At 35.7% G+C, this 72,089-nt stretch overlaps 1 protein-coding gene across 1 annotated transcript; it reads right to left on the reverse strand.

Moving 5' to 3' along the window:
• Window positions 1-10,497: 10,497 nt before the first annotated feature.
• LOC149550240 (polypyrimidine tract-binding protein homolog 1-like) lies at window positions 10,498-36,276 on the reverse strand. Its single transcript, XM_089793332.1, has 10 exons — window positions 35,676-36,276; window positions 21,993-22,202; window positions 21,115-21,177; window positions 20,926-20,999; window positions 20,672-20,767; window positions 14,090-14,147; window positions 13,880-13,984; window positions 13,706-13,787; window positions 11,494-11,606; window positions 10,498-11,377 (listed from the first exon to the last, which is right to left on the reverse strand). Exons 1-10 carry the CDS (start codon window positions 35,859-35,861, stop codon window positions 10,817-10,819), a joined length of 1,548 nt encoding a protein of 515 aa, XP_089649458.1. The 5' UTR covers window positions 35,862-36,276; the 3' UTR covers window positions 10,498-10,816.
• Window positions 36,277-72,089: the final 35,813 nt, after the last annotated feature.

Consider the following 72,089-nt stretch of genomic DNA (forward strand, 5'->3'; position numbering starts at 1 on the left):
TGGCCCATATTCTCAATTGAGAGCTCATCTTAGTCTATCTCGAAGTTTATGAATTTTGTTTAGTTTGTAGAAGCTTTATTTAAATTTGGTTTCTATTAGCATACTAACATTGCTCATATATAGTAGCAACCCAAACTGATATGAAATACTCAACTGAAAACACCAAACTCATACAAAAAACACACCCGAAAACTCACAAATCTACACTGTTCAGCACAAAGGCAAACTCTGTATGAGCATACACATGGAATGGCTTCAAACTCCCATCCTTAGCCTTCCTAAAAACCTGCAAACTCCCGTTCTTGGGTCTCCCTGGAAACCTGCAAACTCCCGTTATTGGGTCTCCTTCTCCACTGGTTTGGCAACCTCTAAAGAATAACAAAGAATGAGAAAAAATCAAGTTCTGGAATGAGCCCAAAATGCCTCCAAACCCCTTAAAAGAGGGCATAACCCTAACTCACGTCCAAGAGGGGTTAATGAAACATATTTTAATAATAATTGTCATTTATTAGTCCATTAGCTTCCAAAGATTATCCCCTTTTTCTGAAACTTCACCTTTTTGGGCATGTCTGCCTTAGCAAAGATTATTATTTTTAATTATTTGAAAAGGGGACATGACAAGTCCTCCCCTTCCAAACATTTTTTTTCCTCAAGCAATGGCTGAACAATAAACCAATCAATCCACCTGGATCCCAAATGTAGTCATGAACTATACTACTACCAATTAACACAAGCTCCTGCAATATCCTCTGCAATATGACCAAGAGGAATCCATAATCAAACTGACAATTATAGCTCCACCAAACTCCAAAATCACAACTTCCACAGTCAGAAACCCATGAGACACAAACTCTTAGAACATCAAAACCCAAGTAAAGTGGACTACCAATACAGTAAATACCATCAATGCATTCCACTGGCCTATACGGAATGTACAATCCAACTCTGCAATAATGGTGAATGCTCCCGAATGAAACTGTACCAAGTATGGAGAATCCACACACTATACAACGCCTGCAGTCAACACAACTCTGTAGATCACCGACCACTGTCTCATAACCATAACTACCATGAACCCCTGATGGTGAAAAGCCATCACAAGATAAATAGCAAGAATTGGAACCCAAACCAAATTTTCCTGCCATCAACTCCTCAACACAAGGATCAAATGCTAACTGATGTACATGTTGGAGTTGAGGAAAGCCAACTCCGAAGACCCCAAGATCACCTGCATGCGAACCTGTCAAAGAGAAGCCATAGAAGGGGAGAGCATGGAGCACGGGAAAAAACCCTAAACGGACATGAGAGCCAAAAATGCAAACACAATAAGAAATGTATTTACAATAAGAAATGGCTTCTTGATATTACAATGAGAGAGAGCCCGAATATAAAGAGCTCATGGAAGCTTGTAGAACAAGCTAGAAGATAAGTGTGACAACTAGAAGGGAACAAACTCCCGTGTTGTCACAACATGCATTAAATATGAAATATTAAATAAATGCATGACCTAAGTAAACTTAAGCAATAGAATAAATAATTAAATATTAATTATTTACTCTAACACCCCCCCTTAAGTGCAACTTAGGGAAATGCCTTAAGCTCACAAAGCTAAGATGAAATGCATAATGGGTCCCGGCAACGAGGCCATTTTAGGTACCCAAGTACAATGCAAGAAAAAATGCAACCTCTGTAAATGGGGAAAGAGAGAAAACCACATGGGAAAAACCCTCCCCTAAAAAGAGGTAAGAACCCAGTGAAGAGCTGAAGAAGTCTCCAACTAGGGAAAATGTCCCCTAAAACAGGAACAATGAGTGATCATGAAGAAGCAGCATCACTGAAGCATGAAGAAGTCGCAAATCTGTCAAACTGCTGATCTGAAGAAACCTCCATGGAAGAAGAAGGCACGAGCCGAGTATATCTATATGGTAGATGATCCATCTCACCGAAATGCATAGGTAGCCAGCCATTGCAATCGCCTTGTATGTAGGATCAACCACTGAATACATAGTTCACACTATCGAACCATCGAACCATGGATGCATTAGAACACAGCATAACCCCCCCTTAATGCAGACGGGGTGTGATGACAGGCAACTGAGAAGGTGAGCCAAAATCTTCTGCAAACGAACCAAGAACGAGGAGAGAGGAAAAGAAGTACAGACACCGATAAAGACACTGTCTAACTGACTCGGCATGGGCTAATGTCGTGGAAGGGACACTCACTTGACAAAGGGAGAATGCCTAAAACAGCAAACAATAATCCCCCCCATGGTGCTTTATGAAATAGTGCAAGTACACCTGACTCAAAACAACGTTCATGACTCCCAGAGTGCAAAAGTGACAGTTTATCTCAGTGCAAAATAGAAAAGTGCTTCAAAAAGATAGCTACAATGATCAAAATTGAAAAAGAGCTGAACCAAAAGAAAGTACAGCCGAAAAGAAAGCAAACCATGCCAGGAAAACGATCCTCGGGCCTAAAACACTCAAAATATTCACCATAGAGCAAAAATGCCAAAACTATGATAGAAAGAGAAGAGGCCAAAAGTGAGGAAAAAAGATGACAGTTCTGAAAAGAACACAGAACCATCTTTCCAGAAATATAAAGTTTTCCAAAAACAGACATGGGACGCAAAAGATATGCTTGCCGGAGTCACAAACAGGACTTCGGACTTTAACAGAAAAAATAGGAAATAAAAAAGCATCAAAACCAAAAAATACCTGCACCAAAATCTCCGTCTCGGAACCAGCTTTCTGGCGCTTCTTTCGGATCGGAAAAATACCTCCGTATGCAAGAGTTATGGCCAAAAAACCACAAGTAGGTCCAAAAGAGAACTTGAAGGAGAGTGCAAGCAAGGATGATGATGCAGCGCTGACATCAGCAAGTCATGCGATTAAATTTGACGGTTTGATGGCCGTCGCAGCAAAAAAGTGCCACGTGGCATAGCCACGTGGCAGATGACGTGGCAGGGGTGACGTGGCGGGCGAGTCCACGTGGCAAGGTGCCACGTGGCGCCCATGCCACGTGTCACCCCCGCAGTGGCCTACTCGGTTGTTGTGTCAGCGGACCCTGCAGATGTGGCGCAGAGCGGGCGGAGGCGACCGTAGGGCCGGCAGAACCGACGGAGGTGGCCGCAGGGGCGGCGGAGCTGGGAGGAGCCGCCGGCGGAGGGCAGCGGACGGGCGGCGGGCTGGAGAGGCGTCGCCGGTGGAGGGCGGCGGCCAGGAGGCGGTCGGGCAGTGGCGGAGCGCGGGCGGCGCGCAGGTGGCGCGGCGGCGGCGCTGCCGGAAAATATATATTTTTTTAAAAAAAAATCCGCGTTGCGTCCGTACGATCCGTACGGCAGACTCCTGGACTCTTCAAAAAATTCGCCAAAATTGCCCTGTCTCCAAAAACGAAAAGCTTTATATGAATCCTGACTGCAAACGGCCTTCCGGATCCAATGGTGATGTCCATTTGGGCTGAAAGTGCTCCAAAAATTGCTGATCCCCTGATTTGAAGAAAAATTGCACAAACAATCTAGGGTTTGTGACTTCAAATCATGGCTTCAAAATTTCTTCAACGAAGCTGCAGCAGGAAGGCTCTGATACCATGTTGGAGTTGAGGAAAGCCAACTCCGAAGACGCCAAGATCACCTGCATGCGAACCTGTCAAAGAGAAGCCATAGAAGGGGAGAGCATGGAGCACGGGAAAAACCCTAAACGGACATGAGAGCCAAAAATGCAAACACAATAAGAAATGTATTTACAATAAGAAATGGCTTCTTGATATTACAATGAGAGAGAGCCCGAATATAAAGAGCTCATGGAAGCTTGTAGAACAAGCTAGAAGATAAGTGTGACAACTAGAAGGGAACAAACTCCCGTGTTGTCACAACATGCATTAAATATGAAATATTAAATAAATGCATGACCTAAGTAAACTTAAGCAATAGAATAAATAATTAAATATTAATTATTTACTCTAACAGTACATACCTTGCAATATAATGTTGATAAAAAAAACCAACCTCAGTCAACAGCTCACCATGAACAAGTGATACAACCCACTGTGACTGATCACCAGCTAAGTCAGGAGATGTCATAGCCAAAGGAGTAGAATTACTAACAACACCCGCTGAAGCATCACTCTGAAACTCCTGCTCTAAGTCATGTATTATCAAGCTGTCAACTGTAGAACCTATCACCATGTCATGTCCATCACAACCCTCATCCTAAGGCATCAAACTGTCCCATAACTGATGACAAGCACTAGGAACCAAAGTACATCTTTGTATCATCATCTCATCAACATGGTCATCAAAAGTAAATTGATGAGTGTACCTCATAGTGTAATGCTGATAGAATGCGCCAATCTTAGTCAGTGGCTCAGACTGTAATCTAGATGAAACTAACTACAATTGATCATTAACCATGTTGGAACTAACTACTACCTCCGAAGATATCACCAAGGGAGTAGTATTACTAGCAGGAACCATGCCAACTGCTAAGTCACCAACATCACACATGATATTTGATACATCTCTAGTCTCTGTGCCATCAGTACTAGAGGCCACCACCCTATCAGGCATACAACAATCTGCTACAACACCCAACTCAACTAAACCTGACTCTAGTGGGAATGAACCTGATATGCCAATGTTAGTATTAAGGATGGATGCATCCCCATCTCCACTGTCTCTAACAATCTCGGCCATGGACATCCTCGGATCACCAAACACCACAACTTGTGACTGTATAGAATCAGGTAAAGACTATAGTCGCTCTAACTCTATGGTCACCTTAGCCAAATGAAACTGTGACTCCTTGAAAGCCAACTGTGTACTCTCAAGAATCTCAGAAGTCACCTCAAGCTACTCAATAAGCTCACTCACCTCATCTTCCTTGGCCAACAATGCATCATATGTTGTACTGCCCCACTCCATAAGATAATCTCTGTCGGCTACCAACTGCATATAATTCTGTCTCAAAATTCGAATAGCCTCCCATAAAGAGTGGATCTCTGTCAAGGAAAGATAACTGCCTTCCTGCTCATCACTAGTAGGAGAACCCCATCCATAAACTGCTAACAACTAACAAGCAGCATCAAAATGCTGGCAAGTGATAGCAATGTCTCGATCACTAACTCTCAACTGATTAGACACATGATGGCACTAGCTTGACTGTCTCCTACAAACCTCCTTTGATGCACTGTCTAAAGGAGTATCCTCAAAGTCACTAGTCTCTAGAGTATTACAATCCATATCCTGTGAATCAAATCTAAAGCTCATATCAACATACGGAGTATCAAAAACATTAGCACTGTTGTCCAACTCCTCTGTACCCAAGGAAACTAAGTCTTCAAAACTGCCCACTACATCCTCCTGGATGTCATCAATGCCAATATAATCCTGGGACTCATCTGTACACACTGCCAAATATGAAATATCATCAATACATTCCAGCAAGTATGGTCGACTGGATATATGAACAAAGCCCAACACCGATGTATAAAAACTAATACCAACATCGGATAAGCTCTTGGCACAAGAAAAGACAACACCGTGCAATCTGCTAATCAAATCCATGATAGCACCCAAACAATCACTGCTACCAAAAAGTGTTAAAGATTTCCAGTCAACTGAATCCCAAATGCCAATATAACAATCTCGAGTCCATATCCGTAAACTATAATCAACTGGTAACTCAAGCAAAATCCTCACCTGAGTAATATGACCAATACCAACTAATTCCACATACCTGTCTGACATTATCCCTATATCCTGGATGTGAATGCAAGATGAACTCGCAACATTATCAATGTCCACATATGATCTACCATTCGCACAAAGCTGAGTATTAGGAGTGCAAGATGAAACTAAACTCAATTCCATACCATGCTTATCCCCATGTCTCTCCCAGTCTTGTAATGCCAATGGAGTATTCACCAAAGAAGCTCGAGTGTCCTCAAGCTCGTGAGAAACCCTGTCAACTTCCTCCTCCTTCCTCCTCAAGGCATCTGAATAGTCTCCGACAAGGCTAAGAAGATGGTCATGATCTGATAGAAGATGTAAATAACTCAACTTCATCGTTCCCATTCCTTCCCTAATCACTTGTAAGTCAACACAAGGAGACTTTGCCTGAACTCCCTTATGTCTACCTTGTAACTGAATCATCTGAATGTGATAATCTATCATATCCCGCATACTGTCATGATGAGATAATGAAGTCACAATATTATCTTTGTTCACCTTCAGCTGGCTAAAAAAATCATGTGGAGTACTACCTGCCTCAACCTCATGTGTTGAAGCATCTAACTGTGCCTGGTACTCTTTCTCAGCAAAGTCATGAATGCTCAATGTCTGCTCATCTCTACCAGGTATCTCACCATCATGCACAACAACATCCTCATAATCATCATCTAAACCCACTACCTCCTGTGGCAGAGTAGAATCTGAGACCTTTGCCTGGCTATAAGCTAGTTTCTCAAAATCCTCATGCAAGTTCTTGGTAATTGTGTCATCTGCCCTGTGAGAAAATCTGCCAAATAGAAATCCAGTCAACTTATCCACCTTAGTTGGGTCGGACAACATGTCATTCATTATACGGTGGTGCTCAACCAACTGTTCAGATATGTCATGGCTTATTTTCTTAAGTCTATCTCAAATGTCTAAATAACCATCCTTTCTACTGTTCTGACTCTGGATATCAATTGTCCAAGATCGTGTCCTCTAAGACTTTGTACTATACCTGTCCATTCTCGATAAAGTAGAGTGTAACCCCAATAGGTTATAACTTTTTCAAACACCAAGAACTAACATGCAAATGATTAGAAGTAGCATGCAACCATAGATTTTGACATGCAACTGATTAGAAGCAACATGCAACCACCAAATTCACCAAGAACTAACATGCAAATGATTAGAAGTAACATGCAACCATAAATTTTGACATGCAGCTGATTAGAAGCAACATGCAATTATAAATTATGACATGCAAGATCTGGGTAGTTATCAAAACTGACATGCAAGATCTGGGTAGTTGTCAAAACTGACATGCAAGATTTGGGTAGTTGTCAAAACTGACACGCAAGATTTGGGTAGTTGTCAAAACTGACATGCAAGATCTGGGTAGTGTCAAAACCAACATGCAAGATCTGAGTAGTTGTCAAAACTGACATGCAAGATCTGGGTAGTTGTCAAAACTGACATGCAAGATCTGAGTAGTTGTCAAAACTGACATGCAAACTTCTACAAACCCTCAGGCTGGCAAGATCATGGCTCTGATACCACTGAAATGTCCCTTTACTGATTTTATATGATATTTCACGCCTCTAATCAGATTTTCAAAATCAAACAACTAATATCACAACGATCCACCAAATTTCTCAAGAAACCCCAAATCGGGTATGCTGAAAATAGTGCCAAAAGCTTCACAACTTCACAAATTATTAATAAATTTGAAAATAGACATTTTTACAGAAATTTCAGCAACATAACAGCCTACAAAATGACATTTCCAGATCCGTATAGCCTTTACACAACAATTCACAAATGTAGGACAAAAACTATGCTCATCGGACTCCCGAAATTAACACAAAAATGCTCGGAAACACCACAAAAACACTAATAATCTATCTCAGAAGTTTAATCACGTCCCAATACATATATTCAACTCTATTTTAACACCTTAAAGTCTGAAATACAGCAGCAACCCAAACTGATATGAAATACTCAACTGAAAACACCAAACTCATACAAAAAACACACCCGAAAATCCACAAATCTGCACTGTTCAGCACAAAGGCAAACTCTGTATGAGCATGCACATGGAATGGCTTCAAACTCCCGTCCTTAGCCTTCCTGGAAACCTGCAAACTCCCGTTCTTGGGTCTCCTTGGAAACCTGCAAACTCTCGTTCTTGGGTCTCCTTCTCCACAGATTTGGCAGCCTCTAAAGAATAACAAAGAATGAGCAAAAATCAAGTTCTGGAATGAGCCCAGAATGCCTCCAAACCCCTTAAAAGAGGGCATAACCCTAACTCACGTCCAAGAAGGGTTAATAAAACATATTTTAATAATAATTGTCATTTATTAGTCCATTAGCTTCCAAAGATTATCCCCTTTTTTCGAAACTTCACCTTTTTGAGCCTACCTGCCTTAGCAAAGATTATTATTTTTAATTATTTGAAAAGAGGACATGACATAAACGCATATTTTATACTAGTTTGTATCAAATTACTAAAGAAATAAAATTATTTCAAAACACTAACATTTCAACAACTCTTACTATTTTTTATGATATCTTTTTAATAACATATAAACACCATTTTATAGAGCTCAAAGTCAAGAATATTCTCATATAGAGTTTATAGTGTTTTAATTAAATATAGTATATTGTAATTAAAAAACTCTACAATCACGTAGAAAAGATTTTGATTTTATGAAGAACAAAATAAAATCATATCAAAAAAAATTAAATTATGTAAAGTTGTAAAAAAGATTTATCTTTCAGAATGTATAATTTTCCTTCTGGTTAGAATAAATTTGTTTTGAAATATGTGGTGAGAGATGAAAACGATTGATTTCAAGTGAATTAAAATTTGAATCATTATAAAAGAAAAAATATAGTTCAAAAATCTATTTTTTCTTATTTTTTCTATCTATATATGTTATCTACAACATAATTCGAATTCAAAAAGAAATAAATTTATTTCCTTATAATTTTATAATTGAAACTAAACCCTAATTTGCAACATTTTTCAACAAGTAAAAAATTATTTATAAAAATTTTTTAAAATATCAATTTTTACTCCAAAAAATTATAGTCTTCATATATTTCTACACATTTCATTAATTTACTTCATTTACAAATTATATATAATAATATCAATTTTATGTCATTAAAGGTGAACAGGTATACTTTTATTGGCCTTTTTCTTCACAAAAAGGTGACACAATTTGTTCTTTTACCCTACTTTGACTAAGTATGCTTATGTCAAGGAATACAATATAGGTTGAATGATTATGTAGCGACCGTGAACGATACTCGTTCTCTCCAACTCCATCTTTACGATCTATATTGACGCGCTACTTTGTTCTGCTCCATTGGATAGACGTCTACACTGGTTTGAAAGCCCCAACTATAGTATAGCCTTTTATTAGATTATTTCCAATATATTAAAAAAGGTTCCGTGCAGCATTTTCCAATTAGGTAGCATTTTCCAGCAACAGATTTCACAAACCAAGTATATTGAAAATAATACACGCAAAATGCCACTGAAAGATTTCAGAAAGAAACAGATTGATGCATGACGAGAATTTACGAATTCCATCACATCACAAATTCATCTATATATATGCCAGTTAATGCTTACAAAGTACAGATACAATAATACTAATAATATACTGAAACCAGCTTTTTTAAAATTAGTCATAAGTTTCAAGAACCTCGGCATAATATTGAAATTTGTCATCATGCAGCGAATCCAATTTACGTACGCGTGACAAAAGAACGTGATAGAATGAACAAAAATCAAAGAATGGGATTCATACTCACTCCTTGTCGCCTTGATTTCTATGCTAGCACTATAGTTATCTACAGCTCATTAGCAGAGAGGTCAACACAAGCAACTTGAACGCATCCTAGAATATGTAGGATTGGTATAGAAAATATACAGATACATTAACAGACGAGAGTTGCATTGTTCCTGAACATGCATACCAATAATGATGAGCAAACGAATGGTTTTACAATAATGTTCCACTTCATTTGTCTATCCCCTTGCCAAAACATACTTCGCCTACTAGATTGTGTTCGATATAACCTGATATAAACACACAACTACTAGCTTGCTACAAGGGTATAATGGTCTGTATTTTACTATTTTGGCTCCCATCATTCTCAAAAATGCAGTCAATTAAATACAAGAAACAAAATATGTTGAGATAATTTCCAACCTAATTTGTGCATTCCCAGTGCAAACTTGTTTCAAAATTGCTGTAGATTTGAAACGATTATATTGGTTATAACCTGACATACAAACACACAGAAGCTCTGTAGAGATAGACTATATTTCCTTGTAAAAGCCTCAAACCACAAAATTGCTTGCACAAGTTCCATGACTTGCGTCTCTGTAACTTTACATTTCAATTGAGCAGAGCATTGCCCTGGCTGTTGAAAGCATATACTATTTATAGTTCTGTATGATCCTCTAAATTCCAGATGAAGATATTTGACAAATAAGGCAGGAACATCATTTTGCAGATGCCAACTTTATAAGTAGTTGGGTTCTGCTATGCAATCCCACGAAGAACATCCAGTGAACCAAATAAACATATTAATGAAAATGTAGGCTCTTTTATTTTGCAATCTTATCATTTAGATGTTAACTCTGGAAAGCCTTGAGTTATTATCATGAAGATATGTTAGATACAGAGCCTTCCTTACGGTTCAAAAGGCAAATTAGATCAAAATTGATTATTTAAAAAAAGCATATCCAGATCAATAACTGCGACCCATCAACAAGAACATTGTTTACCTTTCTGCTTAAGATTGTAACTCCATGAAAATACATTTACAGCATGGAAAATAGTTGCTATTCAGATAATTTTGCTAGCACCATCAGTACAGATAATGTAATCCATTCAGATGAAACACACAACTGCAGGTTACCACAGATATGTATGAAAAATAAATAACAAAATATGAATGGCGTTGTCTTTGACATTTAATTCCCAATTGTGTTCAAAGCAAAGGAATCATGAAGATAGGATAGCCTTTTAACTGCAAACAAAACAAGGAAGCTGCTGAAAGATCACAAAAGAATGGAATGCAGGCAATCATGTATGATATGCAGATGATCCACCTCCTGGTACTCCCCCCACAAACGTGTTTACATATGAAGCCTGATTGCTGTGTGGAGGCATTGAGTACGCAGCAGCAACATTAGGAGCCTGCCCATTCTGCAGTGGCATGCCAAAACTCACATGGTTTTCATAAGGTGATGCATTCTTTAAAGGTGGGGGACCGGGAAAAAATGTACAGTATGGTGGCACAGAAGTCTGTCCCTGAGTTGCATCTAAAGGAGGAGCAGGTGCAGGAGAGGACCTATATATTTGATTTTGTATAGAACCCAGCATGGGGGAACTTGTCACTTGCAATGCAGGATGCAACTGTTCAAATTCCCAATTTTGATTTGGCCGAGGACCCAGCACACCAGATTGTGGTGGTGGAGGAGCACCTGATACAAGCTGGTTTCCTGGATACACAGGCATTGCAGATGATACCTGTCCAACAGCACCAGCAGGAAGAATGGAAGGTTGCTGACCATAAACTGAAGGTTGATTTTGTAAAATACCAACTTGGGGAAGTGTGTAGTCTCTGCTACGGTCATTATTACCCTGTAAAATGATAGTGAGATACTGACAAATATAATCAAGAAAAATGAGTGACTGATTTTAAGCACAAAAAACTTTATACAATTCATAACAAAAAGCAATCCTTTTTATAGTGTCACCTTCACATTGAGATCTCTGTGACGAGAATAAGAAAGATGGAGTTTGCAGTAGCCTCCATCATAGACGCAATGTCCTTCTAATGCTTCTTTTGCAATCACTGCAGTCGGCACATCTGACATACAAATAGCAAAATTAGTCTGACCTGATTAGCATAGAACTGCATGTGATTGACTACACATAAACGCTTAGTCATATAGTATATCAGTTCTATATATATCAATGCAAAAATGCACATCTTAGTTATAGAACTTTGATCAGTTGGAAATGGGGGAATTAACATTGCCTCCACTGAGAAAACAAAGCAATGAAACATTATGTTGACAATATGGTTTGGATTTCCTGGAGAGGTAGGTAACCTTGTTTTCTTGGGTTTGATGAGTTACTTCAGATTAAATAAACATTAATGGTAACAAACCCCACTGTGTGTATAAGCTCCTTTGTTGGCATTGCAAACACCTAGTCACATAATTCCACTCTCTATTCCTTCTGTTGTGTGATTTGCATTGTCTTGGACTATTAGCCAAATCTAAATGTAAACCGTGCATTTTTTATCATTTTGCCATTCCAATGCCCTTCCAACCTGTGATTTAATGGCCTCTGCTAGTAACTAACAGATATCCACACAATTCGATCTGCTTAACCACTAACTTAAAATTATAATGTCTCTAAAATTCATTTCTGGCAAGGTGGTGTATAAGCTCCTTTGTTGGCATTCCAAACACCTAGTCACATGATTCCACTCTATTCCTTCTGTTGTGTGATTTGCATTGTCTTGGACTATTAGCCAAATCCTAAAACTAAACCATGCATTTTTTATCATTTTGCCATTCCAATGCCCTTCCAGCCTTTCATTTAATGGCCTCTGCTAGTAACTAACAGATATCCACACAATTCGATCTCCTTAACCACTAACTTAACATTATAATGTCTCAAAAATTCATTTCTGGCAAGGTGCTGCTTATTGAAAGTTTCACAAACTTAAACATCTTTATATCTTATGGTTTATTCGAATTGCCTAGTGCTGAGTCAAAGTTGCTTATAACTATGATGAATACCATCGGTTGTCTTGTATCAGAATTGGAACTTGTTTACTAATTAAGGGAGATGCCTTGGGTCCACTGTGGATTGAAAACTTAATAAATGTCCAATAGATATCAGCTTATTACATAAAAATAAAAAGGAAACATGAGATGAACCTTCAATAGACCAAAAAGAAAAACTAACACCGACCCTCATTGAAAAAAATAAGTAATCCTTTCTTTTCCCTTTGCCCTCACATACTCTGCTGGTTTTATTTCTAATTTCATTTTTAAAATTAAAAGATTCCCACAAATAATTACTCAGATTATGTTTAATAAATAAATCTGAGTACTTTCTTCAAAATAATTGATTGATTCAAATATGTTATAATAGGTGCTCACCTATATTTAAGTAATAGTCAAGCTCACTGATCAAAACAAAAATCACAGTTCTTAAAGCCTGTTTCTGAAGTTCCTAGCTAAGGCAGTATTACCAATAACTTTTTATTCTTTGGACTGAATATAGACTGGATTCTATCTTCTTTATCTCCTTATAGCTTGCTGTGAATAACTTCAGATTATTGCCTTTAATTGGATTAGAAATGTAAATCAGAATTCTGTCTTTTACTTTGGAAATTTGTACGAGGGCAGTAATGACTAAGAAGCAGACTTGTATTTGTTCTTTTGTGTTCTTAGACTCCATCCTTACCCTCTACAAGTATAGGAGTCAAGGGACATGTCCTTAGAAAGGACATGTCTCTTCCAAAGTTGTTTTGCCCAACCTCTAGAAGTCAGCGACTTTCTAGGAATGATTTAAGTTTAATTACAAACATAAACAATTAAGTTTAATTTAGTATTAAAACAAAATCCTAAGATGCCAATCTTATAAAGGAAAACACAGCAAAGACTTTAGTCCTTTACTTATCATGCCATATCAGTTTGGATCGATCAGATCAGTATGACAGCAAGTTACAGAATTAACATTTATTACTCTTAAGTTTAGCATTAAAAGATGGTTGGTCGATTACTTGATAAAATATTAAACAAGCAAACAACAAATAAAACAATCAAACAATCGCTTGAGCATAAATGACCTAAGCTTATAAAGAACAGCATTGCACCCCATCCTTTACAGCTAAACTTAAAATCATTTACAAAATAACATAGTCAAAGTGATAATTTATTACAACACCTGCATACTGTATCAAAGCCTGAGTTCCTGCATTCTTCTCAAATATTGCAATTTTCTGAACGGTGCCAAATGCAGAAAAAACCTGTTTCCCAAATGGTTGCATCAATGATTATCAAAAACCAGTACATTTCAAACTTGTCAAGGGAGCATTCAAATTGTAGTCTTTATAAATACCATGTGTAGAATATCAACATTCACTGCGTACAGCATGTTCTCAAAGGCTGCAAGAAGCACATTACTTTCTGGCTCTCTTCTTTGTCCATCAGGCCCCATGGCAAACTGCATGGCACAATGCCAACAAAAATTCATTATGGCACTTATATTTCCAAATGAAAAATTTAATATGCTTCTCTGATCTCATATAAGATGATATAACAAGCTCACCTGCCCAGTTCCATCTATAGCAGAGGGGGCAACAGGCAAATTTGGGTTTGTATAGTCCCTACACAACAAATGGAAATGAATGGCTGTTGGAAAAAACTTGTTATTATAAAAGCACCATTACAAATAGAAAAAACAGTTTCTGGGAGCATGAAAATAGAGTAAAATGAAATACAAGAAAAGAAGCAATTGGGATGCAAGTTGAAAACTTGGTTTCTTTCAGAAAAAATTAGTTTTTATGGGGGGAAATTATAATTTATTTGTTCTATCTAAGACGCTTGTACAAGTAATTTAAAATCATCATACATTCACAGTAAGATCATAAAATTGAAACAATGCATTGCTCAATGTATCAAACTTCTTGCAATAATGTGAAAGGACTTGTCACTGGGTCAACTAACTGGCAGAAGCCTTGACGAAATTTATCAAATCTGTGGGATAATATAAGCAAAGCCATGTAATGACAAAGAACTGTTGAAAAGAGGCAGTGAATTTGGTCAACAATCAGAAATAAACAAATGAAACTTCAAAATGGAATGGTTGTATTAACAAATCACACAAATAAATAGAGTTTACAAACACTATAAAAAGCATTAACTAAAACGCAAAGTTATCTGAATAAAGACAGCCTCTATAAATAAAACAGATTTAAGATAACTAATAATAAAGTCTAAATGAGCATTAAAACTAATAATAAAGTCTAAATGAGCATTAACTAAGGTTCTAGAATAAAGAGCTAAATATAGCAAGAACCGAGGATACTAAAAATATTCTAATACCCTCCCTTAATGGTCATTCTATCAACTACCCTATAAAAGACTAAATATGTCTCGTGGTGGTCATTCTATCAACTACCCTATAAAAGACTAAATATGTCTCGTGGTCATGAAGTCTTCTGAATGTTCTGCAACAAGAGACAAGAACCAACCACTGACTTAGCCACTGAGATGAGTCCCCTTCTTCAGAACGGTGTGCGACATGAGACAAGAACCTACCACTGACTTTCCCACTGAGATGAGTCTGCCACTAACCCTCCCAAAATTTGCAAAAACTTTGACCAGAAATAATCACAAAACATACAACTTGATGTTGGATAACAGAACTGTCCTTCCCTATAGACAGAGACATACTGAGAACAGCTGTCACAATTTGAGGAAACATCAGCAAACATTAAAAATAAAAAAATTTAATCATATCAATTAACATGCTGTTTAACTTATTTTGACATAGTATCATTATGCTGATTATAATATAATCATTTTTTTTTTTTTTTATAATCAATTATGTAATATAACCTAAGTTACCAATCCAGATGCGGATGCAGGGTTTTTTTTTTGTGGGGGGGGGGATGGGGGGGAGATATATATATACACACAGTTATACTATGTATATGCAGAGTAACGAGTAAGTAGTTTCAGTCTTGTATTCTTACCTTCAAGATCAAAAGATGATCTATATTGTTTCTTTCAAGTAATTTGTTTAGATGCAAAACCCCTAGAAAGTTATCTGAACAAAGTACATAATCTGCAATCTGTTTGCTTGTTTCAGACTTTAGGAACAGATTAATTAAAATAAAATCCTGCCTATAATTTGAAGAGAGAATTTCCTCTCACTATTTGTCACAAAAATGGCAACTTAAAATGCCATCAAACTTGAGAAGCTTTGCAAAATGCATTTCCATATAAACTCAACTAGCCAACATCGCAGAAGAAACCCTTGCAAAGAAACCTATTGCAATTCAAAAGGAAAAATCCAACTTTAATTGGTTTATGGGGAGCTGAACAAAATTAGAGTTTTGTAGACAGCCAAAGGAGCTGTGGAATCAGTTTTGCAAGACATTTTTAAACACGAAGCATACAGTCATTTGGTTGAAGTTTTCACCCACAAAGATTCTCTGAGGCATCTCTGTCTCATTGCTGTTCAAATCTATCGTATCAGCTCTTATCTTTCATTACATTTGTTTGATTATTTCACTCATTTTACTCATGATTTAAGCCTAACAGAATCTTGTCACATGCTAAAAAAATATTTTAAAATGTCTTTCTTTCTTGTCTGGGCGAGGAAGCCTGTGGATGCTTCCGGGTGCCCTGCTGGGCATCTGGACGCATCCGAGTGCCTGTGAGTGACATCTGGGTTGCACCCACAGGGTACCCGTCCGCCTCCAGCACCTGTCCATATCAGCTTCCGCCTCCAACCTCCAGGAGGCCGCATCGGTATCTAGAATATAACTAAGAATATTAATATATTAATTACATTTTTCATATTTATTATAACACTTGTATTATGGAGATTGACCCCACAGTGCAACGGTTAACTTGCAAAGCCTTGTTGATAAGTCATCATATGTTCCAGTCCCCTGCTCGTCTCAGATTATAAATGCTTGCACTTTCACACCCGCTGTTGATGGTAGTCTGTGAGTGTCCAGCAAATGGACATACGCACTGCTTGAGAAGGCTTTGGTGGCTGCTGTTTTTGTCATTCGTGAAGGAGTCTGTGCCATATGATGTTCATGGAGGTCTACGCCCTGCTTCAACTGCCTACGCTACATGGAGGTAAATGAAGCTAGAACCACATGTCAGATTGCACAGAGACATGTGGTCACTGTCAGCGGAAGGTAGTCTCACTAGAAGGGTGTCCACACTTCGGGAAAATCACAGTATGGGAGACATAAGGGGGCAATACCCAATGTTGCACCGTCATAAAGGGAGGCATAAGGTGGTGGATCAACAAGCAGAGAGATAAAGTGGATGTCAATCATGGTAGTTGTCACTGAGAATTGAGGTGGGCACAAGACTTCTATCTGAGGATTCAAAGGGAGATATAAGGAGTTTGGAGCAATAAGGTAGGAAACACGTCATGATCGAGAAATGTCACTACTGCATAATACAGATTTGAGAGATGTTGATACCTCAGACCTATAAGATGTAATCACCACAGGGATGGGGTCCCCCAAATATGACCCTACTGGTTCAAGAGTTCCAGCCAAAAGCGATAAAAAATCAATCTGTTGCCGACGAAAAAAAATACTTGTATTTGGAATCTACAACTATCATGTTTGAAATGTACTCACTGATTGTTCCAACAAATCGACAATAAAAATAATCTCTCAATATTTCTCCATGGCAGCATAATTGATTGTCCTAAGAAGCTTTAGTATGCTTATTGATGAACATGAGATAATTATCAATGTATAACCAAAAACAATATTCACTCAGTACAGAATTAGAATTTCTGTCTTCCAGGGATCTGTTTTAGGCTTGAACCATTGCATTTAAGCTAGCAAGTGGCAAGTCAATTCTGTATGGTTGAGAATCAAGCTGTAGACAAACAAGTGGTGATGTGCAAATATTAGATCCAATGAGCCTTTCTGACAGCAAGATAACTTTTATAAACTTGTCATCCTCACCAATTCTTTATTATTATCTTTGAGATTCGAAATTGTACACTTAGAGCTCCCCATATTCAGGATAATCATGAAAAAATATTTTCATATTTCATTTCATGCAAAACGGTTGAAGCAACCACAAATCAAATCTGTTGAAAGAAATAATTTATGATGAGTTTATGAATGACGCCACGAGTCTACAAAATAAATTTCAGATTTTCATGTAGACTAGTCAATGTAAGACTGTAAAAGCTAAAGCCTATTATTTACTTGGTCATTTGGCATATAATACTTTCAGATTGGTTGGTGTAGCATTTATTAGAAGAAATCTCCAATCACAGTATGATCAAGTCTCTTAAAAAGTTGGTATAAGAAAAGCCAAATGAGCACTTTTCCCAGGGGTCAAAATGTGGCAACTGTACAATGCCTTACAGGACACATGCTTATATAACAATGTTTATTTGCGCTAGTATACCGATAACAATGTTTGCTTGTTCTGAAGTTAAGAAAATGTTAGAATAAGAGGCATAAATACATTAACCAATCATATTGCTAAAATTCATTTTTTAGACATTTTTAGGTAAAAGGTTTGCATCTCAACTTAGCAAAAGATAAGTATTTACATTGGGTAGAAAAAATCTAGCATAGGATTTATTGGCAGGTACAAACAAAAATAACGAATTAAGAAATCCTATATGCCATAGCACTTTCCTATAGGCAAGAACTGATGATGTGTCCCAGCATATAAACCCCTGCTAGAAATGTTATACCACTAGATGAAAGATTTGACCAAACGGACCCTGAAATGTATTTCAAAGGGTTGGCTCAGCTCAAGCAAGCTGGTTCAATAAAAACCTATGCGAAATAATTTCAAAGATTATCCCTGTGCTGGTCCCTGATATCACAGAAAGATGTTAACCATGTTGTCCATTAAGGTGAGTCTCGCAGAGAGTTGGTTAAAGGCTTAAAGCATTTAAGCTACCTTATCTACAAAAGGCAATAAGGAGTACCCTGGCATTTGAAGCAACCATGCTAAGTAACAGGTTTCATGAATCAACTTTCCCTCCAAGGAAGACACTCCATAAGAATGCAAGTCAATCCGAAGGCTACCTCTTGAGACAAGAATTGGAGACATAAAAAGGAATCAAGAACCTTGGTCAGCCGTTAGGAAACTTGGTCACACAAACATTGATACCTTAGAAAGGAGCAAGTGCACTACATTGAGGTAGCCTATAAGATGAGTCCAGATCTAAAGAATCTAACAACAAATCAAAGCAATGAACCAAAGATGGAGATTGAAGAAGAAGATACAACAAAGGAAGCACTCTCGCAAGCTTTTGGCACACCAAGATATAACCCATTTAGGATTCGAGGAGTTTTTAAGGAACAATGGGTCACCATAATCATTGCCGCTGGTGCTACTCATAATTTTATAATTTACGGACTAGTGGCAAGAGTCTTAAAATATAAGACTTTGAGGGCTTTAATGTGACGGTTGTTGCTGACTTCTCCATTCAATGCACTGAAGGCTTTAATGTGATAATCATCAATGGTTTCTCCAGACAATGCACTGAAGGCTTTAATGTGATAAACATCAATGGCTTCTCCATTCAATGGACCATAGCAATCTCCCAACTAATACTTAATCTAGGGGAGTGTAACACAACAAAATGACACATACGTTGATATCACTATTAGAGATAGATATCATTTCGGGAATTTGGAGGGTGTGTTCATTGGAGGGAATCATATAGAGTTTCTAGACCATGCAACTAAAGTTCCCATACAAAGCAAAAGAATGTGGCACTCCAGGGAAACACAAATGGGACACTGAAGATTGAATTAAGAAAAAGGATGGAAAGATTTTTTTAACCACAGCCAAGTAGATTTGACAGTGCAATATATGGAGGCGATAAAAACTCTTTCAAAAGAAGAGGAGCATAACACACATGTAGAAGGTCTTGCACAAGAAAAAGAAGGCTTTCAGCAACATCCCTCCTCAGAGGCCTAGCAAAAGTTCTGAGAATGTTTTTTAGGTCAGAAGGCTCTAAAACTGTCATAAGGAGATTAAAAAGGCATTAAAGGAACTATTAGAGATTGGACACATTTGAGCTTCAACCCACCTTGACCCCTTTTGCTTAACTTTGCAGTACTTGTGAAGAAGAAGGATGCCACAGGTAGAAAGTGCATTACAGAGCACTAAACAAGCATAGCATCAAAAATCAACACTAATTCTCGAGATCAATGAGTTGACCTTATATTAAGGTTTGGCGTTATTTATTGGATAATAGTGAGAAATTATTGGATTTGCTAGAGTTGATGTGGAATCACATAGGGTTATTTTGGGATAATAACTTGTCATTAATGCTACAGTGTTTACATTAGTATAGTTTATTTATAAGGCTTTGGTTTTACTAATTTGAGGCTGGAATTTAAATAGCCAAAATTTTGCAAAAATACTTATCTAGGACATTGCAGATCCAACAAGTAATCCTTCTGCCACATTATTCTATAATATTCAAATATAGACTTTATAGCAGCAGAGTCATCAAGTTGTAAAGACTTTTCTTAGAATAAATCTGTCTATTATTTCATGAAAATGTCTGTTGCTCTCTGAAAAAGATAAATAGTCCTTAGTATCTTTTAAGTGAATAAGAGATCAACAAGATTATATTATTTCGAATTTTCATGAACCTTTGTACATATGTATTAATTCTAGGGCAACAATTTAAAGAAAGCAAAATTTCCGAGCTCTTGCCATCAAGCATATGAGAGTCATTATCAATTCCCGAGTCACATACTACAATTTGAAATTTGTACCAGTATAAATAGAAATGACAATATTATGCATTGATTTATTACCATATCTGGAGAAGTTGAACAGAGAAAATTCCTAGGATAAGTAATTTTTGTGCCACGTCAATTCTGTAAACTTAAAATCTAAGAAAGCATCAGAGATCCTATTGAGTTATAAAGACTTTCTGTAGTATAAAGGCTTTTACTATTGTCATGAGCATGTTTGTACTCAAACATTTCTCCAAAAAAATCCATAAATAATTCTATCAAGGTAATCAGAAAAATTATATTTCTCTTATTTCCAAGATGTATGAACATAAAAAATGAATAAAAGGCAGAACTCCAAGGACTCTAAAAAGGTTATTTCTGAATTTCCATATCAAAATTCACGTGTCTATCCCAACCTGCTTCGATGACTCTGGAATTTGACATTCAAATCGGTATGTGCAGAAAATGACATGCGCAAGTGGCAAGGCCCAACATGGTCTGCAAGCAAATACCTAGATTTATTACAGCAAAAAGTTAGCTACTCATGGGGAAAAACAGGAATAACTTGACAATGATGGATATTTATTTCAGCTGATGCACAGTATGCATATCATTCAGATTAATCTATATTATATTGACTTCTCAATAAGAAAATAGACTCCAAACTTACCTTGGAATGCTTCTCCCATCTAGAGCAGACCTTGCAGAAGAGGCTGTGTTTGCATCACTAAATTGGACCAGTGCCTGTTCATATTAAATGATAGATACAAATTAAGCTTATTAAAGTCTTGGAAAACAAAAACATCTCAAGTTGTCCATGTCTAAATCAAATAATCAAAAGTGGTAGTAGTAAAAAAACCTGAAAACCTGCACTTTTTTCAAAGGTTGCAATTTTATGTACAAAACCGAAAGCTGAAAACACCTGTAGGGGCAAGCAACAGACAAGTTTTTAGAATCATAAAAACTCAACTCATAGAAAAAACAAACAAGAACATTACTCCAATCAAAAATGTTATACCCAGCTGTGTTTGGTTCAATTCAACAATAGACATAGTAACTTTCATCATATACAACAATGTGCAATTTGGCAAAGGTAGAGGAACATTAGTAATAACAAACAGAAACCTTCAAGCCCTTGAATATAAAGACAACAATAAGAGGAATAAATAAGACACCAGATTGACAATAATTCAAAGAAACTTTCCTTTCACATAGCCAGAAATGATTTACAAAACTATTTTTCAAAATCAGCACCAAGGACAGATCTGCTCCACAAAAGTGAGCACAGACTAAAAATACAGTTTCAAAATCTTTCATCTCCAGCTTATATGGAACCTAAAATGGGTTTAAGGCTGAGGAGTAAAAGAGATTAGAGAGACAAATACACAACAATCGAAAGTTTAAGGCATAAGGGTCAGGAGTAAGAGTAGGGTCCAGAGGAGGTGTTAAGCAAAGGGAAAGAAACAAACGCACATGCGCTTTCTCCCAATGCTGTAGGCTGCCATCGAAGATGTGTCCATGACATTAACCTGCTGACCCATGTACATTTATGTCAAACACAAGCAATACTTTAAAGAGCAACCTGATATACATATTCTGTTTCTATAACTCCTTCAAGGAAGGTTACATTCAGCCTATTGCTCAATTTGTTAAAACAGTTAATGAAATTTCGATAACATCTTCCTCTTCATGCACCTCGAAGAATGCATTTGAATGATTTAAAATTTAAATACCTACCAAATGTAGAACATCGATGCTGACATCACCAGCTTCTACCCCTTCAATTGTCACCAAAAGTACATTGCTTGGTTCATCCCCAGCTCTTTTACTGTTGACGATTTCATGTCTGTTTGAGTATTGCAGGTATACAGTTTTACCTCGCACCTGAGCAGGTTCTGATGATGAAGCATAATATGAAACCATTGAAATAGCTTGATTGAGGTCCTCCTAAATTAAACCACAGAAAGCAACAAAAAATATTTAAATTACACCAAAAGTTGAAAGCATATATGAAATTCTTTAAACACTCCAAACTAATATAAAGTGAGACAGACAAATCAAAAACATATCTATAGTAAATAAGCAATTAAATTCAATCTAAAAGGATTATGACTCATTCAAATTTTATCCTACAGTATTTCACCCGACTAGTTTAGAAATCAAGGTCTGATAAAATTCCAGTTCTAGATAAATATTTACCAATGTTATTGAACATGAGGGTACCCATCCCCAAACAGATACAGTTACTATTCCACAGATGCCCTGGGCTTGTTTGGCCAAGGTGTGTACTGACAAACTAGGGCTCCAAAAAGAGTATAATTTGGAGAAAACAAAGCCATGATTTTTATTCTGAGGGGTGAAGTCACAGGATCCATCCCTCAGTCCTACAAAGAGTCATGCAAAATCTTAACTGTTTCCATTGTTCAGCAAAGAGGCACTCTGCTCAATTTTCTGAATGGCTTCTTTTCAGATATTGGCATTTTCTGCACAGAATGGACTTGTAACGACCCGTTCCAGTACTGTAATAAATCCAACCAGCACTGTACTGTCCTGAACCTGACTTTCCCATTCCATTTTAAAAGTAACACTTAGAATATGAATCCACTTAACAAATAAACAGCAATATGAATAACAGATGATATTCTAGAGAGATATTTGCTCAAACTCATTCTCAAATCACACATTCAGACATACATCCCTAAGCAGATGAAAATACGAACAGCAAGTAAAACCCGAACATTCCAATAAATCTGTCTTTCAAAATGACATTAAAGACTCAAGCATATGAACAAAGCAGTACAAATCAAAACACTAAACCACCATCCTTTCAACAATCCAGAAGCATGTTGTTATCTTATACATCAGCAAATATGATAACCAGCAACTTCCGAATAACTTTTAGACGTTATTGTACTATACAACAGCACTACAATAACCATCCAACCACAAAATCCGATCTTATACACAGATATTACAGTCAGATTGGAAAACAAGAGAATAACCTATAAGCTCAATGAGACACCTGTGATGATATCTCCACCGGCAATGGGTTTGCGTCCATTGCCTGCCTGCACGAGGGGCTACGTCCTCACACGAGCTGAAAGTTGAAGCTTTCTGAAACTCTCCAAGAGAGAAATCTGAACTGAATAATAAAATCAAGCATACCGAATGAAAGGGTCTCTTCTCCTTTTATTCTCATAGTTGTGACTCTTCGACTACCTTTCTATCTTTTCGTCTTAACTCTCCTTGTCCTCTTTTGCCCACTTGGAATATCAATTTGACTTTTAATTAATGAAGTTTCAGCTCTCCTAGTAAATTTAATATTATAGTGATGACCCCCTTAATATTTCTAATGTCCCCAGAAAAAGGACATTACAAATCTCCCCTCCTTGAGATTGCTTGCCCTCAAGCAATTAATACCAGGATCCCAAACTCTGTTATGTCGTTCCGTTGCTATGATGAGGTAGAAGCATATCAAAGGTCCATGTGTAACCTAGTCGAGTGTGAAGACTTGCCCTAAATGGGTGATGTAGGAAATGAGTTGCTCATAAGCTAAAACCACTATCTCAAGGACATCAAAACCAACACCATCGTCATCAACCTACAGAACTCCCAAGTATGTAGGTGCTATGAATGCTAGAAATATAACCACATTCCTCACATAGCTACTCCACCAAGAATTACTTAGCAACTGAAGAAGGAAAATCACCCAACTCCTGAGAGGGTTGACATCGGAAAATATGTTGGGGTTGATCAACTGACAAGCAACAAAAGTTGATTCATCATTCCCAAGCTAAGTCCCCAAATCACTGTTAGAATCTGAATCAGTATTCTAGGGTCTGAAATCAATTTCTTCCTCCTCAAGGCAAACAAGAGAGACTTCCTCATCTATAAAAAGTGGGTTATCGAATGTCTAGTCAGCAGCCACTTCAAACAAGGGGTTATCTATCAGCTGAAAGTGATCTGAAATTTTGCTACTTAATCGTTTGGGGCAGCTATCCAAGTCATAAGTTTGCCGAATGCAAGTTCATTGATGACTTCTAGGAAAAATTCCTGTCTCATTCTATCCTCATGTTCCCGAGATTGATTCATGACCTTGATCTGATTTTTTGCTCCTTGAAGAGAGGATCGAGCCTCATCCAATGCCTCACGAACATGCCTCAACTCTCTACTAAGTTCATCAAACACATCCTTCCCTCTATTTGACTGTTCAGCATATATCTCAGCAATCCTAAGGACATAATCTCTGTTGGTCAGCAAATATAAGTAGTCTGATTTCATAGTCTCAAGTGCTGATTTGACCTTCTGTAAATCGATCACATACCAGTCATCTTTCCCTTCCCTTGGAACTTTCCTATAGAGATTCTCAACCAACTCATGCATACTGACGTATTGTACCAAAGATGCCACAACCATGTCTTCACTAACCTTCAATTGATTTTGTATGGTATGTATTTCATTATCTCCTTGGTATAACCGTTCATTGTCTTGCAATGTCATCCTCAATTGTTCCCCCAAATTCAGGTTTTGAGTATCATAAATATTGGGTTCATGATGCCAAGGGCCAGACCGCTATTACCTTGAGTGCAATCTGCTTCATCATTCTGCTTCACAAGGCTCACCTCCAAGTCACCAATGAAGAAAATTGTGCCTTGTGTAACATCTTCTACGTGATTGCGAGAAGGCTGCCCATCTCTGCTAGATGTCTGCTCTTCTGTTTCAAAATCATCCAAATGATAATTCTGGTCTATCGAAAATTCTTCGTAAATCCGTGTGTTGTTTGTTTTCAAAGAGACCCGAGACCAACTCCAAATACCTTCTTTTTGCCATATCGGTCTTCTTTTTCTGTTCAAGATAAAAATCCAAATAATTACTGAATGGTAGATCAATCTGAATTCGATTAGGGCGTCTTTGACAGTCTTCGTAAATGTTGAGTATCTCAGATTTTATAACAAAATCTGAATTCTGGACTAATTGCATTTGTAGTTTCATACTAGCCTTTTGATAATATCCAAATCCTAATTCCTTGCCCTTGTTTTTTCTCAATCTTCTACCCTATATACTTTCAGAGAACTGCTTTAGAGATTGACATTCTCTTACTACGCTGAAAATGAGCAGCAGAAGCTTCACTGGTATAAAACTTGAACTATCAGCACCTTGATGAATTTCATGAGCATTACTTTGAATCACCAGAAGTTTTTTTTTTTTTTTTTTGAAAGTAACACACTTCTAATAGTCCAAAGTGGATTAATCGTGCCCACCTCTTAGCTTCAACATGCCAAGCATCCACTTCCTCATCATTTGCAAGAACGATTAGATTGTATTTCCGAGGATTCCCAAAGCTATCTGCAATTGCAGCCAACTCCTTTTTGACAAAAAATGACGTTGACTTGAATATATTGTGTCCTGCTGGTTGAACTAGTGCAAAATTTGGAAATGCACAACTCCTGATAAATCTGAATGTGAGACAGGTTTCTGACAAGTACACAACAACTTGAATACTAATTAGTGAGGAAGACTGCACTATATCAAGATATCCTGAATCTCATTCCTCAATGAATCTAATTAGCCCACACGTTTCTTTTTTCAAAGAAATATATGAATTGTAACAAACATCAGAAGTTAGAAAATCTCCTCCTTTATTTTAAAATGCCTCCCTTAAATGGTCCAATCTAGCACACAAAATCCTACTTACAGTATACTGGAAAGGAACTGCAAACATAACCACCAACTCCACAAGTTCCTTATATGAACAGATAATCATCCCACCATCAAGCTTGTAGGTCTCTTTCCCTTGGAACAGCGGAATGAGCGCAACGCCTCAAGTTTACTGCACAATCTTTAAAAAATGCACCTCTTGAGATTTTGCTCGAAGCTCAGGAAAAACACAAATTTTGCTAATGCCCCAAGCCAAAGAAAAACGCCTGTTGATACAGTTTTAAAATTTATATCAGATAGTCCGGGCAAAGATTGAAGTGGCACGCAAACGTAACAGCCAAACTTCCTACTTTGTTTATTTCCATCTCCCAACAAAAAAAAAGACTCCCTATACAATCGAAATGCGATCCACCCTGCAGACCAGTGTTGGTAGCACCCGTGCCTCTGCAACAACTAGTTACAACCAATTGTAATAGAGGAGATCATTATAATGTTAATCCGATAAGAAAGTCTTTATGAGTCAAAGCACAGCTGCTATAAGACTAATTCCCCTGAAGAAATGGTCATTAGTTTCACTGTTGCCATTACCAATTCCGCATGGTTGACGGGTCATTGCTTGGTATGAGCCATTTTTCAATCGAGGGCAATATCACAAAACCTAAAAGTCTTTCACTAAAGGATGTTATCACCAGACAATAAACACATGATATAAGCGATTGCAGAACACAAGAACGCAACTCCCGCTAGATTCAGCGCCAAAGGATATCCAGCTTGCTAGGAGAATTCATGGTTAACAGGTCGAGACTTATAAAGCACATCTACGTGGGTCCCAGGTGTCTACATTAGACTGTAACGTCTATGCAAAGTCATATACGAAAGAACAAGACAAAAAATAGCTTTTGTATTATCACTGCTCCCCACTATTGGTGCTTGGCTTTTCCACTAACTAACACCTCTGATTGCGCTCCATTCATTGCCAGCCCCTGACAACTTGTCAATTAAACTCTTCCACCAACTATCGTTTATGACCCAAGAATATTAGCTTCCCATGTAGAGCGTCGTGTGTCCTTTTACAAGAATCTAGAGACACTTGTCTACTAAGTGCAACGCTTGGAATAATGTGTTGAAGGATTATCTTGGTGTTTCCGATGTCTCCAACAAAATTACAACTTCCCCGAGCATCTTCCAATGATTACAGCGAGCCTGTTCACCCTTTTCTCGACCCCTGGGATGACTGGTTATTGGCAAAATTTGGTGACGCTTCAAAGGAACTTCGCCAATGATGAATATTCTTGACAAGTGCAGAGGCGTTAGGACTACACATCGAATGAACCATACTGAGGTTCAAATGCCCAAAAACTTCCGCACAAAATAACGATTACCAGTCATTCGGCTACCTGCTCTTCTTTTCAAGGAAAACTACGATGGTCACAAAAATGTTAAATGCCCGCCAAAAAGCTCACGCAAAGACCCTCTGTAGTGGCTCCTTCCTCATTACAGATTGCATCCACGGCTATGCCCAACACGAATCTCGATCACCACTGTTATATACGGGAAAAACTGAAATCACACTTCTCGTCTTCACCACTTCAAACATGATTTTGTTATTTTTTTCACTTCACGCAAATACACTCCCATAGCAATAACTTTGCGGTAGACCTTCATTTTCAAACCGATGTGCTATCCTTACTATAAACTGTTCTCTGTCAACTCAGAACACACAGTTTCTTCTGTGACTCACGCTAGGTGCTCAACCATGTCTATGAGGGCTCGATAAAAATAGAGACTCTCCCAAGCACATTCGAATAAGTCTACAACTCCTCTGCTATTGTTTCCAGTAAGGTGTACAATTGTCGTGAGTTAGAGGAGATTACTGCTCAGAATTGACTCACACACCCAGAACACACTTCCTGCCTTATTTCCGTTGAACCAATACTGACAATGGTTTGATGTTAAACCGCATATTTCACAAGGGTATCGGCATTCTGTTATGAGATGATTCAATTACGCAAATTTCCTGGATAAGTGCCTTGACCATAGTCCGACTAATTTCCAGAGTAAAGAGAAATCTCTACAACAACGTAGGGAAAGCCACAAACTGAAACCTGCCTCTATAACTAACTGACAGAACCGAAGTATGTTGATTTGTGTTTAAAACTTGACATAAACGGCAATCTCTGGGTGTACAATACCCTTGCTTTCAAAATAACTATGAATTGGGACTTACATTTCAGCATTTAAGAAAATTAACTATATTGGGTATTGTCCCCTGAGACCTGAAATTGCAATCCTGTTCAGATCATTCCTTTATTATTGATTGCATACATATATCTGGGTCAGACTTTCTCAAAACTCAAGAGAACGACAAATTCTTCATTCAATGCCCTATAAATGCTTTGTCTTGTTTCCTACAGTTTTCTCTTTGATAATACCCCTGCTTGACACTATCTCTGATAGAAATTTTAGAACTACGTAACCTCATATACTATTTGAATATCTGTGACTAGTTATGATCAACCTTATGGTTGTACCAAACAAGATGGCAGGAAATAGGCTCTTTTATAATTTCACAGGCTAGCAGGAAGACCAGCTCTAATACCACTGTAACGACCCGTTCCAGTACTGTAATAAATCCAACCAGCACTATACTGTCCTGAACCTGACTTTCCCATTCCCTTTTAAAAGTAACACTTAGAATACGAATCCACTTAACAAATAACTAGCAATATGAATAACAGATGATATTCCAGATAGATATTTGCTCAAACTCATTCTCAAATCACACATTCAGACATACATCCCTAAGCAGATGAAAATACGAACAGCAAGTAAAACCCGAACATTCCAATAAATCTGTCTTTCAAAATGACATTAAAGACTCAAGCATATGAACAAAGCAGTACAAATCAAAACACTAAACCACCATCCTTTCAACAATCCAGAAGCATGTTGTTATCTTATACATCAGCAAATATGATAACTAGCAACTTCCGAATAACTTTTAGACATTATTGTACTATACAACAGCAATACAATAACCATCCAACCACAAAATCCAATCTTATACACAGGTATTACAGTCAGATTGGAAAACATGAGAAAAACCTGTAAGCTCAATGAGACACCTATGATAATATCTCCACGGGCAATGGTTTTGCGTCCACTACCTGCCTACACGAGGGGCTACATCCTCACATGGGCTGAAAGCTGAAGCTTTCTGAAACTCTCCAAGAGAGAAATCTGAACTGAATAATAAAATCAAGCATACCGAATGAAAGGGTCTCTTCTCCTTTTATTCTCACAGTTGTGACTCTTCGACTACCTTTCTGTCTTTTTGTCTTGACTCTCCTTGTCCTCTTTTGCCCACTTGGAGTATCAATTTGACTTTTAATTAATGAAGTTTCAGCTCTCCTAGTAAATTTAATATTATAGTGATGACCCCCTTAATATTTCTAATGTCCCCAGAAAAGGGAAATTACAGGACTGGCATGCCTGAAGATAGCTTGGAAGGTGTGCAAAACTTATTCTTAAGACTCATGCCACTTGCACAGTACAATGTAAAGGAATTTCAATAAAAAACAGTGCAAGTCATAGGATTCATTAGACGGCTTGCAGTCCATGAACACTGTCCTGTGCAAAAATTATTTGAGCCACTTTAGGCAACTTTATATATATATAGCCATTTTCTGCACATGCACAGAATAGACTGGTGTGCCTACAGATAGTTTGGAAATTGGTGTTAGAAAAGTATTCCTCAAGTAAACATACTCCTTATTTATGGTGAAAAGTAGCATAATAACTGCAATGTACAATCACAGTTCCATTATATATGGTAGAGACAAGCAGAGGAGAAAGTGACAAAGATTGTGAGGAAAATGTAGGAAATAAGGCACAGGAATTTGTCAAAGATTTAGGGTTGGAAGGAATATATAAGCGAGGAGTGGAGTTTATATTAGCATTTGCTAAAGAAGCACGATAACTGGGAAGTGTAAGGGAAAGGACTCATTCAACACAGCTTCTAATCCTTCTACAGAGTCCTACACAACACTTATTTGAATTTTGCACCACTTTATGGTATCATAGGACATAACGATAAAAATACAAATACCACATTGATTGAAAATGGTGAAGCCTGAAACGAGAAGAGTGAATAGAGCAGTGATCAGAGGAGTAAATAAAGCCATGAGGAGAAGAACAAGTGAAGAAGATCATGGCAAAGCTAGTAGAGAAGGATGCAGAAGAATGAATAAAAGATTTAGAATAGGAAGTTTGAGCAATATTAGAAAGAGGCAAGCAATAATAGATATCAATGATGGGTAAGGACTTAAGGATGAATAGTATGACGAGAACTTCAGATGCAAGGCTCAGCTATCACAAGAAATGAATAGAATGTTGAGGTATCCAGGGGTAAGATATCTCAAAAATAGGCACAGATGTTACAAAATCACGTGATTGCCCTAAAGATTGCAGAGATTTGGCCAGGTAATGGAAGACACTTCAGAAAGAAACCTGCTCTACAAACTTACTGTGATTTGGTAGGCTAAGGAATGTCCAAAAAAGTGGATTGAACAGAATTGGAAAGATTGCCCTAGGCCGGATATCAGATTTCTGATCAAAGTTTTCTCTTTACTTAACCTTCCAGTCAAACGGGTATCAAGACCAAACTTATAGGGGGGCCTTGGTTATTGATAAAGTCTGGCTTGTATATAAGACAGTGGTATCTTTTGTTTAATCCCATGGAGAGTTAATCACTGTAAGCACGAATGCAGATTGGATTATACAATCTCCCCTCCCTGGAAGTTTAGGAAAAAATGCTGCTGTTAGTGGTGATCCTATTGTTCTTGAACAGGTCACCTAAGATAAGAAATTATCATCCTACAAGAATGTGTTATAAAATACAAATCTTGCTAATCCAATTTTGCATCCAGTGGAATTATTTCTTCTTCAGAAATGTGTAAACAAGACTTGGATCATGAATTTCTTCCCTTCAAGAATTTTCAATCCATAGAGACGGGACATAAGGCCAGGGGTCATTTGTGCAAAGAAGGAAGCTTCTACTATTTAACCCCCATCCGCAAAGGAGATTATAAGGGAATGGAGACAAAAAAATTACTTCACCAGATAAACAAAAGGCATTCAACTGGATGAAAAATGGGGCATTCATTGTTAGAAACAAGCAAATTGAGGATTGGAAGACAACATAGACTTTGGGCGGAGCTCCTTAGTTCCTTTGAAGTGATGAGGAAAACAAGTTTGATATTACCCTTTGAATTATTTTAAGTTAATGATTGAGATTTTCCTCTAAAAATTAGGATATTTTCATTAATTTGAAATAGTTAGGCTTCGAAGATACAAGTTTGGTTCACCAAGCCCGATTTTATCTTCAAAGACATACAACTCAAATCAGTTACAATGCAGCTAATAAAATTACTACTTATGCATTGAAAACCCATTATGAGAGGAGGACACATGGTACACCTTGTTAGAGGTCTCAACCCTGGTAGGAGTTGTTTTACAAAGGGAGTTTATAGCTCAACTAGGACTCACTATCCAATATATAAAAGGTAATAGCTAAAATACCAAAATGACTGTTATGACATCACAATGCCTGATTAGTTCTTACTGTATCTCGCATCTGATCTGATCAGACATCAAATCTCGCATCTGACCTTTAATGCAGCATTACAGCATCATTAGTGACATGGCCAGAAACCTTTGGCCGAAAATATTCAAAGAGAACTCACACAGCCTTTGAAAGCAGAAATCGGAATACTTTAGAGACTTCTTTGACTGCTGGAAGGCTGGAAAGCAATAATCAGAGGACTTTAGAGATTTCCATGACTGCTTGAAAAACAGTAATTACTAATTATAATGCTTAAAGATTCCCAGACTAGTGGAAGGGGTGAGCCTTTGACAGTTCCACTAATACATGATGGAACTCTTAACCTCAAACATCAAGGATTGAATTCCTCTAACAAATGCTGCTTGATAAGCAGTTATAAGAAGAAGAAACGTGGAAATCCTTTAATAGCAAAACTAAGGTAGGTGGAATGTAATTTGAACCAAATGTGAATGGAGTGGGGTAGAATTATGTGGCTGTCTTACAGAAACCAAAACCACTGTCCCTTCCAACCCTACACAATGAAACACTTAAGCTGGAATGTCAAAGGATTGTATCCCTCAAAGAAATGCTGCTTGGTTAAGCAGTCATTATAAGAAGAAGCATGGGTATTATTTTATTAAAGGCTTAGAAGAAGAGGCATGGATAAACTTTTATTGCTGGAAACAGCTATATGTCAAATCTATTATGAAATTTGATATTTTTGAGGAAAATTATAAAGAGAATGTGGATTTACTCCATTATAGTGTTTATAGCCCAATGGGCCAATAGCAGTTGAGGTGAAAAAGGAGTGTTGAAAATTTTGTAAATGCTTGAACAAGTGCACAAAAATGGATCATTGGTGTGCTCAATGCTATTATGAATCCAGAAGAAAATTGTGGGGGTAATTCAGTCTAGACCATAGTTACAGGACTTGGACTCGCCTCTAACTCGAAAAGCCAAAAGTGGGCTCAGACTCTGACTCAGCAACCGGACTCAAGAAAATTGAAAAATCCATTAAATTCAAAGATTTTTAAGGATTTAAAGATTTTTTTCATGCATCTTTTGGTGAATTAACATCAAATACACTAATATTTGAGATAAATAGAAGCTACTTAACACACTTACACAATTTTGCATAGATCACATAAGTATAAAAGCAAATTTTTGAAGGAAAAAAACTGAATAAAATAATATAAAGTTAAACATAGTGTAACCGTCAATTGTCTACAATATATGAAATCCATGGAATCAAAAGTTCAAAACTTATATAAAAATATCAGCTAGAGTGTAGAAGACTAAGGCTCTGCTAGAGTGTAGAAGACTAAGGCTCATAGTAGCCTATGCCCTCCTACAAATACACCTAAGATAAGTCATGGAAGACTCTAAAGCCATCCTCTCTCCCTGTGTTTGAGGCTAAACCTCAGTGAAATCCTCATCCTTATCCACACCCACATAATCTTCATCATCAAACTCAGATCCATCACTCCTAGCCTCAGGGTCCTACATTCGGTCTCCTTGCGTTGTAGTTTCCTCAACTACCATCGCTACTACATTTGCCTCCCAATCCACCTAATCGACACACTCCACATCATCATTAGTGAAGACACGATCAACAATCTATGTGCTCCACTCTACATGTAGATTAATAGTCTCGAATTTGGATCTGTCTATAGAGAAGGCGAAGGTTGTAGTGAACAAACTACAAAGACAAGATCGTTCAATTTTTGCAAAAACAATGGAAATGCAAGTTTGTAGAAGCCTCCTCCAAATGCTTCCTTTAGCTCCTCTCAATACTTAAGTGCAAGCTACAAAGTGGCACAAACAATCAACAATCAATATGGGAGAGCCAACCGGTTTGCTAATTTCTCTCTCAAAACCCAAATACTCTTCTCTAACTCTTTTCTCTCTATCACAAGCATTAGCAACGGGTGGAATGACCTTTTTGGGTAAAATAGATGTTATACAAAGCACAAACAATTCACTTAACCCTTTATTTTATTATTTTTTACAGTTTATGAGTCACGCTGCCGGAGAGAGTCCAGAGCTCAAGACTCTACAGTCCTTAGACTCGGCGAGTCCATGGTGACTCTATCAAGTCTGGGGCTAGAGGCAATCTGCCTCTTTTTGATGGACTCTGGCTGGGACTCAGCAAGTACTGCTCTAACTCGCAACACCCTAGAATATGATCTAGACAATAAATTCTCTTAAGTTTAAAAAATTCTGCATAAAGTGTACGTTAATTGATATTGAGAACCTTGATTTGGACCAATCATGGGCAAGAAGACAGTGCCATAATAGATAGATTGCATATGTTCTTCTCAGTCATTAATGGGGATTGGAAAGATAAAAATGAAGTAATTTAGTTTTGTTGCCAAAATCTCTTAATTTTAAAGCGCTTTGCTGCCTTGCACCCATATAATTTAATTGATATTGGTTTGTAAATGAAAACCTTGAATTGGACCAAGAAAAGGCAAGTTGATGGAGTCGTAACTAAAAGATAGGATAGTTTACTTCTTGATCATGAAAGAGTGTTAGAAAATATTAAAATCAGTTAGGATATTCCTCTCTTTCATGAATCTACTCACTGTCCAAAAAGTTTGAAAGTGGAGGTCAAAGAGGTTACATTTACGATGAAACTTAATGTGTATTATGGTCCCTGTACTAAAAGAAACTTTGAAAAACGTGACAAGACTACTGAGGAGAAAGGAAGACTGGGATTTTTGTTGATCTGAAAGCTAAATAATTCCAAAATGGAGATAAGAAGCTAAAGTAAGCAGCAATTTAAAAATTCGTCAGATAAGGAAGATTCCCATCATCTGAATTGGAAATAAGAAGGAATAAGGATAATTAGGGTGAACAAAGAGCTATTGGAAAAACAAAAGAGTTGATGCTGGAATTTAAGCCTAGTAAGGACAAAAGAAACCCACTAGTAGCAAAAATCAAAGGATAAATTTGTTGAAAGAAGAAGATACAATCTCTATCAAAGCCTACATGTCCGTAATATGATCAGCCTATTTTAAAGGAGAATAATTAAGAAAAAAGAAGGAAATAAAAGAGGTAGGAAAACTGTTCTTAAAAAAATTGCTGACAGCTGCAAAAGTAATAGATAAAACTTCAAAGCGCTCAAGAGGAACTGCTTAAGAAAAAAATGAAGTTCATTTGTAGTCTTGATACACAGTTCCTTCTGAAACCAGATGCAGACAAAGAAACCAGAGTGGCTGTGTTTTCCTTGGGGACAAATAGAACTCATAAACCAGTCTGCATTTTTTTATTTTGTTTAAACTGCACAATTGTAGGCAAAGGATGTTTGAGGTGCCATAGAAAGAATATAGGAAAAAAAAGCTCTAATAATGAAGTGGAACTAATTTTGAGCTGAATTGTAAAAAGCGATGCTGGGCATTTTTAAAACTATTAATAAAATTGAAATTAAGTTTGGGTCTGAGATTGAAGCAATGCTTTGAAATTGTAATTTCACAGGAACAGGGTAGGCTTATGGTGGAGAAATATATCTTACATAGAATTATAATGACCTGTGATACTAATAAGGACAGGAGCTGTGATAATTAAGCTAGATATTGATAAGTCCCCTGATAGAGTCGAATGTAAATTCCTCTTTAAGGTATTAAACTTTGATTATACTCTGGATTGAATCAATTTAATCAGTACCAAATTTAAATGTGCAGGGAAAACTTTGTGGACTAATAAAGTTACTACCAATATTAGTTTTGGTTGACACGCAATGGTACCTTGCAAACTCAAGATATAGCATCGCCTGAGAAAATCAGACAACCTGAGAATCCTACAAAGGGACGAATATAATAGAACACTTTCTGAAACACGTGAATAGAAAAAAATGGTTCAAATAATAAAACATATGACCATAGAGTGCCGGGCACTACTCTGTTTATTATATAGATTTTGGCGCGGTAATACAAACATGTTTATCAAATTCGGCTTCTACAGACTGTAACAATAAGATAAACTTATATAAAATGAATTCAATTGGTTCGGTGTATTTGAAGTTTCGTACTTGCACCGATAGGAAAGCTAACTCGCACCAATAATTGCAATTAGGATTCGCGCATTAGAAGTTCAAACACAAAAATGCAGAAATAGAATAAAAGCCCAATAAGATAACGTTATAAGGTTTCGGAACTTACAAATTCCATAAACCCCTGATTGCGATTCGGTCCTACATTGAGCATCGTGTTGACAACTTTCCCAAATGGCTTTCCCAATTCAATAAGCTCTTCCTCCGTGCATTCCCACGGCAAATTTCTGAGGTGCAGAACCTTGACTGGCGGTTGTGTGTTCCGAAACTGCGGCTGCCCAGCAGTCGATCCCATGTTCTCGAAATCTAACGTCCTTCAGAAAAAACGGCCTCTAAAATTTCAAATCTTGATTACAAACCCTATATCATCCCTTTAAAACATTCAGACGAAGAATCATTAAATACTGTTCAAATTCAAGGCAAAAAGTTGGAAAAGCACTACTACTATTCCAGTCCCAAACCCACGCCCTTAATGATCGTATCTTGTAAAAATCATAATTCTGACAATCGAAAAATAGAAAACCCTTCCAAACCCTAAAAAAATTCTACCCTCGAACTTTCAAGGGCAGATTATCTTTCTATAGAAATAGATAAGCTCTTGAATGGAAGCCCGGTTTCTAACGTGGAAACAATTATGAGAGATGAAAACCCAAGTACATGGTGTTTACTTGAATTTGTATAAATTTGTATAAAGTAGCACTGGCAAGGGTGCAATAGGTACGCTAAATAAGTTTGGTATTTGTATTGAGTCAATTGTAATTGAGTGCAGGTAATGAATGTTTTTGGAAATCAAGCACATTTGATGATATGTTATTTTTTAATTATATGTTAAAACTATGACTATATTGTGTTCGTATTAGAGAAATGGTATACTTAAATTATAAAATTAAAAAAATTGGCTCAACTAAATTTTGTATTATTTGGTTTTTGACAAAGTAAAAAATATAGTTGTTTAAAGTTGAGGTTTGCTAATTTTAAGTCAAAACAAAGTAGTCTTTAATTGTAGTATGTAGTTTACATGAAACTCATCAAAGTTTATTCTAATTTGGTTGGATGTAGATTCGTTCTTGTTTGTTAAATAAGAAGTTTTAATTTGCCAAAAGTGTGAAGACGTGATATATTAATAAATAACATTGGTTCAAGGTTCATGAGGGAAAGAACCAGCAAGAAAACCCTCAATCTTTACCGAATACAAAAGAATACTAACTTAGAGGAGGCAGGTGGGACCTTTGAAGTGCCCTTATAGCATGGGCTACAATCAATATTGCTCAACTTGCACGAATTGTTTAGATTGCATAAATTAATGTAGGCATAGTTGGAATTATCTTTTATCCTGATGTATTTGCTTTTTGATTTGATAGTTGTTGTACGTGTGTCTCCTCCTCTATCCTCCAAGCTACAAATGGATTTGTGCTCATACGTGCATATCTGTCAAATGTAAAAATTGGGTGTATGTGCAAGCAAGCAATATCTTTAACTCTTGAAATTGCGGTGAACGTAATTCCTTGTCAGTCAATGTTTCTAATGTCAAATGTGGTACGTTGCAAAGTAAGCCCTTGTGCTTTGTGTATGGTCAATGCCCATGCCATTTTTAGTGGTATTTGGCATCGATTTCTACGACTCAATGGTGTTATTGGCACATCATGTAGCTAATTCTTGTCCCATGGTGGGCCACTATATTTTTTGAAGCGTACAACAACAAATAAGGGAAGTTGTGGTGGTATTTCATTGTTTTTGTAAACAATTGTTGTTACTTGGCCAAGTGCATCATTGACTAGTCTTGTTTCAACCCACAAATTAGAGGATAGCATAAAGTCTTGCCTTATGCATGGAAGTATCTTTGATTGTAGTTGTTCATCTTCTACATCTAAATTGTTGAACCTCTAAGTTGTTCTGCTATGCAAAGGGCTATTGGCTTTATTGTACATAATAACATTTGTTTATTATGTAATGAAACCATTTCATTTGTGGCAAATAAGTGTGTAGATTATAAAAACATGTGTTTCTCTTCAATGGTCATTGAGGAGTTTGATCTTGTCATCAGTAATTTCCAATCTATTATTTTTTATTATGCAATTTGTTATGGTTCCACAATGCATGCCCCATTTCAATCAAAAATGGGGACCCCCTACTTTATTTTTTAGATTTTTCAGGACCCTAGTCTAGGGTTCGAGTCTTTTTGAGGTCTCACTAAGAGCCTTGGTTCATGTCTAGGTCTTGTCCGAGAAGCCCAAACAAAGTTTTGACAAAGGATAAACTAAGATTACAAAACAACGTAGCAGGCGCACCCCTTTATGCACCTAGTGTGCCAAATCTGTTATATGGCTTTTGAGTCCATGTTTGGCGCAGCTGCGTCAAAAGTCTATTAACCTATTTATTGGGGGGGGGTGTCCCTCGTTCTCACTTCACTTTTCCTTGTGACTCCACTTCCCCGCATCACCTTCTAACCACAACTCTCCAGTGAGTCAGGTGCGACATTTTGTGAAGTCCTGCTCCTATGCGAAGGGAAATACATAAGACATTAACTGTCATGTCCCCTAATTAGGGGAATATAAGTAAATTATTATGAATAAATAAATATATTATTTCTTTGTGTTATAATATATTAAAAGAAATATTGATATATATTGTTAATAGTATAATATATTATTAAAGAATAAACAATAATATATTATTGATATAATAATAATATGTTAATAAGGTAATAAGGTAATATTAAAGGTCAAATCATTGTTTACTAATAATAATAATATAATAATATTATCATACAATATGATATTATAGTATAATTATAGTATTAAAATATAATAAATAAAAGATTGATAATATTAGTAAGGTAATCAAGATTCATGGATATCAATTGTACACATAATAATAACAATAATGTTATTAATAAATTATGTACACCATTATTAAATAAATATTGCATATATAAATATTAATAGTAGTGCATCAAGCATTATTATATAATATTGATATATAATTATTATTATTATAGTATAAAAATATATAAATAAATGATTAATGATATTATATAAGAAATGATAATATAAATTAATTCTATAATAAACAAAGATAATAGTTTTAACTATTAATGAATCATAATGTAATTAAAGTGGATTCATAGGGTTACACCCCTTCACACATGATAAGTATATAAGGAATTTCAAATACAGTCTTCCAGATAAGGGGACATTTTTGGGCAGTATCAAAGAAGGATGTGGCAGAAAAAATAATATTAAACTCCATCCTTTGCAAAGAGACAGAATGGAGTGCAATCTTCTGACAGTAATCCAGGGGGGTGCATATTCCACAAAGGTTTTGAGTTCTTCAATGATAGACTTTTGCATATATGATGGATAGAATTCAGGAAAATACAGTCAGCAACTCGATGTTTATTCACCACAAATAAAAGACATTAACACCAACGTTCTAACTCATTCCCATGGCACAAAGTTCATTTATTACTAGCCTATGATTAGAGGCAACCAGATAATCACTGAATAAGGACCATTGTCATATAATATATATGCTTCAGATTAGGAAGAACATTAGTGGAGAGGAATCATTCATCAATCAATATAAATAATTCAGTGAATAAATAATAAGAAATATTGGGGTCTTGGAGCCACCATAGGCATTAGTAAAGTTCAAAGGAAGAAACTATTTCTTGAATTTAAAGAATTAACGATGATGACAGTGAGGACTACTATTATCATTAGAAGCCAATCAACCTCAAAGGTGGAAACCAGCAATAGTATTTGGGTCTAACCAATCAAATGACTAGTATCTAATAAATGGCAAGGATGACAGTGAATTATATGAGTTAGTAAATAGTTTCCAGAATGATCTATATGAAGCAGCTTGGATTACTATTGATAAAATACGTCTCCAAGGAAGCCATCCAGCAGAGACAAAACCATAAGCTTAATCAAGGGCAACATGGAAGTTCAAGAGACACCAACGGGCCATAACCATAGAAGGATTCAATCAATACAAACAAGCAATAAGAAGGGTTAGACAAGGTGTGAATGAGAATTGACCCAAATGTACAGCGTATCTATGATACTGATGTCTGAAGGATTAATAGCTGAAAGGACCATATTAGTGATAAAATAAGATGACCCAATCATACACATAATCATGAGGAGAATCAATCAAAGATGGATTACAGTAGAATACATATAAGAATGTAAGACATTATCTCTGGGATGTTTCAATCGATATTTAGAACTCATACACATGCACCCAGTCGGCAGAGGATGTTCAGTAATAATGAACATGAATAGAGGGATTGCGAACGTATTTAGTAGAGTGCAATATTGTGCACATAACAGGAAGTATCTGGCAGAAAGAATTTATTATAAATGACTAAACCCAAGACATTCAGACTACTCACATATGAATGGTTCAGTATAGTTATTATCAGCACATATACTCAAAAGAAAATACCAGACCAACATACAAAGTCAAGAAAAAATATGGCAAAACAAATGACCCCAAAAAGGGTTCATTACATTAACCCAAATTGGTTGTGTGTCCCAAAAACTAAACATAATAAAAACTTAAGAAATGATCACCCAAACCATTCTCAAAAACTTAAAAGCAAAGGTACATGCACCAAAAAATTGGGTGCTCATTAGCGCACTTGATAGGGTGCGCTAATGCGCACTTGATTTTTGAAAGACGAAAAACTAAGTAAAGAATGATAACCTTTTTAGGTGCGCTACTATACACCTAGTAAACCTAAGTAAAAATAATAATAATAATAAAATAATAAAATGCGCATCAAGTGCACCTACTAGGTGCACCTGGTGCGCCAAATCTGCGTCCTTGGGGTTTTAAAACAATCTTCTTGGGTTTTCAAGCTATCGAGAGGTTTAGTTTTTTTTGTCTAAGTTAGTTTTTTAGTGTCTAAATTAATATTTTTTTTCAATTCCAAACTAATGGACATCTTTTTGTGCAAATAAAATGGCATCCTCTTCATCTTCCTTAGGTGAGAAAATGACACCATAACTTGTGGTCTTTAAGTTCCAAGGCATTCCAACGAAGTCAAGGTTTCAAGATGACAACTCTTATATCAAAGATATTGATTTGGGATATACAGACTTGGGGGAATTCTTGAAGATTTATAACAAACCTATTGAGAGGTTGCAAATGGTCTCCGAACTTATCAGATCAAGGCTTGTCAATGCAAATCCGCACCTAGTATCGGTATAACCTTCGAAGATCATTATGACACTTGCAGAACATTTTGTCCCTAAGGAGAGGGTTGTAAAGAGCATAACATGACAAATTGTCCTTGATCTATGACCAAAGAATATTGAGAAAGTATTTCATCTCCCATAGGCAAATCAATTCATCAAGTTCACCTATGAGCAGGCAGAAAGGTGGTATCGAAAACACATTGAGGAGGCCTCTGAAATCATTTAATCTTCATAACTCATTGAGAAGACTCCTTTGGGAAAGAAAATTAGAAAAGTGGATATGACAAGAGGGTACATGATTAAAAACATTGGATACTCGATCATACTCTTGAGTAGAGTTATGGGTCTACCAGCAGCTGGACATTTGAACATCTTTATGGTGCACTTTATTGAGACAATTAAGAAAGTGGAGATGCCACTAGACTAGGCTTCTACTCTCATTCAAAAATTTTGTGAACAATTGGTGGTAGCAAAGAATCAAGAAAATTCTATGTGACTTCATACCTGGTATACTTGTTGGTTGCAAGAATGACATATTATCTAGGGCTTTATAGGAAGGGCAACATGCAAGATCCAAATGCATGGCCATATATTTGGTAAAGAAGAGACTCTCCAAGCAGAGCAAGGAATACATAATTGTTAATGATGCCTTCATATTTTCTATAATCTGATTCATAGAAGGAAATTATGCAAAGAGAATATCAAAGGAGGCAATGGCACAAATTTCAATAGTCAGAGCCTACTACATCTAATTCTGTACATTCACATATTTGAGGGTGGCGGGTACCATTATTAACCCCAAGAAGCTCCCTAGATGTCCCAATGATAGACTTATCCTCCTAGAGATCTTCCAACAACTCTTGTCTGCATATGATAGAGTTCAAAAGCAACATAAGATATGTTGGACATGGCCTATGACTATAGGACCCTTTCAGGTGGATCGAAGACAAGACATTTTGTCTTTTGAGTGTGAATGGGATCAATATCCCTTGGAAGAATACAATTCTCTTTAGCCATATTTTTATAATATTGGGAGAGTGCAATACTTGGCTAGTAAAACATTTAACCATGAGAAAGCCATTGAGGATCATTGGGTGAATGTGACAAATGACTATGATGTCTGCATCAGGGATTATTGTAGGATGACTTTGTATCTGGTAAAGAAGGCCTTAAAAATAAAGATTCCATTGAAAATACAACAACAAGATTTAGAGGAGTTACTTGATCCTTTGTTCAATAGTGATAAGATTGATGAAAGGCCCATCATGAACGTTGAGGTTGATAGAGAAGAGAATTCTGACATCAACCATAGGGTGAGGCACGTCATTAAAAAGACATAGGATTGGATCAAGAAATCATTTAAACTTGATCCAATTAATGAAACAATTATCTTGCATGCACAAGCCCGGCCAACCAAATGTAGAGGGAAAAAGATCATTATCCCTACCTTTATAGCTCATTCACCAATAAGGCCGAAAATAGTACACCAACTTGATAGGCCAATTGGTTATTATAGAGCTCAGAAGGGCAAAGGAAGAGGCAAGAGGAAAATAAGTTCTCCTCCAAAAGTTGAGCCAAAAGAGGTTGAAATCCCAACACCTCCACAACAAGGAGAAGAAAATGTACAAAGGTCAGAAGATACTAGAACTCAACAAGTCCAGGTTGATCCTCAAGTGCCACGAGTTGCACCGAGCCAGACTAAGATAGAAGTTGAGATTCAAGAGGTCTCCCCATAAAAGAGGCATCTCCTTCAGTACCAAAAAGAAGAAAGATTAAGACTCCAATGAAAAGGAAACAAAGGGTGATCAAGAAGGTGATCCCTTTCCCATCCATCCCTAAACCTATTCCAGAAGAGGGAGAAGAAGAGGATGAGGAGGACGAAGAAGATAATTTTCCACTGAGTAAGAGAACCAGGCTAGCCAGAGCCACAAAGCAAGAAAGGAGAATAAGTTCTATGGCTATGCCTCCCTCAATCCCAGATGAACCTTTGCAAACTACTACATCAGAGGATGAGATACAACAATGGATTGATGAGTAGTATGTAGAGGGCACTAATGTCTTTAAGATGTTAAATTTTGACTTTATGCCCATAGGTACTGATTTGGTTGGGGATAAGATCTGAGATATGCCAACCAATCAACCTCAACAGGAGGATTGGACTCAAATGCCCCCCGAGTCACAAGGACTCAAAATGGTCCCCACATCCCAATTACATGTTACATTTTGTGTTCACAAGGGATCAATTTCTCCTCCTCCTATAGGAATAGAAATTGAACAAGTTTAGGCAGAACTAGAAGAGGAACCACAAAAAGTATTCACTGATGAAGTGTCGAGAAAAGGACAAATAAGTGAACAAGCTCAGCAAACTTTCCAGGACACCGAGGTGCGAACTATGGGCTCAACAAAAATAGAGACTATGGATGAGGAGCCTTCACAAAGGGAAAAGACCATGGAGAGGAGCAATAAGGGCAAGAGTATAGTAGAGCAAACGCCTTCATCCTCAAAAGGAAAGTCACCAATACAACATGTTCCAAGGTGGCTCTGAAAAGAAGTAATAAAAAACAAGAAGCAACAATTCACTACCAAAGAGGAGGATAGAATAGAACTAATTGAAGTAATGAGGAAACCTGATTCACCTCCTAAGGAAGCATGACCATTAGCCTTCATTATAAGTGATTTGAATCAGGACCTTTTTGCTCATGTAGCTCTTCCTCCTTCAAAATCAACATTGAAGAACTGACTCCATGAGATTATCAGATTCGAGAGGTCATGCTTGGAAAGCCCACCTTGGAAACAATAAAGCTGGTGGTCACCACAAGGATGAAGGAAGTTTTTCAGAGATTGGAATAGGATGGGGAAAAGTTAATAACACTTCGGTACTAGAATGAAATCCTAAAAGGATATTTGAGTGAATTTGTTGGTCCATTGGACCTTGCCAACCCCGAGGAGACTCTAAATGCAACAATTAAAAGGAGAGATAGGGGTGGTGAGATTGGATCCATTTTTGAATGCCTGTTAGCAATGGCGGGAAAGTTTTGAGGAGAAAGGTGTACTTATCATCTAAGGGAATCTTAAGCTACTACATGTTATGTAGGAGAATGTAGATAAAATGGTAGCAAATTTGAATCAAGATTTTGGTCTTATGGATGAGGTACATACCTAGGGAAAGGATCTATAGGTATTATAGGCAATAAAAGGCCAAAGGTATCGGATGCTCGTGGATGTATATATGGTAGAGGAGCTAGATTTAATTGATGATTGGATAGAGAAGATAGCAGATAACAATAAAGTAATGGAATCATTACATGCGAAGATCCACCGGCTTAAGGACCAAGCTCGAGAGTAAATTTTGGAAGCTGAGAAACACTATAGTGATACATGCCTAGACATTTTTGAAGATGATGCACGAGAGAAATTGATATTGGTAGAGGTGGTCGTTCAAAGATTTAGGAAGATTTTTAATGAAGTTTCTACTGATGAAGATATTCGACAAGCATTTAGGATGGAAGACGCTTTATTAGAGCTAGATACTAAACTCAGGGATTTTGCTGAAACCTGTATAGAGGTAGATAATTATAGGCATAAAGTCAGAGATAAATATAATGCCTTATATTTACTAGATGCAACACAGGTCATTGAGATAATAGAGAAATTCAAGGGCAAAAACCTAGACATAGCATTGGTATGAAGGGGGACAAAACCTAGAAGCCAAAATTTCATTTTTGACACGGTGAAATTTTGCATTTTTGGACCCTTGAGGTGTGTTGGTGGACCAGGTGTGTTGTTGTGCCAGGTGTGCTAGTGTACTTTTTGGTAGTAATGTGTTGGAAGAATTTTGGATGTGTTAGAGTTGTGCAAGTGCACTAGGTGCATTTCCTCCAAGGTGTGCTTTTCCAGAGGTACGTCGATAGTTAACTGCTAATTCTAAAAATAGAGCTTTCCATGCATCAGAAATGCATTCTAGCAACAATTTAACTCTGAAAAATGCCCAGTGAAGGTTAAACTTCTATTTTTTGACACTTTTAAACACTGCTACATCAATTAAAGGCTCTCTTCTTCATTTTCTCTCATAATTTCTTTGTTTTTATGACATGTAAAGGCTCGTGCATCCAGTTAGGGATATAAAAATGGATGGAGTCCTACTAAGCACTAATTAGATAGTTAGTTTGAATATAATTAGTTTATTTTATTAAATTAGAAGCATATGATTGCATGAAGATATCTCTCATTCTCAACACAAATTGAGGAGATGGTTTCTTATAAATACGAGAATGTAATATGTAATTAGGGTCACTGTTATTTTGCAATAATATATGCTTTTGGTGCTCGCATTTGGAGTGTAATGATTCTTGCCTAAATGTGTTATGTTTTGTGAATGTATGTTCATGGAATGTAATTGAGCCAAAAGTTTATTGTGTTATTTTTGGTTGTGCAATCTTTTAATTCTGGTGTTTGCTATGGTTTTACGAATTTCACTAACGTATCTAGTTCGAGAAGAGATGACCCATTTTGTTTCTACATAGCTTTTTGTCTCGCATGAGCACACTTTTTGTGGCCTTGTGATTTGATGAAAAGTGAAATATCTCATGGTTGCTAAAATTTCCATTGACGATTGCATCAGTGGAATTAAGGAAGCCTTGCTCCTATTTTCATTGGTTACCCATCGATTTCTTCCAAGACTTAATTCACAGACATGTTGTTTTCGTAGGTTATGTCCGTTAGGATTTTATTTCCATGTTATTTGCTTAATTTTCTCATCACCCTATCTTCGTTATTTGCTTTACTAACCCCTTGAATAAACTAGGAATTCATATAGTTGCATTGTTAGATTGCATCCATCATAAAAATAGAAAATACAAAAGCATAGTTTCCTTTTTGTGTGTTATATTCTTTTGAAGCGGCGAACAAATTTCACATCTTATCTAAAGTTATCAAAACTAGCAAAGGCCTCCTCATGAACATTCACATTTATCTTCAATTGAGCAGATTCCAGTAGGTTACAAGATCACCTGGAACCTTGGAGTTGATTCTCGGATTAACTTTTCAAGAGAGGAGTTCGAAAGAATTCATGTCATTAAGTATCATGCACAAGGACAGCTCAACACATTTCACAGGTTCAAGAGAAGGTTACAGAACCTTATTTAAGTAGCATCCTTTTCATCTCGATAAAATATTTTATTCAAAGCTATAATTGTACTAAAGTTGTGCCATAGTGCTCCCCCATATGATGTTGATGCATATATTGGAATGTCTTTCATTAGTGGCAGTTGGCCCAAATCATCGAATAGTAGCTTAGATCGCCCTCCAAATAGGATATTATTTTGGCATGGAAATGTTTCTTGTAACCGTTTGTCAATTTTTCCATTAGCTTTGGCCCGATGAATCTCGTTTCATCTATTAGAATATATTGTATGAATTGCATTGTTTGTTGGAATGTTGCAAGTGTTTTCCCTTGCAATGGTAGCATTTCTTTGATTGGTATTTGAAGTGCATAATGAATTATGGATGCTTGTATATTGAATGTTGCTACACCTATTGGTGCAAGGAGAAGTGGTGTTCATCCATTTTGAATTGATTTTGTTAATGTTTCCTTGATGTAACTAATCAAGTTTGATTTTCCTATTCCAGTTGTTCCTTAAATAGTCATTCGCAGTGGAGAGTTGGATGTGTTTTCATTTGCATTTTAACCAACTATGTCGTTGATTTTTTCTGCTTAGGTGCTAGTGTGCTTTCCTGATTTTTGTATGCTACTCTATTAGCATGAAATGTTTGACGCTTGGAGTAAAAAAAGGAAGTAGTTATAACTTCTTCTAATGGGTTGACTTCACATTCTCCCCAATCATGGTTGATATATATGTCATGTCATCCTAACATGTCCATTTCATCTACATGAATAGGTTCTCTTGGTTGTAGAGTGGAAAGAAGTTGTCATTCTTCATGTATGTCTTCTTCTATATTGTTTTTCTCCATAAGTGGACTTTCTAGATCATCTACTGTAGCTATTGGTACATTTGTTTGGTGGGCATGCCATGGAGTATACATGGTTTTAAATCTTTCCCAATAGTGTATTATTTCTTCATCTGATTTTCCCAAATCTTGTTCAATGTTTCTAAATGGATAATATAACACTAATTATGTCCAACAAAATGTAGAATATGTTGTGTCATGTATAGTTGGGATAGTGTTAAATCTTGGAGAGACTCGAACAATTGTCTTCTTTGGATGTTGTTTCCACTATTTTTTTTGTGTGATGATTTGTAAGACCATTTTTTAGTTTCCCCTAGAAGTGACATTATTTCAAGATGTGTGGGTTGAGCAATGTATATGTAAATATGGTTTGGCAACATATTTGCAGTTGTAGGGGAGATGGAAATATGATTTGTAATTTTTTTGTGGACCGAAAGATAAACAAATTTCTTGTTGCTAATGGAAAGTGACAATTTAAGTAGGAGATGGGAGGTCTCTTATGCACCAATGTCTCTTTCAACAAGTATGTCAGATGACATTTTTCTAAAAGAATTTGTTGTTGGTGTATCAAATGGAAAATTGGTGGAAATACAAGATAGCATTGAATGGTATGTTCCAGACTTTTGCTTTGCTTTTGAAGTATATTTTGCAATATAATTGAGCACTCCATTTAGTGATATAATAGGTTGGTAGTTTGTGTTGTCTCTACAGATGGACAAAATTGATGGGTTTTGTAGGTTTAGGCGTTCATCATTTCTAGCTTGGTTATGTTTGGGTAGGTCATTTTCTGCAAAAATGATGTTTGATTTTTCTTGTAAGGCCACGGTGCTCTATAGAGACATGCCATAGTTGTTTGCTTCCTTTGAAGACATGCTTTAGGTATGCATTTTGTATGTTGTTGGACACAATTGACTAATTCAATGTAATCATTGAGAGGGTTATTTGTCAATATCTTATTTGTTTCCATTAAGCAAGGGTCCTCTGTTGTTCCTTGATAGAATGTTTGATTCCTACTTTTAGTACTCCTTGGGTTCCATGTGGAGACATACTTATCAATGTATTCAATTGCACTTTCTACATATTGTTCATTCTTCCATTCCAGTTTGTCAAAGTTTGGTATGCTAGCTATCCAAACAAAGCCATGGATGTGTGCAAAACCTCTGTCTTGCCATTCATACCTATACAGATAAAAAAATTAGTATGTAATTTAAGAAGGGCTTTTTTTTTTTTTTTTTTAAAGAGGGGTAAATGCTTTGACCTGGAGCTATGAACCAGTGAGGCCAAAAATGGGGGACCTCATCCCCATTAGATTTGAACCTTAATGGCAATGATAACAACTCAACAACTTAACCATCGCAACATGTCACTATTGACTAAGAAGGGCTTAATTGATATGTAAACATGTGATTTAATTTCTTACATGTACCAGTAATCAGTTGCCCCTAGTAGTTTCTCGAGGACCTCTTCACGAAATGCAATAAATCTATGATGCATGTAAAGTGTTGTAAGATGTGGATTCTCAATTATATTTTGTAACCTCAATTTAGCAACAACAGAATGATTTGATGGTGTTTTTGAAGGCATTATGTTGTGTAGGTTTGTCCATTTTTTATATGTTGCACTAAGAGTAAAGAATAAGTGTTGGACAACCTAGTTGAATAACCATATCAGATAGCTTCATTCTTCTTTCATTCCAAAAGGGTCATGTTCCATGTATCTTTGATGTGAATCACATAAGCTAATTTTCTATCTTGTTATTAGGAAAATCCTTTAGTCTTTTTCTGAGGCCACCAATAGTTGGGGGTAATGAGTCATATGTTTGATGTTGTACAAAAATTGAGGTTGTTGCTTGACTTTGATGCCTCATAAGTAAGTTTAGTAAGAAGTATTTGAAATGTGGGTATTGACCAAATCTATTATCCTAGTATCGAATGAGGTAGAGAGCATATTTGTGCATTTGTATTTCCTTCACACATTGTTGCTTGAAGTTTGCAGTCCCCATGGGAAAGAGAGTTGGAAATGCCATTATAAAGAGTCCTTCAGTTTTATACTCATTTATGGGGATTGGTGATATAGTTGGCCATTATATTTGTGAGGGACTTTCTTTACCTAATCGGAGTAATGAGAACACCTTTGAAACCTCTATAGATGTGGGTGGAAGATTAGCCACAAAGGAGAATTGTGTTTCTAAAATGTTATGTAGAAGGTCTTCTTCTATAGCTTGTGTTTTTGAATATTTTGATTCTTGAGGATCATCTCTTATTGTAGTTTGAAATAGAAGGTTTGATATGTCAGTAAGTACAGTAGGTAAAGATGATAATGCATGTTCATCTACTTCTACATTTTTGTAGTATGGATCATCATGTATCTTGTACTTCAAAGCCATGTATATTCGATCCTTGCTAACATAGAAATTATATTGTTGTTGGCCAATGCTTTCCCTATTGACCACTATCATATCTAAATCACCAATGTGCCTTGGCAAGTGAGATGCAATTGATGCTATATCTTGAGGGAATGAAATAGTGTGGCCACTATATTTGAGTTTTCAACCTCATGCATAAGTGACTTGAAGCACAAGACTCACTCTTGCAATTAACATCTCTTCAATTTGAGTAAGTATTTCCAAACAAAGAGGTTGTTCTTCAGGTTCCATGTTGTTCCACTTTGAGAAGCGATGTCCTGTTAGAAATGCTTTAGAATAACTGAGAGGTTGGGGGGAGTGAATCAATTATTCAAGGTCCAAATGTCCTATTCAAACTTTTCACTAAGTACAGTGAGCCCATTCAACCATTTATTCATCCAAGCTTTAACTTATCTAAGCAATAAGTTACTGTAAATCATCATGCAAGCATAACACATAAAATATCAACGCATAACACAATGATTTACGTGGAAACCCAGTTTGAGAAAAACCACCAGTGACATGCTATTCAATTCTCGCTCTTTTGAAGTGACACCCTATGAAAGGCCTGCCCTGCTAAAGGCTTACAACACACTGTTAAATGTGACCTTGTTAGAGGATTTAACCACCCTGTTATAAGTGGGCCTGGTTAGAGGACTTTAGAACATTCACTTGGAATGCCACCCTATTAAAGGATTTACAAATGGCTATTAAACCAACCTAAGTCCATAGGATTTTCAAATATAATACAATTGCTAGAGAGTATTATAAAATCTTGACTTGACTACAACATACAACTTATCTTACAGATCTTAGATCACTTCTCAGCTCATACTCTTGCCTGGCCTTCAATCTCTGCAACTCTTGACAGCTTGCCCTCCTTTCAAGCTTAGTCTCCTTAAGTCTCTATACTCAATGTACCAGTGTAATCATCTCTTGATGACCACTCATAGGAGTAGAGTGTCTATGCTCTTCCTTCTCCTAGATGTCTCCTGCTTGACATCCTTCAAACTACTTCACAAATTTGGCTCTTTAGCAGCAACAGTATCAACAACTCTTTGCTTCTTGGTCTATGACTTCTTAAATAGAAGTCTTGGAGTTCTTTTCCCACTCAATTCTTCCATTCTTTAATTTCAATTCGTATAGATTAGGTAAGATTCATTGCATCTAACCCATATTTTGTTTCCTCTAGAAACTTCTTGAATAATTCTTTAGAATTCGTCCAAAAATGGTTTACATAGAATTCTGTGCCACCAGCTCATCATCCTTATCTTCCAACTCATTCACAAAATTCAAGGTAACCACTTTGTCAGCTCAGATTTGGCGAATCTTCATCATTTGAAATAATGCAGCAACTTGGCACTATTGAAATACTGGTGCTCAACACATACTATCTTACTCGACATCAACTATGTTTTTCCTGATGCTCGGCACTTGAAGATCACTTGGAACCAACTAAGAATTTTTTGATGCTCAACACATGATCTTCACTCGGCACTTGAAGATCACCCGGCACACACTAGAATTTCATGTTACTTGGCTCCAACTAAGAATTTGCTTGACTTTAACTAACTTTCTCGGTACCCACTAGAGATCTTAGTTTAAGCTTTGCAGTCAACTTTGTTACAACTTCTTCCTCCAATGTTTCTAAGTGTGACCAACCTCTATATCTTTGAGTATGCTATCAATACATTATTTAACCATTATTTTAACTAATCCTTGCACTTCATTACAACATCATAACTCAACCTTTCCCTTAGGTTCTCTTGTTACATCTTGTTGATCAAATCCTCTTCATTAATCAACTAAGTGATAGTACTTGAATCGTATAAACAAATGTCATCCCTACAACTAGCAGGTTTGACATCAATGACAAAACAATGATTAAAAACAGCAATCTCCCTCTTTGATCTTCAACAATGAGCTTTTCAATCAGATTTCCAACAATATCCCTCTTTGGCATTGATGGCAAACCAAACTAATCAACCATCATACTAAGTTATTCAACCACAAGCTAACTAGGTTAGAACAGTAAGTCAAATGCCAAAAAGTAAACTGTAATCTTCACATCTCCTTCTACTGTTCTGATTGCTTCATTTCTACTTCTCCCTCTTTGTTGTTGCCTCCTTGTTTTTTGTTTCTCTCTCCCTCTGTATTGCTTATCTTCTATTGTTCTAATCAATATCTAATTACTTTAGTCAACTTCTCCCTCTATCTTATGATTCTTTATCTTCAACAATTGTTGACCATTTTTCTGCTATTTCTCCCGCTTTGAAAACAATGCCAAAGACATATTAGCATCTTAATATGCAAGTGTAGCTTTTACAAGTTCATCCTATTACTCCCTCTATCACCTTGCTTGTGATTGATTTAGGACTTTAGTACTTCAATTACTTTAGGCATGGATCCCAAAGTAAACATCCTCTGCATCAATGTGTAAGATCTTCAACAATTAGCTCATCTAATGTAGGGCATTCTTGCTTTTGCTTCAAGTAGCCTTTGCTAGGGGTATCACCCCTGATTTACCTCTAAGATACTCAAAAGCATCTTTAGGTAGTGCTTTTGTGAAGATGTCAGCAATCTGTTCCTTTGAGCTAACATATTCCATCTTCAATTGTTTGTCTTCCACCAACTCTCTTACATAGTGATACTTGATACAATGTGCTTGGTTTTAGCATGCATTACAGGGTTCTTTGATATGTTGATAGCACTTGTATTATCACAATAAAGTATCACAAGCTCATTTACCTCCTCCTTCATACCTTGCAACAAATGTTTGATCCATACAATATTTGTGCAATTTATAGCAGCTGCCACATATTAAGCTTCAGCAGTGGACTGTGAGGTGCAGATTTTCTTTTTGCTATTCCATGTAATCAACCTTTTTTCCAAGAAAAGTGCTCCTCCACTGGTGCTTTTTCTATCATCATTGTTACCTCCCTAATATGCATCAGTGTAGGCTCTTAGTTCAAAATTTTCGCTCCTCTTGTAATACAAACCAAAGTCATCAATTCCTTTTAGGTACCTCAGTATTCTCTTTACTGCCATTAAGTGATTTTCTCTTGGATTTGAAAAAAATCTTGCCACTATTCCAATAGCTAATGCAATGCCTAGTCTACTATGTACAACATATTGCAACTTTCCAATCATTGACCTATACAATGTCTGACTACTTCAGCAAACTCATCATTCTTGGATAACTTATGTCCACTTGTCATTGGTGTGCTAACTAATTTTGACTCTTCTAGCCCAAATGTTTTGAGTATCTCCTTGATGTATTTTGATTGGGTCATGAATATGCCATGTTTCAATTGATGTACTTGTAATCCAACAAATAATTTGATTTCTCCAAACATTGACATCTCAAATTCATGTTTCATTTGATCAAGAAAATCTTTGTAAAGAACATCTTTTCCTCCAAATATTATATCATCAACAAAGATTTCTGATATCAAAATGTCTTTGCCTTTTTTAGCTTTGATGTACAAGTTGTTGTTGTCATCTGTTCTCTCAAATCCTATCTTCACAAGATATTTGTGCAGCCTCTCATACCATGCTCTAGGTGCTTGCTTCAATCCATAAAGTGCTTTGTGAAGTTTGCAAACCATGCCCTTGTTCTTCTCATCAAAAAATCCCTCTGGTTGTTCTATGTAGACTTCCTCTTCTAGTATACCACTCAAAAAAGTAGACTTCACATCCATTTGGTAGACTTTGAAACTTTTATATATAGCATATGCAAGTAATATTCTTACTCTTTCCATTCTTGCAATAAGGACAAATGTCTCCCCATAATCTAGTCCTTCTTCTTGTGCATAGCCTTTGCAAACTAGTCTGGCTTTGTTTCTTGTTATATCACCATTCTCATCAAATTTGATTCTAAACACCCATTTGGTACCAATTACATTCTTATCAGCTAGTCTAGGAACTAGGGTCCATGTTTTGTTCTTCTCAATTTGATCTATCTCTTCTTCCATAGCTTTACACTAGTCATCATCTTTTAGTGCATCTTTCATTGTTTTAGGTACAACCTTGCTCAGTAGACATGATTCATTCCTTAGTCTATTCCTTGTCATAGGTCTGGCATCCTTGTCACCAATGATTTGATCTATAGGGCGGTGTCTTCTCACATACTTGGCTAACCTTGGTTCTGTCCTTCTTTCCATGTTTGATCCTTTAGCTTCAGAGTCATTTTGTTCTTCTTCATTTGGCATTTCATCATTCCTTTCATGTATACTATTTTCTAAACCAAAATGTTCCTTTTCTATATTTTGCAGCTCGGCTTCTGAATGCATGTTGACATTTACAGGCTAAGACTTAGCAGATACTGAAATTTGTTGTTGATTCCCAACTTGATTTGCAGCATTGTCTTCAATAATCATTCCTTCATAGAAGTATACAAAGGATCTATAATCCTCTAATTGCTTGGACTCATCAACCTAAACTTTTGTATGCTCATCAAAATTTACATTTGCACTCTCCACAATCTTGTTAGTATTAGTATTCAAACACTTATATGCCTTACTTCTAGTGGAGTATCCAAGGAATATGCCTTAATCAATTTTTGCATCAAACTTGCCATTTCTAGTATCTTTAAGAATATAGCATTTACAACCAAATATTTTGAAATGTTTAACATTGGGTGAGTGACCATACCACAATTCAAAAGGTGTTGCATTTATGCCTTTGTTGACTTGAACTCTATTCAGTGTGTAGACTACAATACTTATAGCTTCTCTCTAGTACTTTAGTGCAACATTTTTCTCCATCATCAAGTTTCTAGCATATTCAATCACTAACCTATTTCTTCTTTCAGCAATACCATTCTATGGTGGAGTTCTTGGTGCTGATGTTTGTCTTTTGATACCTTTGTCATTGCAAAATATTTCAAATTCTTTTGATGTGAACTCACCTCCTCTGTCTGACCTTAGGCATTTCAGGCTCTTTCCTATTTCCTTCTCAACTCTGGCCAAGTACCACTTAAACATTTGAAATGCATCAGATTTTTGCTTTAAAAGCATAGCAGTCATCATCCTGGAATAGTCATCTACAAATAACATTATGTATCTATCTCCTAGGTAGCTTTGCACTTCTATTGGACCACATAAGTCTATATGGACTAACTCTAGTACTTCTTTGGAATTGAATGTTTTGCATTTGAAACTAGTCTTGGTCATCTTCCCTAGTTGACATTGTTTGCACATTGTGTTTTCAGGTTTCTTCAATTTGGGCAACCCTCTGACCTTCTTCTTCTTGCTGATGCTAATCAGATTATCAAAATTAACATGACACAACCTTTTATGCCACAACCACACATCATCAAATCTAACAACAAGACATGTTGCATCTTCCATATCTAGGTAAAATAGATTACTCCTAGTTTGTTCACCTTTTCCTATTAGCTTTCCATCAGTGTCATAGATCTTAGCAGTTTTGTTTCCAAATTCAACTTTGCAACCTACATTGCCTAACTGTGATACACTTAACAAGTTGTAGTTAAATCCTTCAACGTAATATGCATTATCACATTAAATTTTCTTTGTGAGCTTAATAGAGCCTTTTCCTTTGATTTACATGGAACATTGTTACCAAATCTAACACTATTCCCATCATATTGAGTAAAGGTAATGAACTTATTTTTATCTCCTATCATGTGATGTGAGCATCCACTGTCAATGATCCACTTGTCATTCTTGTTCACACAGTTAATCAATGATGTTGCTTCATCTTCATCTTTATCTAATTCATCCTTCATGGCTACATAGACTACTTCATCATCATTCTCATCAGAATCTTCTTCAACAATATAGCATCTCTTGTCTTTCTCCTTGTAATCCTTGCTATCATCTTCTCTCTTGTTTCCTTCTTTGTAGTTCTTCTTCTGTGTACATCTTGCAGCAATATGACCTACTTCATTGCAATTGAAACATATGATAGGAAGCTTACCTTTGAATTTACCTTTGCCTCTATGGAATCTCCTAGCCAGTAGTGCTTCTAATTGTTCCACATCTTCCTCATCTGTACTGCTATCACTAGATGCATGTTTTCCTTTTCTTCTCTTCTTGCTTGATGTCTCCTCCTTAGTGTCTTTTATTGTCATCTTGGCCTTGAAGGTAGATTCAAGGTTCCCAGGTCTATAGTTATCAAAGTTGGACAATTCAAATGTAGTAAGTCTTCCCACTATTCCTTCAAAGGTTAGGGTGTTTCCTTGTACACACCTTAGCTCTTGGATGGCTGAAAATCTAATAGCATAGATAGGGAGCAGAGTTCTTAAGTACTTGCTGATGACAATTTCTTCTTCCAGTTGACCACCTAGACTTCTTATTGCACTTACCACTTCTTTCATTCTTGCAACATATTGAGCAACATTTTCACCTTCTTCCATTTTCATGTCATCAAACTTTCTTCTTAGAATTTCTCTCTTTGCTCTCTGGACATTCTAATCTCCTCCATAGATATCTGATAAGGCTTTCCACATTTTCAATGTAGTGTCACAATCTTTGATGTCATCATATTCTGCATAGTTAAGTGCAGAGGCAATCTCCAACATTGCTTGATTGTGCTCCTTCTTTTTGTTCAAATCATTTGCAGTAAGAGGTCCTGCTAGATTTACATGTTTTGTTCCAATTGAGGTTTGTGCATAGTCACCTACTGATCCAAGGAGCAATTTCATCAGACTCTGCCATGCAACAAAGTTGTCTTTGTTGAGCTTGGGAACTTGTTTCTTGGACATCTTGATCTTCCTGCTTCTAGTACCTTGAAACTAAATTAGCAGATGGCTTTGAATACCAATTGTTAGAAATGCTTTAGAATAATTGAGAGAGGGGGGGGGGGGGGGGGTGTGAATCAATTATTCAAGGTCTAAATGTCTTAGTCAAACTTTTTCACTAAGTGTAGTAAGCCCATTCAACCGTTTATTCATCCAAGCTTTAACTTCTCTAAGTAGTAAGTTACTGTAAATCATCATGCAAGCATAACACATAAAAGATCAACACATAACACAATGATTTACGTGGAAACCCAATTTGGGAAAAACCACTAGTAACATGCTACTCGATTCTCATTCTTCTAAAGTGATGCCCTGTGAAAGGCTTGCCCTGTTAAAGGCTTATAACACACTGTTAAATGTGACCTTGTTAGAAGATTTAACCACCCTGTTAGAAGTGGGCCTGGTTAGAGGACTTTAGAACATTCACTTGGAATGCCACCCTGTTAAAGGATTTACAAAGGGCTATTAAACCAAACTAAGTCCATAGGATTTTCAGATCTAATACAATTTCTAGAGAGTATTGGAAAATCTTGACCTGAATACAACATACAACTTATCTTGCAGATCTGATATCACTTCTTAGCTCATACTCTTGCCTGGCCTTCAATCTTTGCAACTCTTGATAGCTTGCCCTCCTTTCAAGCTTAGTCTCCTTAAGTCTCTATGCTCAATGTACCAATGCAATCATCTCTTCATGACCACTCATAGAAGTAGAGCCTCTATGCTCTTCCTTCTCCTAGATGTCTCCTCCTTGACACCCTTCAAACTATTTCGCAGATTTGGCTCTTCAGCAACAACAGTATCAATAGCTCTTTGCTTCTTGGTCTATGACTCTTTAAATAGAAGTCTTGGAGATCTTTTCCTGCTCGATTGTTCCATTCTTTAATTTCAATTCGTATGGATCAGGTAAGATTCATTGCATCTAACCCATTTTTTGTTTCCTCTAGAAACTTCTTGAATAATCCTTTAAAATTCATCCAAAAATGGTTTACATAGAATTCTATACCACCAAATCATCATCCTTATCTTCCAACTCATTCACAAAATTCAAGGTAACCACTTTGTTGGCTCAGGATTTGGCAAATCTTTGTCATTTAAAATAATGCAACAACTCGACACTATTGAAATACTAGTGCTCAGCACATATTGTGTTACTCGGCATCAACTATATTTTTCCTGATGCTCGGCACTTGAAGATCACTTGGCACCAACTAAAAAATTTCTGATGCTCAGCACCTGATCTTCACTTGACACTTGAAGATCACTCAACACACGCTAGAATTTCCTGTTACTCGGCTCCAACTGAGAATTTTCTTAGCTTCAACTAACTTGCTCGACACCCACTAAAGATCTTAGTTTAAGCTTTGTAGTCAACTTTGTTACAACTTCTTCCTCCAATGTTTCTAAGTGTGACCAACCTTTGTATCTTTGAGTATGCTATCAATGCATTATTTAACCATTGTCTTAATTGATCCTTGCACTTCATTACAACATCATAACTCAACCTTTCGCTTAGGTTCTCTTGTTACATCTTGTGGATCAAATCCTCTTCATCAATCAACTAAGTGATAGTACTTGGATCGTATAAGCAAATGTCATCCCTATAACTAGCAGGTTTGACATCAATGACAAAATAATGATTGAAAATAACAATCTCCCTCTTTGATCTTCAACAATGAGCTTTTCAATCAGATTTCCAACAATCTCCCTCTTTGATCTTCAACAATGAGCTTTTCAATCAGATTTCCAACATGTCCATCCTTTTCAATTACACATCTTTAACATTTTGTTTTTCCATCAACTTCCTTAGTCTTTATTCCTGGGTATCTTTCCATGCATATTAAACATGTGGACATGTTTGCTAGTGCATCTAACTTTGAACAATTTTTTTTCTAGCTCTATAATATTCATCTATGAATTATGGTAGCCTTTCATTGGAGTGAACTAGGTTGCTATCTTGTCTAGCTTTTTCGTGTTGAGGTGGAAATGTTAGTACAAAGGTGAGATTTTTAGATGTTGAGATTGCAACATTAGTATTATCAAATTGCATTATTTATTTTTTTAGTCATCATTTTTCATTGATAAATTATGCATTTGCATGGTACCTTTTTCGTTGCATCTCATTGTGTTGAGTCCTCTTTGCGATATCTTTATTAGTGTAGACTTCCATTGTATACTTGTCTTTCAAACTATTATGTATCTGTCAATAATGAGTTTTACAATGTTGTGTTTGTCAATATTTTTAAGAATGGTAACTAAAATAAAATAACTTATTGGAGCCTATCTTAAGTTGGTACTTAAAAAACACATATGAAAGCATATTTTGAAAGTTGAAGGAAAAAAACATGATAGTAAACTTATGACTCCTAATTTGAGGCATAATTAGATTTGCCTACATAGTATAATACCAAAAAAATGAGTTATTCAACATGTCTTATAGTATTTAGAAATTTGAGTTTGGAAATGCCATATTAGGAAGCATAATTTTTGTTGCCAATATACATAGATATGTAAACATTTTTATTGAGCCAAATAAAATGTTATGTACATTGGATTATACTTAACATTATCAACAAAATATAGGTTGTACATTACACTTTGTTGTGAACTACTAAAAAGGTCTATTATATCTCAAACCATTTTAAAGGTTGACTATTATATCAAATGTGGATTCCTTGATTCTAATATTAAATATATATTGATAATTCATGACTTTATCAAATATTTGGTTACCACCATCGGGTTTTGCAAGAAACAACTAGAAATCCTCAACAAAGACCCCCAACAAGCATTTGTTGGTCCTTCAAATGTTATAACTTTGTGGAGTTCACTTGTTTCATCTTGCAAATCCATTTTCAACATGTAGCTAAAATCGCAAGTGGGTAGTTTGACTAAGCATTTTGGGCATTCAAATGTAGTAGGAGAGGTTTGAGTCAACTTTTTCTTACATTTCTTTTTCTCAATAAGTTGAGTGCATGGTAGGTAGTAAAAATTGTCCACATGGAGCTTTGTAATCTCAGACGTTACACAAGTGTCCTCAAAAATGGTTCTATTGATCAAAGATGAAATTGGTACTGGATTTTTTAAGGTTGGAATGAGGAAGGAATTTTTTGACAATGCTTTTGAAGGATCAACAATGGTTCTAGTAGCATACCATACTACAAGTGTTCTCACTTCCATAATTTTTGGATTTATTGTAATTGACATTGAAGATATACTATCTAATGCCTATCCAGACCATGAAACAATGCAAACAACTTGGATCAAAATAATTGGTGGATCTAATACCAATGACATTGTTGAAATTTTCCTTCCTTCATCTTGGCAAAGGTCACCCCACAATGTGATATCAATAGTACAATTAGACATATCAATTATGGAAACTATACATTTAACCCTCTTAGTGCCATTTGCTTTACGAATGGTTGATGTAGGGGTGATAGAGAGGACAATCCCAACGACACCTACAAAAAAATTAATAGGAAAACTTTGCATACAATCTATGCTCTTTATGTTAAAGCAATGTAAAGGGATGCTAGATTTGGCAATTGTTGAAATAGTTATGGTGGATGAATTGTGTAAAACTATTTCAAATGGGTTATTAGAGCTATTGGATTCTGGGTTGGCCACTTTTACTCGCCATCATTGATGACTTAGAGACAGCTTGATTGGAGTACATTATTGAATTCATCCATGACATTATTGAAGTAGGTGACATGAATTGCAGTATTTTCTTTGTCAATATAGTCAAAGCCAAATGTTTTTCCATCACGTCCAACATTACTAAAGTTGTGAACGAGACTTTACTCAATACCCTACTTTCAATTGACCAATTTTTATGATACAAAAGTTGGCAAACTTTAATCAGATGCACAATTTTCTTTTCCTATAACAAAAGATGGAAAACTTTGACTACTCCTTGTCAAAGTGATGTTGGTTCCTTTTAGTAGTCGAACTGGTGTTCTAATTATTGCCTTTGTACTTTCTATGAATTCAAAACATGTAACTGAAATTGCACTGCAATAGAAAAGTGTATACGATTTAGTTTGTTGATGTAACAAATAAATAATTGAATACCATAGAAATAAGTTGAAAACACACGTGAAATTTGGAAACTTTTTGTATGTGTATTATGTAAGTTAGATGATAGAGCATTCTTGTAAGTTGTTGTCCACAACAAGCTTGTTTTATTGTTGAGGAATAAGGCAAGGGTGCATGTGCATGTCGTCAGAGAGGTGTAGTTGATAGATGACGCTATTGGATTGTTGTTGCTTTATTGGTTGCATACTTGAAACTTGTAGTATAGGGTCTTTAACTGCCACATTGGATAGATGAGTGGCAATTGCACTCGTTGTTAATGGTGTCTTTATGTCCATGATGAATAACTAGAATAAATAGATTTAAATCAATGTAGGTTAAGATACTTTGAAAATACTAATGAAGGTCTAAATTTTATCAAAGTTGAGCAAAACAAAAAACTAAATCACAAAAGTCATAAATATTGAGAAGTCATACATATATATCTTAAACAATGTGCATCTATTGCTTTTTTTTGCTAAAATTGATTATTGTATTACAAAAAACAAATTTACAAGTGCACATTCTATGCATAGCTACATTGACTATGAGATACGAGATTCACTTATTCCTATAACTGTGATGGGGTTACTTACAATGTGTATTGACTTATTCTATAGTTTATGCTCTATTCAGAGTTACAATTACTTCCAGTTATGGACTCTTCTTGACCGTCCAAGTCAAATGGTAGTAGCCTATAACCTGGGGGGGTATGCAAAGTTCTATTTACTTGTTTATTACAATTGTTGAATTTTTTTTGGTGGATCATTATGAGGTTTGTTTGAATTACATGTATCAATTACTAGTGCTTCTATGGATAGAGTAGTCTTTGTGGCCTTTGGTAAAAGGCAAGAAAAAATAGATGTGGTGACATTTTTCTTGCATATTGGGGTCCATTGCTTCCTTTGCCCCTTAATGTGCACCAATGCCTCTATCAAAGTTTCCCTATCAGAAGGTATATCACATTCTGATACATCATACTTTTGTGCCATTGATTTTCCAACTTTTATGTAAATTGGATGTTGAAGCCTTTTCCTTTGTTTTTTTAATTAGTATCACCATCTAAAAAAATATTTAAAAATATCAATATCCTTCTACTATTAATAATGTTTACTTATTAGTGTCCATATAATTGTGCCTTTTCAAAGAGCTATGTGCACAACAAATATTTATTGAAATTTTTGGAGACAACTAATGCATTTAAATTTTTTCTAAATGCTAATTGTAATTACATAATTATTGATATACTTTAGTGATATAATGTTTCAAGTAGTTGTCATGCTTGTGTACCTTAAACAGAGTGAGATCTTGATTTTGTAAAATCAATAACTTTGTATGTAGGTAAGTTTGCAAAATGAAACACCTGCACAACATATCATATTGTACAACATTGGATAAATCTCTGTGATTCATAATATGAAATGAACTTAACAAAACATAGTATGAATCATGACTCTTGCTATTACTAAAGAGATTATCATGGTTATTATGATAGAAGTTGATAAAAAAATAGTAGAAATTATTATTAAACTAAAAAATTCAAAGGCAAAAATAAACTTATTTAATCTTTATTCCCTTTGTCATTCATATAAGTAAATAAAATACTATGCTATTATTATAAATTAATAGTTTCTACAAAAAAAAAAAAAAAAAAAAATTTAAACTGAAATATTTTTTACATTTATAATAATTATGTGCTTAACATAGAATCATGCACAATAAATAGTAGTAAAATAAAATAAGATCTTGATATTATATAAGATTAAAATAAAATATGTTTACCCACAATTTTTTGTTAATTATTAAAAATAAATATAGTATTGTATAATTGTTTACTTTTAAGTTTGATACATCGCATGAAATATATACTTAATTTAATAGTAAGAAAATATACTTTGTAAACATGTACAAAATGAAGTTAAATTTTATGAATTGTTCAACATGGTATCAATGAAATGCATTCAACATATGATAGCTATCTAAATAAACATATTTTCATTGCATTTAAGTGTATAAAAAATATAATTTGTTTAAGTTTGTAATCATAAATTAAGGTGTAGGAGTGAGTGTGGTGGTGTTGAATAACTAAATAAAATATTATAATAGAAAAACTATTTGGAAATGAATGTATAATACCATTTATTATGTAAAAGACAAGTATAATTTAATTTATCACCCAAAAAAATGCATTGGAAGTTTAAAAAAAACATCAACAGTCCTTTGCTATGGATAATTTAAAGCTACATGTATCTAATTACTAATCTCTATACTAAAATTAAGATACATAAAAACTATGATCCTACAACATTGACTTAAGTCCATAAGAAGTTTGACTAGTAATATGAATTATGCGGTTTTTAAAATTAAAGAATATACATAAGATTTTAATTTAAAAAAAATCTTCTCCACCAACATTTCATCTTTTGCCTTTAGTGGGAAAAAAATAAATAAAAAGTTTGATTTTTTTTTGTTAAGATCTCTAATATTACCCATGTCTAATCGTTGGGTTCTATTTTCCAGCTAAACAACCCTATTATAATTCTTGTCTAGGAAAAATTTATTATGAAACATTTTAGCGAATAAATATTTATAAATCATAGATATAAGTGTAGAATGAAACAAGTTAACAATTAACTATATTCTATGCATTATAAATTATAAAAGACATTTGAATTAAAAACCATACTCTTGAATAAGACCTTTTAAACTATTTTTCTTCTAGACTGGACATAGTTATTTATTTGTTTGAAAATAAAAACCTTAATTTGGATTAAGGTAAGCATACCTTGTCTCGCATAAAAGTGATAATAGATTTTGTAGGCCCTTTTTCACCATTGAATCTGTGAAATTGAAAAACATAACAATAGTATGAGCAAAATTAGACAAGCAAAACTAAATAAATCAAGAAACAACAATGATTGACAAATGCTATAAGCAAAATTAAATAGTAAATGTAGTTATGGAACTTGTAGGATCTTGTTTGAAGCCGTGGTTTTTAAACCTGAATGCCATCATTTCTATCCACATTAATGATTTTTCATAGGTGATTCAATTCCGAAATATAGAATTTAGTTTTTAAAACAAAAATCCTAATACACTTCAAAAATTAATGCACTTAAGACAAAATATATTAATACCACTAAGCCAAAGTAAATATTTTATATAATTCAATAATTTCATCAATTAATGTCAATGATCCTATTCATTCATCACTAACATTTTAAACTAGTTTAGATCATTTTAAAATCTATTTTCAAATAATTTATATCATTTTCAAATCTATTTTCAAACAATTTCTATCATTTTAAAATCTAATTTCAAACAATTGTAATACCCCAAATGTTCACACAAGTCATTATTTCAATCATAACTAGTTTAGAGACTATTTAATGAATGATTTTTGTGCTAAAATCTCCGAGTTACCAATATCCCCTAAATATTAATCCTAAATTTTATCATAATTACAATACTAATAATTGATCTTAATGCTATTGACAACACTAATTAGCTAATATATAATATATAATATATAATAGTAAATATAAAAACAAATATTCATAATTATACATACAAACATTATAATTTGTGTCATGTCTTTGTGTCTAGACCAAACCAAAACTGTACCCAAGGAAAAATAAATCCAGACACAAATCAGCAACCTGGATCAATTTTAATGTCGTTTAGAAAGACTACGAAAAAATCCACCTCCAAAGTACATCGAGCTACCCCAAAAACACAAAATAAGACTAATAATTACATAATTTCTAGAGACTATGCATCTATGATAGACTTGCAAAGACTTGGGCTGAGCCAACAAAAGCAAGCTTTGCTGCCTTCACTCAGTCAAGTGGAATTTTTGACAGCTGCTAGCAGAGTTTTCTAATTTCTATGAGTTTGGTATTAGTATGACACATAATCAATCTAACATTATTAAAACCCTAAACAATAAATTTTAAATACTCATTGTTATTTTTAGCCTTTGCTTATTTTGTAGAAAATTGTTTAGATTATCAATTATCTCAATAAAATTGAACTTAAGTGATTTCTCCAATTTGGTATCTTCTACAATTAATAGAATAATATGTTCATTAAATCTTATAATGAGAGAAATTATCCACTGTAGATACATGTCATTGATGTTATTCTAAATTGAAAACAAAAATCAATCTAGTTTTTCTAAAGAGTTTTAAATTTGTTATGCTAGAGCCTAAAATTGACTTAGTTAGGCTTAGCGCAAAACTCTTGTTTAAGCCATTTATTAACATCTTCTAGCTAATAATTGTTTATGATGTTAATCTTGATAAACTTCCAATGTCAATGGAAAAGCCTACTATTTTGATCTACTAGTTTCATATATTTTTGATCAACAACTCTAGTGTTCTAAATGACAATATCAAACCCATAATTACAGCTTCTGCAAACTTTTTAGGACTGGAGAATTTGTTTTCTAAACATCATGTATAATTGTTCACTCCTTGCACTAGCAAATAGCTCACTTTAAAAGTTCTCACACATACCAACCAAATTATTGAGATGACTTTCAGATGTAACAAGACATGATTTAAGCAATCACCAATTATATCACACTTCAATTGTTGCAACAATAACAATTAGTTGACTCTAAAAACATAGTAACATATGAGGCATACCTTGTTGGAAGAGCTATTGGGTGGGAACACTTGCTTGTCTTGATTTTTAAGGCCTTGAATCTCACTTTTCTATTCACAATAATTTTTTTGATTAGCTCTATGTACTTAGGAATATTATAGATTCAGAATCCATGCCATTAACTAGAATGTTTTGCTTGGAATAGTGAACATGAGCTTACAAAGTGAAATTTGTCTTGGAACAGTGAACATGAGCTTACAAACTAAAATTCATTACAGGTAATTGCAATTGTCATTCTCATGGACGTTATTTCCCAAAGATGAAAGGAAGATAATTATAAACTGCAGCAGAAAAATGTGCACAATTAGGAAACAACTACATAATGTAACAAAAATAGTAAACTTTGCACATAAGTCGCATACGGTTGGAGAAGAAGGTGGGAAGCATGAAAGACACGCACAAGAAATTTCAACATTTGCATAAAACCCCAACATTACATTTAGAGATCCTTAAATTCCATGTTGGACCCACATTAAATGAATTATGCACTCACACTCACGAGAAACAATTTTCCCTTCCAATAAATATTGTAGGTATTCTATATTGCCGCATGTTAGGTGTTTCTCCTCATCCTCTGTGAGATTGGAAACCAAGACTTCATCCTACCATAGATAAACATAGTTTGATGTCAATATGTGTCTCAAAAAGTGAACTTTCTCCTTATGCGAGTAAAATGGAAGCGGGCTAATGAACGACCATAATAAGTTCAAATGTCTTGCAAATAGTTTAATGGCCTATCAACCATTGATAAAAAATCATATGTTGGTTTCCTTAGTACATTATGCCTTCGGCGTAAAAATAATTAGCAATCATAATTGCACATAAGAGCATATTAATGCCCATGAGCATTTGAAATAATTTTATTATTATTAAAGTTTTTCAATCTCTTCGTTTGATTTGGACTAATTTTTTTAAAAATCATATGGAATATGCTAAATTATCCATTTTTCTTCAATTTTAAAATAAGATTATCAATATTTGGGTTTCAACACTATTTTTAAAGCCCTCCCAAGTACAGTCTTAGATTATTTTCTCATCCTTCTTCAATAATCTCCCATCCTTTCTCCTTTAATGTGACAAACCTTATTTAAGCCTCTTCCCTTTCTAATATGAAATCATGTGGACCTTCCATTTGAATTTTAAACCATGTATTTAAAATTGGGGAGCTACTCTTGTTTAAGGCTTTGTCATCTTTTAATATCACAAAAACTCAATCTTATTAAAAGAGAAGTAAGAGTAAGACTTTGTTTGGGGATATTTTAAAGAAAAACAAGAAAATTGGATCTAATCTTGACCACTCCCAAAATTTGACAAATTTTTAAAGAGAAAATTTACAATCAAGAATCAAATGGTTGAAAGCAGGGGATAGGAATTTGGCTTTTTTCCACAAATTAGCTAGTAAGCATAAAAAGAGGAATACACTTAAATCCTTGTTGATGATAATAATGAAGAAATCACTAATGAGGCAAAGATTGGGGAAATTGCTTCTTGTTCCTTCATTCAACTATATGTTGAAAATGATGGAAATTAGTCTACTATGACTTAGGATAGTCTACTTGTCGAACTCCCTATTGTCATATATGATGTTGAAAATATGATGCTTCTGGCCTCAATTACTAGGGAATAAATTAAAGAGGTAGTGCTTTCCATGGGTGCATATAAGACCCCTAGGCCAAATAGCTTTCCTAAGACTTTTTTCCAAGAATTTTAGGAAGTGATCTATTTTGATGTGACCAAAGCTACAAGAGATTTCTTTAGAATTGGAAAACTCGTTAGGAAACTTAATAACACCTACATTTCTCTTGTCCTAGAGGTTTGGGACCCAAAAAATGTTGGAAATGATTGAAAAGATCACGAGGGAGATTGTTGGAAATGATTGAAGAGATCATACATAAATAGTAATGGAACTGGTAAAGAATGTTCTCAATCATTGTTTTGTCATTGATGTCAAACTTGCTACTTGCAGGAATGACAATCGCTTTAGTGATCCAAATACTATCAATTGGTTGATTGACAAGGATGAGGCAATCAGTAAGATGTAACTAGAACACCTAGAGAAAGGTTGAAGTTATGATGTTGTAATGAAGTAGAAGGATCAGCTAAGCCATTGATGAAAAAGTGTATTGATGACATACTCTAAGACACAGAGAATGGGCACACTGAGACATATCAAAGATGTAAGGTTTTAGCCAAGTAATTTGTAAAGCCTAACTAAGTTCATTAGAAAGAAAGTTTTGAGCAAGAAACAAGGGCCGAGCAGATACAAGTGCCGAGCAGAAACAAGTGCCGAGCAAGAAACAAGTGCCGAGCAAAAACAAGTGTCGAGCAGATACAAGTGCCGAGCAAGAAACAAGTGCCAAGAAAATACAAGTGTTGAGTAACACAGAGGTGCAGAGCATCAGTAAACCAATAGTGTTGAGTTGCTGCATTATTTCAAAAATCTAAGATTTGTCAGATCTAAGCCGACAAGGTTGTTATCTTGAACTTTGTAAATTAAATAGAAGATAAGAATGATGAGCTGGTGGCACAGAACACCATGTAGAACGTTTTTGGAGAATACAACTAGAATCTAGAAAAAGTTTCTAGATAAGAGCAAGATATGGGATAGATACATTGTATCCTACCTAATCCATTTGAAACCCTAAAATTGGAGAGGGAGAATCGAGCGACAAAGACAATCCAGATTTCTATTTAAGGAGTCATAAGGTCATGAAAAAAAAGGAGAGAGAAGAGGAGGTCAAGCATGAAAGCATAAAGTGCTGAAGGAGGTGCTAAGGAGTAAGAAAACACAGTTACTCTGCTTCAACAGATGACCATAGATATGGTTGCATTGGTATGATGAGTAAGAAGACTTAAGGAGGTGAAGCTTGAGATGACAAGCTGTCAGAGCTGAAGTGATCAAAGCCAAGCAAAAGGACTAAACTGAAGTGTGATCTAAAGTCTGCAAAATATTTTGTAAGTTGTATCAGATCAACAAGCCATTATTGTTACTTTCTAGCAATTGTAACAGATAGTTTAAATCCTATGGACTTAGGTTGGTTTAATAGCTATGTTGTAAATCCTTTAACAGGGTGACATTCCTAGTGAATGTTCTAAAGTCCTTTGATCAGGCCCATTCCTAACAGTATGGTGAAATCCTCTAACAAGGTCACATTTAACATTGTGTTGTAAGCCTTTAACAGGGAAGGCTTTTAACAGGGCATCACTTTAGAAGAGTGAGAATTAAGTAGCATGTTACTGGTGGTTTTTCCCAAATTGATTTTCCACATAAATCATTGTGTCATGTGTTGATCTTGCATGTTGATTTACTGTAATTTGCTAAGATAATTGATTTAAGCTTGGATGGATGAAAAGTTTATGGATTCACTATAATTTGTGAAAAAGTATTATTAGGGCATTTGGACCTTGGATAACTGATTCACCCTCCCACCCCCCCCCCCCCCCCCCCCCCCCCCCCCTCTCAGTTATTCTAAAAAATTCTAACAATTGGTATCAGAGCCAAACTGCTGATTTAGTTTAAAGGGACAATAAGCAGAAAAGATCAGAATGCCTAAGAGAGAAGTTCCCAAGCTCAATAAAGACAACTTTGTTGCATGGCAAAGTTTGATGGAGCTATATCTTGGATCCATAGGAGATTATGCCCAAAATTCAATTGTTACCGAATATGTTGATCCAACTAGTACTCTTACTGCAGAAGATTTGAAAAACAAAGAGAAACACAATCAGACAATGCTGGAGATTGCTTCTGCACTCAACTATGCTGAATTTGATGATATCAAAGGATGTGACACTGCATTCAAAATGTGGAAAGCCCTATCAGACATCTATGGAGGAGATCAGAATGTCCAAAGAGAAAAAAGAGAAAGCCTCAGAGGAAAGTTTGATGATATGAAAATGGAGGAAAGTGAGAATGCTGCTTAGTATGGCACTAGAATAAAGGAAGTGGTAAGTGCAATAAGATGTTTGAGTGGTCAATTAGATGAAGATATTGTTAATAGTAAGTTCTTAAGAACCTTGCTCCCTATCTATGCTATTAGAGTATCAACAATACAAGAACTAAGATGTGTGCCAGGAAACAATCTAAGTTTTGAAGGTATAGTGGGAAGACTGACTACATTTGAGTTATCCAACTTTGATAACTACAAACCTGAGAATGTTGAGTTTGCTTTCAAGGCCAAGCTATCACTAAAAGATGTTGAACAGGTGAAATCAAAGAAAGGAAGAAAAATGGAATATGTATCCAGTGTTAGTATCACTGATGAGGAAGATGTGGAACAATTGGAAGCATTGCTAGCTAGAAGATTTCACAGAGGCAAAGGAAAATTTAAAGGTAAGATGCCTATCATTTGTTTCAATTGCAATGAAGTAGGGCATATTGCTGCAAGGTGTACACAGAAAAAGGATTACAAGGAAGGCAACAAGTACAAATATAGAAGAGAAGATGATAAGAGAGATTACAAAGAAAAAGGCAAGAAGTGTTATATTGCTCAAGAGAATTCTGATGATAATGATGATGAAGTTGTTTATGTAGCCATGAAGGATTAGTCTGATGAAGAAGAACCTACAACATTGGTAGCATGTATGAACAAAAATGATAGATGGATCATAGATAGTGGATGTTCACATCATATGACAGGAGACAAAAGTAAGTTTGTTAACTTTACTCAATATGATGGAAATAGTGTTAGATTTGGTAATGATGCTCCATGTCAAATAAAAGGAAAAGGCTTCATTAAGCTTACAGAGCAAATTTCATGTGATAATGCATACTATGTTGAAGGATTAAACTACAATTTGCTGAGTGTCTCATAGTTAGGCAATGTAGGATGCAAAGTAGAATTTGGAAACAAAACTGCAAAAATCTATGGTACTGATGGTAAATTGATAGGAAAAGGAGACCAAACAAGAAGTAATCTGTTTTATCTTGATATGGATGATGTTTCTTGTTTTGTTGCAAAATTTGATGATGAATGGTTATGGCATAAAAGGCTATGTCATGTCAACTTTGACAATCTAGTCAATATCAGTAAAATGAAGAAAGTCAGAGGTTTACCAAAATTGAAGAAACCTGATAATATCATGTGCAAACAATGTCAGTAGGAAAGATAACAAAGTCAAGTTTCAAAAGTAAAAACCATACATCTAAAGAAGTACTTGAGTTAGTTCGTACTAACTTATGTGGTCCAATGGAAGTACAAATCTATAAAGGAGATAAATACATAATGTTGTTTGTTGATGACTATTCCAAGATGGTGACTGTTATGTTCTTAAAACAAAAATTTGATGCTTTTCAATTTTTTAAGTGGTATGTGGCTAGAGTTGAAAAGGAAACAGGAAAAAGTTTGAAATGCTCTAGATCAAACAGAGGTGGTGAATTCACATCAAATGAATTCGAGATATTTTGTAATGACAAAGGAATCAAAAGACAAACGTCAGCTCCTAGAACTCCCCCACAGAATGGAATTGTTGAGAGAAGAAATAGATCTGTGATTGACTATGCCAGAACATTAATGATGGAAAAGAATGTTGCTCTAAAATACTGGAGAGAAGTTGTAAGTGTAGCTGTTCATACATTGAACCGAGTACAAGTTAAGAAAGGTACTAATACAACACCTTTTGAATTATGGTATGGTCACTCACCCAATGTCAAACATTTCAAAGTATTTGGTTGCAAATGCTTTATCCTTAAAGATATTAGAAATGGAAAATTTGATGCAAAAAGTGATGAAGGTATATTCCTTGGTTACTCCACTAGAAGTAAGGCATACAAGTGTTTGAATACTAACACTAACAAAATTGTGAAAAGTGCAAATGTAAACTTTGATGAGCATATAGAAGTCCAAGCTAAAGAACCAAAGAGAATGAACGAATACAGAACCTTTATTTATTCTTATGGAGGAATGCCTATTGATGAGGATGCTGTCAATCAAATTGGGATTCAACAACAAATTTGAGTTTCAACCGAGTCACAACTAGTGAATGCCGAGTTACATTCAGAAGCCAAGTTACAAAATCAAAGAAATGCACAATTTGATCCTGAAGTCAGTACACATGAAGGAGATGAGGAACAATATGACAACTCAGTGCATAGTGATCATGAATTTGAAAGATTAGACATGGAAACAAGGATAGAACCAAGATTATCCAAATATGTAAAAAGACATCACCCTGCTAAACAAATAATTGGTGACAAAGACGCAAGACCAATGACAAGGAACAAACTAAGACATGAATCATGTCTGATTAGCAAATCTGAAACTAAGATAGTATATGGTGCATTACAAGATGATGATTGGTATAAAGCTATGGAAGAAGAGATTGATCAAATAAAGAAGAACAAAACCTGGAGTTTGGTTCCCAGACCAGTTGACAAGAATGTGATTGGCACCAAGTGGGTATTCAGAAACAAGTTAGATGAGAATGATGAGATTACTAGAAATAAAGCTAGACTAGTATGCAAGGGTTATGCTCAAGAAGAAGGATTAGACTATGGGGAAACATTCGCCCCTATTGCTAGAAGGGAAGGAGTAAGAAATTTACTTGCATATGCTGCATATAAAGGTTTTAAAGTCTATCAGATGGATGTAAAGTCTACTTTTTAAAATGGTATACTAGAAGAAGAAGTCTATATTGAACAACCAGAGGGATTTGTTGATGAGAACAACAGGGATATGGTTTTTAAATTACATAAAGCACTCTATGGTCTGAAACAAGCACCCAAAGCATGGTATGAGAGACTTCACAAGTATCTAGTGCAAATAGGATTTGAAAGAACTGATGATAATAGCAACATGTACATCAAATTAGAAGAAGGTAAGGATATTATTGTATTTGAAATCTTTGTGGATGATTTAATTTTTGGAGGAAAGGAAGTGTTTTGCAAAGGCTTTGTTGACAAAATGAAACATGAGTTTGAGATGTCTATGTTTGGAGAGATCAATTTTTTTTTTGGATTGCAAGTACATCAACTAAAACATGGTATATTTGTGACACAATCAAAATACATCAAAGAGATACTTAAAACATTTGGATTGGAGGAGTCCAAACCAGTCAACACACCAATGGCAATAGGAAATAAGCTATCCAAAAATGATGTATCAGCTGAAGTCAATCAAACAATGTACATATCCATGATTGAAAAACTATAATATGTTGTACATAGCAGACCAGACATAGCATTAGCAGTTGGAATAGTGGCTAGATTCTTTGCTAATCCCAAAGAAAATCATCTCATAGCAGTAAAAAGAATAATAAGGTATCTCAAAGGAACTGATAACTTTGGTCTATATTACAAAAAGAATGAGAAGTTTGAGCTCAATGCATATACAGATACAGATTGGGGAGGCAACATTGATGACAGAAAAGACACAAGTGGAGGTGCATTATTTTTAGGTAAAAGGCTAGTTACTTGGACTAGCAAGAAACAAACATGCA

The sequence above is a fragment of the Cupressus sempervirens genome, chromosome 7 (genome assembly GCF_028749045.1).
Source record: "Cupressus sempervirens isolate cs-2001-9-10 chromosome 7, ASM2874904v1, whole genome shotgun sequence".
Taxonomy (NCBI): Eukaryota; Viridiplantae; Streptophyta; class Pinopsida; order Cupressales; family Cupressaceae; genus Cupressus; species Cupressus sempervirens.

Coding starts and splice junctions, on each gene's coding strand:
- LOC149550240 (XM_089793332.1), bottom strand. CDS start 35,861: ATGGGATCGACTGCTGGGCAGCCGCAGTTTCGGAACACACAACCGCCA. Junction 21,000..21,114: donor AAAAAAGTGCAGGTTTTCAG/GTTTTTTTACTA, acceptor TAATATGAACAG/GCACTGGTCCAATTTAGTGA. Junction 11,607..13,705: donor GGCTTTGATACAGTATGCAG/GTGTTGTAATAA, acceptor TTTGTATGTCAG/ATGTGCCGACTGCAGTGATT.